The following is a 72,089-nucleotide window of genomic DNA, read 5'->3' as shown; positions in this document are numbered from 1 at the left end:
CACCTTTTGTGGTCTTATTTTGCTGTTACACTCCACATTCGGTGGGTCATCCACCTCTTGTGGAATATTATATTATTTCTCCTACCCACCCCTAGTATTTCTTACCTACCCTTGTTTCTCATTGAGCCACATGTCATAATTGTGTGCTCGTACATCCATATGGCCTTGCCTATATAAGCAGGCCTATATTCATTGTATTGGTTAATCCAGTTGATCATTTGCATATTGATGAGAATACAGTTTGTTCTTGTCATTCTATTGTCTCTTTTTATGCTTTTCATTGTGCCCTTGATCTTGGCAAAATCCTGCAGAAGATTGTAATGTCCCCTTTTCTAGGTGACATAAGATGAGGTGACATAAGATGAGCAGGGGTGGACCTACCATTCGAGTTCTCGTAGGTCAATGACATGGTTAGGGGATTCATTCTGAGGGTCATGGAGCTTTGCAGGGGCTCTGTGAGTCGTTTTGGACCTTCAGATGACAGTTCCTACATTTTAGGGAGGTCTCCTATTTTTTAGGGAGAACTGGCAGTTGACTGAATGACCACCTAGGGGACCAAGGAGTAGAGCAGGATCCTTTTGAGCAGTTACAGGTGTTTGGAGAGAGGTTCCTACTTTTTAGGGCGATTCCCTACTTTTTAGGAGGTTGTGGTAGTTTCCATATTTGAGGTTCCACGGGACCATACCATGGTTTCAGTTTCAAGAAGATTGGGTGTGTTTCCTAGTTTCTAGGAGCATCCCTAGATTTTAGCGATGGGACTGTTAGTTGGCCCATCTTGTCTGGCATCAGTCACAGACAGGTGAGAAAGTTAGATTCATGTTCGGTTGGTTATTTTGGGCTATTATTGGATCTATGGAAATATTTTAATATATTTAAATATTTCCTAAGTTAGCGATTAAATAAATTAAAATAAGGTTATGTATATAGCCATTTCAGAGTAATGAGGGGTTTTTGGCTTCATCTGGTTTGATATGCCTATGTGTTATAGCTCGTTGGAAAGGTCTTGAACTTTGCTACTTGATTCTCACCTCTCAGGGTCTTTTTGGATGCTTGAAGCTATTTATTCGCAATAAAGTGATATTTTTCTATAGTTTGACGCCATAATTGGGAAAGTGTCACTTTAATTATAAAGCACAAGCTTTATTATTCTTTACGGTTGGACTTGCGAAGGGAAAGGAGTTATAAGGAGATGAAAAAGTAATTGATAGCATCTTTGATCATTTTGAAACTTGCGAATTTGGAAATTGCTCTGGAAGAGTGATTTTGGTCTGGGACACAAACCCCAGGTCTGAGCTTGTTGGGACGTAGCCCTCAGCAGGAGTTGACCGTGGATTTGTCTAGGATTGCACAAAGATTGTCAGAGGTAGAAGACATATCTTCTTGACCTGAAGGTTCAACGTGCATATTGGGGGTTTCAATAGGGCGGTTGGTCTATTTCAGCTGGCATGTGATTTGCAGTATCTTCCACGCTTCCTTTACAACCACACCTTATTTGTATGTTGGCTTGAAGGGTTGTATTCAACTTATTTGGTCTTCCTTGTTCGTTGCCAATAATATTCCTCCATCTGGCTTCAATCCAGATTGAGAACAACTCCAAATAAATGTATGGATTCTTGCTGAATATAAAACTAGGTTATTTGCCTGGTATGATTTGCAGTATTTTCAGATTGCGTAAGTGTTCTTACATATGAACATTGTTTACTGTTTTATTTCACAGTTGTTGCTATTTATCAATTACTTTACTTATAACATCAAAACCCAAAAAGAAACAATCCCTTTTTGCAACTTCTGTCTATTCTATAAGATCACCAGAAAATTACAAAAATATAGAATGTTTAATTAAGAATTTACAACAACAACAACAAAAGGATCCATTTGGGATCGTTCAGTCAAACCCCGGTTTTGGAATTAACCATGCAATAGAAATGAAAGATAATTGAATTGCAGTAATGAAAATGTTCTCCTTTAAAGGGAGATGCTGAATAATGACTAAAAACATAAATGATATACCTCCTTGTGAAGTTTTGTTTGTCTCCACATAGAATTAGGGTTTTATGAAGTCTTTGACGACATGGAACATGAATGTCAACTCCAATGCTTGAATCTTGACCTTATTGCTGCTCTAATGCTTGAAGGAAGACTAATTGTTTGCTCACTTGCCTTGAATGTTGGATTGCTTGATGTTAGATTGAATTTCATGTGTGTGTCTCTCATCAAATGGGAGGGGAAAGCCTCCTTTATACTTGCTAGTCGAAAAACATATTAATTTTCCAACATGGGCCGACACGGAGCTAGGTTTCCCGCTCAATTTTTTAAATGGCCAAGGGGACCAAAGCAAGGCCCTAATTGGGAGGACCAAGGCGTGGTGCCTTGGTCCTATTGGGGACTAAGGCATGGTGCCTTGGTCCTATTGGGGACCAAGGCACCATGCCTTAGTCCTACCCAATTTAGGGGTCAAGACAAAGGGTTTAAATGATGCATAAGGTCAATATGAAGTCAAATTTGCATGGCATGAGCAGAATCATGTCCTCATTAGGTCTAGGGGCGCAAAGCTAAGGCGAGGATCCAAATGCAGTCAAAATTGTAAGGGAGTACAATTTAGGATGCTACATTTCGCCTCCACTTTAGCAGGAGTATGAGGTTAAGCATACTCTCGGTAAAGTACAAAGGTTCACATTGAAAGGCTTCCATCAAGATGCTATGGAGGCAAGACACACCAAGCCCCTAGTGGACTTTAGGTATCTTACTACTTCAAGATCAAGATAAAAGCGACATCATAAGAAAGAGAAAAAGAACCATGACTACAAGCCCAATAAGGTTCACTTACCACAAGTCATGAAAAAGAAAAATACAAAAAATTATAAAGCAAAAGGCTAAGCTCACTAAGTAACTTGAGTATTGAGATATGCAAAGAGAGAAACATTGAGCAGAGTATATGCCCCCACGTTAAAGCAATTGTGCACGCCGTATCAGGAGCCATTGCTTTAAGGTAGTGTAGTCACATAAATCTGTCCATTTTAATTAAATGAATATTTCGTATTTATTTGATTAAAAACCCACTAAGCCATCAATTAATTAAATTAATATTTAATAAATTCATCTTCAAACATTCTCCTATTAATTAAATAAATTATTCAATTTATTTAATTAATTCATTAAACCAAATTCAAATCAATTAAATAAATAAATCATATTTATTTAATCCCCTATTCCTCTTTTAAATAAATTAAATTAAACATTTATTTAAAAACATTTATCCCCCCACTTGCATTTTCCTACAAATGCAACTTGCACACATTTATTGAAATAAATTAATTTATTTTAAATAAAAAATCCTATTTTCCCTCACCCACCAAACCCACTTGCATTCCTAAACCCCCTTCTAGATTCTTCTAACCCCTTCCTAATTAACCTAATCCATCCCCTAATTATTGTCACATTCATAAGCAACTTGGAGTCGCTTATCAAAGACTTCAAAGTCTTTGAAAATCATTTAATGCTTTGTGTGTTCAACAATTTAACCTCTAAAGTCTTCCAAAACCACTAATGGCTCTTACATGACCATTAATGGCTCTTACATAACCATTTATGGTTATTTCAACTTGCACTCATGTGTCTCCTCAAGCATTTATTGCTTTGACCATGGTTATCCCTTTTGCCTTTGCACAAGAGTTTATCCATTGGATAAAAGCTTTATTCTTTGAATAAAGAATTTATTCATTCAACTAACCTTGACCTTAACTTCCAAGTTAACCTTCAGGTCATGTCAAACATTTAATGATTATTCCCTCTCCTCTCTACCTATCTCACATTGACACTTGTCATCCTGGGATTGGGTTGAAAGCCCTCACATTGATTGAATTTCATTCAATCATGACCCTTGTTGAGATTACTCAATCTCAACCATCCATTGCTACATTTTACCTATAAACAGAGCCCATTTCTTCATAATCCAGATCCTGAAAACTTGTATGCATTTAATCTATAGTGAATTTTAGAGAGTATTTTAACATAATAAACTCATATAATTGTCATTTTGGTTTAAAATAAATCATCTTAATATCTATAGCATCTAGTATTAAGCTTTTCATTCACATTTAGAGCAAATACTTTAATCTTGAATCTCCATAAGCATCCATAGTGCAAAAAGCTGCTGAGAGCTACACTATTTTGGAACTTGGAGAGGAGATGAACAAGGAAGGAGAAACTACCAGCATGGTATAGAGCATTTGGAGGAGCTTAGTTGCTTTTTGTAGATTCCTCAAGCTTTCTTTTTGCTTAGTAGTGTCTTTCTTGATATGCTTGCTTAGGATAGTTTTTAATTTATGATTTTCTAACATCTAACAATCGACTTCTTGTTGTTTCTTGTTCAGTGTTTGTTTATCGTAACCTTTGTCCTTTTTGCAGAGCATTGGGTAGTATACATTCATCTAAAAAGAAAAGAACGCTATCACAATGATATGTCCCCAAGAAGGATACAAATCAAAGGATGACGAACACAAAACACAAAACACATAAGTGTTCTACTTAACTCTGGGGTTAGTATGCTCTTATGATAAATAATGAATATCATGTATATATTTGCATCAAATTGTCCTCATCCCCCAAAGAAAGTAAAAACACAATGGAAGAAGGACACATGTGTCTTTTGAGTCAACATGGGAGAGACCAAACGAGATCTCAATGCTTTGCATCGCCCTCAAGTAGACAACACTAGGGACAACAAATAAAAGAATTGAGAAACAAATAGGAGAAGGTTACGGAAAAGAAAGAGAGAGAGAAAGGATCTATGGTATGAATGAAGCTAATCAAGCAAGTCATTCGCCTCCCAATCTTGCTCAACATTGTTTTGGGAAGGTGGACAATATGCAAGAGGAGAAACTTCGAGCACAGTAGATGGAGCTATCACAAGTTCCAAACAAGGACCATGCTCCAATGATGGATCACTTTCTTTGTTACTAGGAGCTAGGATTAATGCTTATTAACATTGTTTAGATAAATCATTGTCAACATTAACATGTTCATATTCATCACTTGAATCAACATTGTTAGTATGAACATCATTTTTGTCCATCTCTTCATCAAGATTAATAAAAATAGGATCTTTAATTGGAATAGAACATGAACCATCATTTTTCTTAAGCATTTTATGTCTTGAAGATTTAGGTTGAACTTCCTCCCTAGGGTTGGATGAAGGTTGGACAAATGGGATCGTGTCAAGATTTGGAGTCTTCGGGGAGGAAACATTTTGAGAAGCAAGATCATGAGCTCTAGCATGACGTCTCCGTTGGCATTCTCTAGCACAATGGTTTCTTTTAGTTTTAGTTGAAGATCGTGAGGGTTTGGGGTCAACAGGAATAGGCTTCTTCTCTTCCTTTAAAGAAGGATGCAAAGGAGAAGGTTTTTAAGGTTGAAAGATAAGAGATGTTGGGTGCTTTCCTTTGTATGATGTAGGAGGTAGAACCGTGACATATAAAGGAGGAGTAAAAGGTGTAGGAAGAAGACCAGGTCCAACATGAGGAGGAATAGGTCTATTATGAAGAAGAGGAATGCGATTAGGATCTATGGGCTTGCTCAAGGATAGGATAATCTCATTCTTCCATCTTTGATAAGATTGAAAAAGAGCATCACTTCAAGCCTTAAGAGGTTCAAATTGTTTGGACCAAAAGCAATCAAGATTAACATCTCCTTGCCTAATTGTGGGTTGGTACATACTATGATTAATTGTTACGATTTTGTCATCAAGAGGGAATTTCAAGCACTTATGAACAATAGAAGGGATTGCTTTCATGGAAGAGATCCAAGGACTTGAGAATAATTAAATAAATAAAAATATATTTTTTAATTAGGCTGGGACAATTTTAGGTGTCTACAAATATAATTGTTGTAGCTTGTCATTAACCACAAGTGATCTACAAGTTAAGGAAGAGAACGTGACCCGAGCACTTTTTTGCCCAACCTTGAAGAAAATATGCTTCCCCAAAGTTCTTCTTGACATGAAAAACCACCCACCCTACATGAAGAGCCTAACTACCTAGAAACAATGGGAAGATGGAAACCATGGTGCAACCTGATACATCTACATGCACATCTACTATATGATAAAGCATTTTCATATTATCAGGATATGGAAAAGAAACATATTAAGTAAATTTGCTAGGCAATTAATATATTCTTTGGCCAAAGCACTTTAAAAATGACGATTTCCTCGAAAAGAGGATCACCTTTCTTTGTTTACCCATATTTGACACCCCTTCTTGGAAACATAGCTTGACAACAAATGATGCAAATACATTCCAATGAACTTATGATTATGCATCCTTCCCACGATGTGGTATTTGCTCATATTTCATATGCAATTTACATTGTTTCTTAAAACTACATGACTTTTTTAGTGCAATGATGACATATTTATCTACATGCTTGTTCATATGCATTCAACATGATTATCTACATGGTTATTCATATGAATTCTTAGTGATTTATGATTATGCAATGATGCTACTTTCATTTACATGGTCATTCATATGCATTCATGGTGATTCATGACTATGCAATGGTGTTACTTTTATCTACCTGGCTATACATATGCATTCGTTTTCATGGTAGACAAATACAATTTTAGATTGATAAAGGAATAATCATTATGAAACAAGATTTAATCAACAAATAGCAAATAAAAAGAGGTTTGATTTAATTAAAAATATAAATATGAGAAGGTATATTGCATGTATGTATACGAGGTATACATAGATGTGTGATATATTGTGTATGTGTATAAATTCTTAATATGTTTGTTATACTATTAATTTAGCTATAAAATGAAAATCAAATTTCTGTTTAAGTATTTTCTCTATGTTTTAGTCTCATTCCCTTGACGTGGTTAATTATAACCGATTTAACTATGTTTCCAGTTCATGCGAAAGGGATTTTAGAAAGCTTGATTAACTCCTATATTTAAATTAAAGAAAGAAGATAAGAAGTTATTTTGTTTTATTGTTCATTCTATTTATTTCGTAATTCACTTTTATTCAATTTTTGTGTCTATAGACACCTAAATTTGGTTAATTAATTTAATCAAATTTAAATCATTTTCTTCTAATTAATTAATTCCCTATCCCATTCCTCCTAATTAATTAATTAACCTAGTTAATTAATCCTCTTTTTGCCATCCCATTTGATTAATTACCTTTAATTAATTAACTGTCCCTTTTCCCAAAACCCCCATGGATTAATTAATTTAATTAAATAATTACTCAAATCCTATCTGAGCACATGGCTCCTACATTTTAACCACTTTCTTCCAAACCTCTCAACAATCCTATCCTAACCAACCCTATCCTTCCAACCCACTTCCCTAGCCTAGTCGACCCTCCATCCAACCTTATCCTATCCCTTCTAACCTCCCACATGTGTGCACATTCTAACCAATTTTCCCCATTTTGAGGAAAATATCCTGTTTTGGGTGGCCTTGCCTAAAATAGACATGCGTCCTTCTCCCTCCATTTTTGGGTGGCTTTGCCCAAAATGGACATGTGTCCTTGGACACATGTCATCCCTCTCTCTCTCTCCTACTTGAGACACTTGTCCCTTTTTGGAGGACAATTGTGTCCTCTTTACCTCCCCTTCCCTTCCTCATCTCCCCTATTTAATCCCTCCATTTTTAGACCAAATCCTCTATTATCCACCTTTTCATATCCATATCATCACTCTGCCAAAATAATCTCTCACCATATCCATTATTATTTTCATCAAATCCCTTATCATATGCATTATCATCTTCATCAAATCATGGAGCACAATCGAGCATCCAAATCGATGTCATGATCACACATCCAATAGCAGAATAATCAAATTAAAGCGGGTATTATGGTTTGCATTTGTTTATCATTTTGTTGTCCGTTTTAGTTTTACCATTCTAATCTTGAGGTGTATGATATATTGTGTTTGTTTGGTTAATTAGCTTTCTCTTTAGCCCCTAGTTTAGCACGCACATTTTTCATCGCACAATATCATATGTAGAAGAGGGTTTTCAGTTCTAGTTTTATTTCTAAAACAATATAATAACAAAGTAAAATTCATACCTAATTGCCCTATTTGTTTGAATCAGAAGAAAAGAAAAGAATCTTATAACCTACTTTATTGGTCAGATATCAATTGATGAAGGTTGCTTCTTATCTTGACTTGATTTCCTCTTAATGAATGATTCCTTCAAATCAAGACTCCAATGGATCTATCTTCTAACTCAACTAGTATGCACTCTCAGCTATGTAGGTTTTGTTGTGGTAATGTACTTTGTATTGTAGATTTAGTTAAAACAATACTTTTTGTGATGCGAGATTAAAAAAGATGATGCTTCTTGTGATTTAATAATGTAAATGTGAGCCTTCTAAAATGCTAAATAATATGCAATTTTTTGTGATGCTAAATGATATGGAAGCCTTTACAATACTAAGTGATAATACAAGCTTATGTGATGCTAAATTGATATGCAAACCTTACAATATTAAGTAATAATGCAAGCTTATGCGGTGCTAAATTGATATGGAAAGCCTATGTGAGCACACTTTACTTGTGTATCTTGAGAATGTTATGTTTTCAGGTCCTTTCTATTATATCTGATTCCCACTATGTGTTTCTTAAACATAAATAACGATGCCTCAATTTTAATGGCCGACTATATAATATATTTACCTCCCATTTTGGGAGGCAACTCCATTATGGAGTCGTGTCACCCCCCTCTTTCTCTCTACCAATGCGTTTTATTCATAGGCCATTTATTGGTAGCATTGAAAATGATAAAATGATTCTATTCTTACTTAATCTCTTTTCCAAAAAATGCATTCAATAGAATGGTTGAAAAGCTTAAATGAGCGATTCTCTTATTATTTTGATTTTCCTATGTTGTAATAGTTGTTTACAACCAAGAATCTGAAAAAATGGTTATTGAAATTCAAATGATGCATCCTTACTTAGAAATGGACGTTACTTTTGTAGGGGTATGCCTTTGCACCTTTCACAATATTGGTTGCGTTGTTTATTTTTAAGTTTATCGACTTACCAGCCGTGGCAACAATGTCAACTTGGCAGTGCTTACTCAATGGGCTGGGTCGTGGCTTAAGAGATTTACAATTATATTATATATGAGTTCACATATGCAACAAGTAACATTAAGTTTGTATTTAAATACAATGAGCTTCTTGATGTAATAAATATCTTGATATAATATGCATAGTTAAGCTATTATATTAGTATATATAAATGTGTCTACACCATCATATATGCTTCTAGTGCATGTGTATATGCATATATATGAATAGGTATATAGACATGTGTCCATACACAGTATATATATGGTGATATATACATATTTATAAGGATTCGTTGTAAGTGTTTTACTCAATTTTCTATCGAATTGCATACAATGCGTGAATCATATGAAAATAATCATGGCAAGGTTGTCAACACATCCCTATCATACAAATAATGATACATTCAGTCACATATAAGATATGCTAAACGATTCTCATTTATCTTTTTAACACAATAATGATATTAAGAAAAAATCACCAACCACATAGAAAACACTCATTATTGGTTAGAATGCAACTGCTATATGCTCTACGTGGTCTGTGTGATAGTTTCAATCCTATCCACTCTTTACCAAATGGCTAGACTCCTCTCCTTGACCATTTCCCATCTTCAACCAATCTTGTATCCAGTTAAACTTATTCACACATTAATAGGTCAGCCCAACAAATCCAAATTTATATATGTATAGAGCAATGGTAACATAATCAATATCATCATTTTTCATTAAAAACCTTATTGCAACACGCACACACACACACATACACATACACATACACATACACATACACATACACATACACATACACATACACATACACATACACACACATACATACATACAAACATACATACATACATATGTGTGTGTGTGTTCATATATGTATATATAGATATATATCTATATATATGTATATATACATGTACATATGTATATATGTATATATCATTATTCATTTCAAAATTAAATCAAAATTTTACTAATTTAATATTTAAAATAAGTTTATCTCATTATTTTATTCAAACAAAAATTGGGACGTGACAAAAATTCTATCATAAAGACATCAATCCTAATTAGTCTTAGATTATACACAACTCTTTTACATCTGAGCAATCTCATGTAACTATTCTAATGTAGGGAGGAGAAATAGGGGTGAAATATCAATTAGATTCATGATTTCCCATTTCAAGACTGTAGAAGCGAGATACCCTTATGTAGAAAAATATACATTTTGCTCCTATTGTTCTTTTAGATGATGGACACACTATGGCATCTAGTGTGGACACTTTTGAGTGATTTAGTATGGTCATTTGAATCTTGGATTTCTTTCATCCATTGAAATTCTAAAGAAATGTGTCAATATTCTATCTCCTTCATCTATTGTTTCTTTTGAAGACACTTGTGTTGCTATAGTTTTGGCTCCTTGTGATCTAGTGCAAAAGGACTCACATTGTCTTCCAAAGATAGATTTATGAAATTATCACTTGACAAACATTAAAGGATTATTTATGGATTCCTACATTTCACATTTGGGAGACACCATTGATGGCATTCATCTTCTCTTTGATGAAGATGACCCTTCTTTAGTTGTTGTGAGAGAATACACTGACCCTCTTGTTCATTCTCTACACGATCATTCCTCGTGATTTGACATGAGTTTGATTATTTTGAACAACATTTGGAGGAGGTCTCTTTGTCTTTAGAAGAGGCATCCTTATCTCTGGATGATGTTCTATGTCAATCTTTAGGAAATTTTGAATTTTCATCTTCATTAGTGTGCCCTAGAATGCCTAATTAGATTGTGACAGCTTTTTGCATCAACATGGAGACACATGAACATACTTTAGAAATATCATACTTGATCCATCTCCCCTCATCTTTCTTTCGGGAATGAGAACACATTATGCATACTATCTTGGTTTTGTTTCTTCCTAAGGATAGGAGAATTGTTTGGCAACATTGGATCATCTTCAACATTTAATGTTTGGTATCTACTATAATTACAAAAGACACTACATTGAGGGGGCTTGCATGGCCTCTCTTCTCCTTCTCTCTCATGGGGGAATTTTTCCTTGCATGGGATTTGTCCATCTCATTGTTCATTGAGAGAATTTTATTTTCATCTCTTTTTGGGATGAGTTTTGTCCAGCTGAATTTTCTCCCCCTCTTTATCTATGAGAGATTGCATTGCATTTGTACATGGGTACCTAATATGACCCAATAGTCAGGATCCATCTTGCATTCTTTGCATTTGTGTACATTCTCCCTAAGTTGCATGTAAGGGGGGTGTTGGTGTGAAATGGGTATTTTACCTAGCATGCTCATCACCTAGGTCCTCATCACACATGTGACTCAAGCTTACAAATAGGATACACACATAGGTCCTAGGAATCTTTGTAGTAGTCTTAGTTGGCATGTAATATTATCTTATCACATTTAATTATTGTTTCCTAGGTTATGGTGTTAGTTGTTTCAAGTAATAAGATTAAGACACATGTCATAATCTTATAAAATCCTAAGTTTACGTTGACCTATATAACCAAGGGGTACCCTTTGTAATCAACTATCAAATAATAATAATATATCATTTACATCCTTTGAAAGAATAACATTAGTTTTCATAGCTTATCTTTCTTGTGCTTTGATGAAGTGCCTAGATCTTGGGTAACTATAATCTTTAGCCAATCTTGAATGGTGTAGAGCATTCTATATCAACTCTTACATTTGTTTTAAATACAATGTTTGAGATTATCTTGAATTAAATTTAAATCATTATTTGTGTTTTGAAATTAATATTTTAATTCAATTTTCTCCGAAATAATATTTTTGAATCATCCTAGAAATATTTTAGAGATTAAATATTTAAAAGTAGGAAAGAAAAAATAGATGGTATGAGTTTTCCACAGTCCATAAAGTTATAGAGTGCAACCTTTTGGATTAAATTGTGTATATTTTCATTTGACGTTTTAAATTGTGTATGTTTTAGAAATTAAATATTGAAAAGTAGAAAAAAATAATATTTATTTAATCTGAATAACTATTTTAAAAAGAGGAAACCTAATCTCATTTATTCACATTTATATGATGCATCCCAATTTCCTTGAGAAAAATCTCATTTATTCACATTTATATGATGCATCCCAATATTCTTATATGTATATACACACACATGCATCGCGTAGAGAGAGAGAGGGGGGGCCCACATTAGTGGAGGTCACAAGAGGGGCCTCTTCTTCAACACATTTAACTCAATCAAGATGTCATTTTGGGGATTCAAATATGAATTTCCATCTTGAGAAATTTATGACCTTACCATTTAAGCACAACATTAGAGCTACTTACAACAAACCGTTATACTATGAAATCAACCCCAATTTTAACATGTAATTACTTACTTATTACCAGCTAATAAAAAAATAAAAAATGTATTAATATTCCTCCTAAATACCGACTTAAAAACTTATTGATAAATTTTTTCGATTCATTCCATTAAATTCTATTTTATAAACTATCCTTTAACCTCACTGATTAAAATTCTTATAATTCTTTTCTTAAACAAGGGATACAAGTTATCCGGTTTGTTTTCCGTTTACCTTTCTCTCAACATTTAAATTTGCCATAAAAAGTTAAAAACAGAAACTTATTTAAAATTAAAAAAGTACTATAAGTTTTTGTTTCCTAGCAACTATTTTTGTCTACAGAAAATCTGAATGCAAGGCAAATTCTGTTACGGTCAGATGGGTGGGCTTCGTTCTGAGGAAAATTAGAATTTGTGAAGGAAGGTGTAGCGCTACATTGCAGGGTCTCGCTTTAGCGAATTCTTTTGGATGATTTTGATTTTTAGGTTTGTTGGTGGGGATTCAACAGCCAAAGGAGTTTATGCATATTTAAAATTGTTTAAATTGGAGGGATCAGCCCTGGATAGCAACTATGGAATGAAACCCTACTTTTTTGCTGGAGCCAGCGTAACCACATATCTGAGTTGGGAACTGGTTCGATTTGCAGGTAAGGGTTTGCATTTTGTAGGGTTTCAATTAAAAGAACACGTTCCCTGGTGCATAAAAAATGATTATGTCAATTAAAAATAAATTTAAATTTTAAAGGTTTTCTTTTTCAAGTGAAATTAATTGCTTAAATATAGGGAGGGGAACGGAATTATAGATGGATTGAAATTATAACAGGAAGTGGACCTAGGGCGGAAATGGAAATGATGGTTTACATTATGTATTGCCTATAAGGCAGTGTTGGGTATGGCTGGACTACATTAATAAGATTTGTAAATATATCAAATGGCCAAATGTACCTTGTAATTCTGCACGTCATCCGTATAACACGTCTCCCGAATTTTTGTGCCTTCTTATTGTGATGGGTAGATTTTGACCTTTGTTATGCTCATATAGTTGTTTCTGTTGTCACAATCCTATGGCTAATTAGCATCCTTAATTTTTGGGAAAAATGTTGCCAATTTCTAGTTATTGGACACTAGAATCATCTTCATGGGCTGTGGAAAATTCGTGCTTTCTTAAAATGTTGCCTGTGTTCTACAATTTAGGTTGGCTCATTGGCATACATACATAGTAGAATGAGAGTTATCTGTAAACTCCTACAATATGTTTTGGGTTTCTCTACTGGAATTATCTTTAAGGATAAGATAGTAGAAGCCGATGCCTATTCTTTTAGTAATGGCATCCCTATCCTAAAAAATAAACTGCCTTAAATTGGATGAATCATAATTCATTTTCGTGTCTGACAGTTTGACAGCTGGAGAGATTCTACATATCCATAACAATAATTACCATTTCTCGGTACCATGAATTTTAGGTTCCCAAGTAAACAACTAATATCCTGATACCATATAGATACACTGAGATGGTCCTATAACATAACCTCTGAATCTTTCATGGTGAATAGTATCTTTTGGGGTTCACTGAACCACAGATATTTTTCTTTCTTTAAAGATAAAGATGAGGAACAATAAACGAGGTAAAAGAAAAATTTTGAACCATGATGCAGCTCTTATTTGTGCAGAAATATGCGGACTTATAAACATTAAGGATTGGTGTGAGACAAAACCTTTCAAACTTGAAAAAGTGAGGATTTTAGGCATTAGAAAAAACTAATAGAAATTATTGTAAAATAAAAAACCTACCATGGGAGGAGCCCAATTCTTCCCTGGAATGCCAGTTTTTTGCAATATTTTTGTCTCTAGGATCCCAAAGTTTGCCTCACTAAAAGGGCTATGCTTGAAAGGAAATAGAACTGATAAAATAAACAAGAGAAGCTCTGCTAAATGTGTTTCTGAATCTACAGTGCAACAGAATAAGCAAAGCATTCACACATGAATGCAAGACATACCTGAAACCTTTTTGGAGAAAAACCCAGCAACAAACATGTCTGATAAAGAGAAATTTTTTCTTGTGCTGACATGATGTCTTTAATCCTGTTTCCAAATCCTGTTTCCAATCTGCCAGCATAGCCTTCAGAGAGCCTGTTCTCATTGTACTTTACAAGTTACTCTTGATCACATGATCAATCCCACAACAAGTGCCTGCTCTGGGAACCTGTCACAAAAACTTGTCCAAATACAATCCCAAGTGTGTAAACAGATTTGCCACTGTGGTGGTTCATAGGAATCAGCACCACTTGCCCAATGGGTAGTGACAGTTGTTTACAACAGTTGGAGAAATTGCCATTGAATGGGTGATTTTCCTCTGCATTTGAGAGGCGCAGCTCAGATGGGATACTTTAAGTTTAGAATATTCATGTCCATTTTACTCGAAAGTACAAAGGACGAAAAGGGGAGAATATGTAGAGTTGAATAGAGAGTAGAGTGTAACCCTAGACTGATGCCAACAATATCAAAGATGAAACTTCAACTGCCTAATACTTTTCAGGAAACACATGAGAAAGGACATAACAATTTCATGAAGAATGGGAGAGAGAGAGACGTAACAATCTGTAGACCATTCATCATCTTCCTTCAAATCTGAAAACAAAGTTTCAGTTCTTTTTCAACATGTAAATTAAAGAGAGCCAATGAAGGGTAGATTTCAAATCAGACAAAATGTTCTACCAAAAATCCCAAGAAGAAATTGCAGACAAAATGTTCTACCAAAAATCCCAAGAAGAAATTGGAGACAAAATGTTCTACCAAAAATCCCAAGAAGAAATTGGAGACAAAATGTTCTACAAAAATCTCCTTATTTGCTAAAAAAATGGGCTTAAAGTCCCAAGGAATTCCCTGACCAATCTTCTTGGTGCTTTGCCAAAAAATAATTTCCAGTCACAACCCTCAGTTATGTAACCCCTTTACAATGATGTAACTTTACATTTTAGTCCACTTTCCTGTACAACTGTTTCATTTTTCGTTTTTGGACATCACAAAATATTTAAATTAAATCCCAAAGTCTAGAAATGAGCATATGTTTAATAGCTCATTTAAAAAAATTACATCATAAACATTAATAGGACTGACTTTATAATTAAACAATAAGTCTTTTCCTAAACTTGACAGGTGTCTAATAATTGCAGCATTATGTTGAACAATTTGTGTGCATTGGCTGTAGGTGTACTTCTCTTCAAATCATTTTGTCACATTTTTCACAAGTGGAATTTGTAGATGCTGATCTTTAAACATTTTATTGGATGGTGAGCAGGAGTTGTCAATGTTTGCCTTTGCCTTATAGATGGATGACATCAATAACTCATCTAAGAGTCTCTAAATGTGTTACCATTTTATCTGTATTATTTTGAAATTCTGTTTATGCACCCAAGGCATAAGACATAAGCAAAACGGGAACTGCTATTGATGAAAAATTAGGCGTAATCACTTTTATGCCAGCATACCATTTTTCATGTCTGGATGTCTTAATCACCTTGATAAAAAAAATGTTCTTATTCGAGGTAAATGCACCTGAATGAGTTGTGTATATTTCTATCAAATTTGGAATGTTTGATACTCAAATGTGGGTGGTATATCATTCCTCTTTTATACTTTTTAACCAAAAATTTCAATTCATCCTACTCCAAATATTCAATATGTTCATGAATGTTAATGTTTGTTTTTTGACCAAGATGCTCATTCTTGGTATGCTCCATGAGTTTTGTCTCCTATATGTATTGTTTTGTGTAGAAACCCTTATGGGTTATCCAACCTCCGACTTGCAAATGTTTGTGTTTTTGAATGATTTGTTTTTTGATTTGCAATTTAGTGTACTCAGAATTATTCATCAGCAATGCACAAGTTCAGAAATGTCTTCAATCTCTATTGATATGGTGGTTACAGCAGCTAGGACCATTAATATAGTCTTCTAGCGCCTCATGATTTTTACAATTCTTCCATAGCAACACTACAAGATTTTATTAGCATAAAATCTACTAATTTCTGAATAAGGTTTGGACTGATTGCAACGACAGTGAGTCTCAGATTTTGATATCAGACCTTAACATTCCTGTAGCTTGTATTGATGACCCAACAAGGCATTTATGCACACGGCAATACATGTAAGGAACATTTCTGTGCATCATAGACTATGACAGCCATCTACTGGATACCCCTTTGTTGCTAAGACTCACAGAGGCAACCTGAATATTACCCAGAAATATGAATTGGGACTGTAACAGCAATAAGAGATGCGTTTTTTCCTGAACATACAATGACTGGGATCCCTACGTAGCAGCCTCAAATAACAACAGCAAGTCTTTTAGACTCATTACTAAACAGTTTTTTGCAAATAAAACATGTACTTCACAGGCAACAAATGTATATTTAAAGGCAGACCTGGAATATCAATCGACCCCAATCTGAAGGTGATGAAGGCGGCTACAGGGGTTTGCAGAATGTAGAAGAAGCAGCCAAAGACTCCTTATTCAATCTTCTTCATAAATCTGAACAAACATCTCCAATTTGGTCTCCACAATGACCACAAAATTGGCAAGGTACTGTAGCATTTACTGTAGCGCGACACTGTTCACGCGGGTACTGTAGCAGCTTCCAAAATAAATGATGACAATGCATTGGCAATGTTTCCTCCAATCTGATCTTTCAACTTGGAGATGAAATTCATTAATCAGCTCAACATTCCATGGATTCTTCTTCAATTTGTGCATAAATAGTGACCCTGAATGAAGTCACTCCCAATGGCAAATATCAGTGATTATTTCAGCACCTCAGATGCCCTAACTTCGAAGAATTTACGCTCTCCAAAGTGCAAAGGTTGAAACCTTGGTTTCTTCCTCTCTCAAACTTCTCCCATTTCAAAAAGCACAATCATCAATAATGAGCTCTTCCTTCAATTAAACCTTTTATATCCTCTCATAGAGCTCGATTTCTCTCTTATTAGGCATTTATGATTATTAAATGACATCTAATATTAAATGTGCACAAAGTCATTTAATATTAATAATCACTTGATATAAGAGCCTAATAAAATAATATAAATGGCCCCCTCATTAATGAAGTCATGACCCATAATAATAAAGTCACTTATAACTTTATTATTAACTTTTAATTACTAAATTATAACATAAAGTCATTTAATCATTAATAACTTCATTAATATTTAATACCTCACCAAGCCGTCAGAAATGGAAGTCACCACTGCAATTCACCGAATGACTAAATACCTGGCTAAAAATAGTAAGAGGGTCCTGTTGACGTGTATTTTGTACACTATCAAACACAGAATAAAATACCCACGGGTATGTTATCCTCTCTTGAATAAAGCCTCTGATTGCTGAAGATATCGCGAAAAAGGATCAATCAGGATGACTCCAAGGTTCTTCGATGTAGGGTCTCTACGTGTGGATAAGCTCTCTGTGGTATGATTAATAAAAGGAGAAGGCCGACTTAATTAAGCAATAAAAAATGATACCTCAAGCGCTCTTCTTTTTAAATTTTAATTTAATAATAATTAATTTCGAAATGCCTTTATAATTGAAAATTTCGATTTTTTAAGGCTTCAAAAATTAATTATTAAATGATATGCGCTTTTATTAAATGTCAGTTTGATTTTAAAATATCTTGGAGTTTTAGCGAAATTGGCATTTAATGTGTCTTAGAGGACATTGGCGCCTAGGCATGGTAAAAATATCACTTTGTTAAGAACCTCGCTTTGGTCCCTGGGAGAGGGACAAGAGCGCCTTTTCATTTTTTAGCCTTGTATTCCTTACTTTTACGTTCAAAACCTCATCCTTGGCGCCCAAAATGGCATTGTTATTTGGAACTTCGAGTTTAATTCATTCGATCTTTGGAAGGAGTGTTCCTTAGGACATTTCGCCCTGGTCCCTTTGTGAGGGACAGGAGCGCTTTAGCTAATCGCCCTTAAAATTTGTGGTCTTTGCAACTCCATTCCACCTTGAAGCACTTTAAGTATCATCCCAAACTCGTGCCTTGACCTCGATTCGTCCAAATTTGGAGGGGGAAGCTAGAAAATGTGTTTTTTTTCCCTGGTCCCTTGGTGAGGGACAGGAGCAATTTTGCTATTATGAGCTCACTTGTGCTTTGCTAGCCTTCGAAATAATCTTCAATGGATCCATTACGCCCTCTTCCATTCATCTCAAACACGAAACTTGCCTTAACTTTGCAAGATATTTACCTTGTTAGAAAATCGCTTTGGTCCCTTGGAGAGGGACAGGAGCGCCTATTGCCATTTGGGTTGTTTCTCTTCTTTGTGGCCTACTCAAGTTATATTCAACGGGCAAAACATACTTCTTTTGACCTCTTCAAATCATAAAATTGTCTTGATCCTGCAAGAACAGTGCAAATTTGAAATTCAAGCTCCGGTCCTTCAGTGAGGGACAGGAGCGATTTTTGTCCTCAAGGCCAAATCACTACAATTTTCATCTCAAATTTCCTTTGCTAGGGAAGATTTCACCTTACTTCATGCTATGAATAAAAGTTAATGTCCAAAAAAGGCCTAAAATTGTGCATATAAAGAAAAGCGCTCTGGTCCTTCAGTGAGGGACAGGGGCGAATTTGACCTTCTAGGCAAAAAACTTCATCATTTCATTGTCAAGTCTGGATGCTCTATCATGCTCATTTCGTCCTTCATTGTGTCTTTGATGTTTCAATTTGACCAAACAAGGTCAGGAATGACTCAAATAAGCCTTTTCGCCCTGGACCCTTGGTGAGGGACAGGAGCACTTTGCCTTGGTCCTTGGGAGAGGGACAGGAGCGAAATTCGCTCTGGATCCTCAGTGAAGGACAGGAGCGAAATTTGACTTTTTGAACTCTCTATCAGGATAATTTTTATGGAATATAACATTTAAGTATAAGAAAGAAGAAAGACACTTATACTTTAAGTTATATTCCATATATACTTTCAGGATGTTTGAGAGTGGTTTCAGACCTCCAGGAGTTATATTGCAAAATCTAGTTTTTTGAGGTTTTTCAGTTTCCAGACTTAGTCAAATTTCAGGATCAGGACATTCCAGACTTAACCAAATTTCAGGATCAGGACTTTCAGACTTAGCCAAATTTTCAGGATCAGGACTTCACTCTAGCAGGACCTGCTATCCTATTGATCTCCCCGACAACACTCAAAAATGCAAAGGCTAACTAACAAAACCCTAAAAGACCTAGAAAACAAACCCTAAAAAGCAAAAAACATGGGTCCCCATTTGCAATGGGGCGATGTGTGAAAACGTCACAACAGGTCCATCCCGCAGATATTTGACTTACTAAAAATAGTATGTGTAGCAAAAAGAGTCCAAATGAAGCTGAACGAAAGCCAAACCTACAAAACTCTGACCACTGGAGAAGCTGCATACCTCAAAGGGCCCTCTATTCAATCTTATTAGCCTATGAGGGTCAGTGACAGGCTAATCTACCAGGCTAACAGATGTCAACTAGGAGAGATCACATTTTGTCACCAATGGTCCTACTAACAAAGTTAATCAAGATTTCAAGAAGGCTTCTCACTCTTTGAAGCCTAGCTGTTTGATAGTATCATCAGTCTAAGGTTCAGCTACTCAGCAGGTACAATTGAGTTCTGACTTGCAAGGGTATAGTTATTTATGTTGAAATGTGGCGACTGATCAACAAAGTACTGTACACTCAACACGTATCCTCGCACTGTTGAAATTTTTTTGCCGTTTTTCGTTGATGAAAACCGACATTATAATAAAACCCTAAAAAGGCCGACTTTGTTTGTTGCCCTGAAAATGCATGTTATAAGCGGCTGGGATGCTTAAGGCATTGTAAGGTTGATGTACTATTTTTGCTGGATAATAAGAAAGATTGGATGGCTGTGTATGGTGGACGTAACCCATTCTGGGTGAACCAAGTTAAATCTCTGTGTTATCTGTGTCCTGTTTTATTTCTTTATCTTTTGTAATTAAATCTGCATATAATTGTTAGTTCATATTTGCTTCGGATCTGCTTGAAACCCTAACAATTGGTATCAGAGCGAGGTTTTCTGTAAATTGGCAGGACTTTCAGGTTTGAGTGGGAGCAATGGAGGATTCCAAATTCAAGGTCGAAAAGTTTAACGGTCAGAATTATCAGTTATGGAAAATGCAGATGGAGGACTACCTATATCAAAAGGATTTGTGGCGGCCATTGGAAGGAAAGACAAAGAAACCGACCACAATATCAGATGAAGAGTGGGACATTTTAGATAGAAAGGCACTGGGATCCATTTGATTGTGCCTTGCATCGTTTGTAGCATTCAATATAACAAAAGCAAAAACGACTGTAGATTTGATGGCAACATTGGCTAAGCTGTATGAGAAACCCTCGGCTTCGAATAAGGTATTTCTTATGAAGCGTTTGTTTAATTTGAAAATGAGTGAGGGAGGATCTGTAGCGGAGCACTTAAATGAATTTAATACAATTACCAGTCAATTGTCTTCGGTAAAAATTACCTTTGTAGAAGAGGTTAGGGCTCTCTTGATTTTATGTTCTTTGCCAGAAAGCTGGAATAGCTTGGTTATGGCTGTAAGTAACTTTGTTTCTGGTAAAAATACTTTGGTATTTGATGATATTGTTGGTGTTATCCTAAGCGAGGAAATGCGAAGGAAAAGCATAGGTGAGACTCCAACATCATCGGGTAGTGTTTTGAATGTGGAGAATAGAGGAAGATCAAAGGAAAGAAGAAAAGGCCATGGGAATGAGAAGTCATGAGGGAAGTCAAAGAAAGGATGCTCTCAATCTAGAGGAAAGAAAGATTGCTGGTACTGCGGAAAGCCTGGTCATCTAAAGAAAGACTGTTGGTCTCGGAAAAACAAAGGAGGAGACAAAAATGAAAATGACAGTAAGGAAGCTAATATTGCAAGTAATTTTACAAGATGCTTTAATCTTATGTTTGGATAATGTTAATGATTCTTGGGTAATAGATTCTGGGGCTTCATTTCATGCTACACCCCATAGAAAATATTTTCTAGATTATGTTCAAGGTGATTTTGGATAGGTATATTTGGGTGATGATGAGCCCTGTCAAATTGTTGGAAAAGGAAAGATAAAGATCAAGTTGCAGAATGGTAATGACTGGTTTCTGTAGGAGGTAAGACATGTTCCTAATTTAAGAAGAAATTTAATTTCTGCAGGGCAACTAGGTAGTGAAGGTTGCATAGTTACCTTCTCAGACAGTATGTGGAAGGTCACTAAAGGATCATTAGTAGTAGCTAAAGGTGCGAAGGTAGGCACATTATATCTGTGTACTGGTAACACTTACTCTACCTTAGTTGCTACAGATAAAGTTACTGCAGGGACAACAACAATAAATGTTGCAAGAACAGATTCGATAATGTGGCACCATAGGCTTGGGCACATGAGTGAGAAAGGGATGAAAATCCTTCACTCCAAAAATCTATTGCCAGGACTAAAGAAGATTGATTTAGAGTTCTATGAAAACTGTGTTTATGGTAAACAAAAAAGAGTCATATTTCTCAAGGTTGGGAAAGAGAAGAAGAGTGAGAAGTTAGAGCTTGTACATTCAGATGTATGGGGACTGGCTCAGGTATCATCTCTTGGTGGCTCCTGTTATTATGTTATTTTTATTGATGACTCAACCAGAAAAACATGGGTATATTTCCTAAAACAAAAATCAGATGTTTTTGAAACTTTTAAGAAATGGAAAGCTTTGGTTGAGAATGAGACAAGAAAAAAGTTGAAGTGTCTCAGATCGGATAATGGAGGTGAGTATTGCAGCAAAACATTTGAAGATTATTGTTCCTTAAATGGGATTCGAAAGCAGAAGACAGTTTCAGGAACTCCACAGGAAAATGGTGTGTCAGAGAGAATGAATAGGACTATTATGGAACGTGCGAGGAGCATGAGATTGCATGCTGGATTGCCCTTACATTTTTGGGCAGATGCTGTACATACTGCTGTCTATTTGATAAATAGAGGACCTTCAACCCCTTTGGATGGTGGTATTCCAGAGGAGGCATGGACTGGTAAAAAGGTAAATTATTCTTTTCTAAAAACTTTTGGTTGCGAAGCTTTTGTCCATGTTGATAAAGAAAACAGAACCAAGCTTGATGCTAAATCTCAGAAATGTACCTTCATTGGATATGAGATAGATGAATATGGCTATCGGTTATGGGATTTTGAAAATAAGAAAATAATTAGAAGTAGAGATGTTATATTCAATGAGAAGGTTATGTATAAAGAACAGATGCAGGAAAAGAAGCATGAACAAGACAAACAAGAATATGTGGTGTTGGATGAGATTCCTGAAAATGAAATGTCACAGGTACTTGATGCTCAGCAACAACAGATTGTCCCACAAACTCTTGCAAGTGTTAGATGTTCTACGAGGACAAGTAGACCCCCTGAAAGATTTTCTCCTTCTTTGTATTCTATTTTATTAACGGATTCTGGTGAACCAGAAGAATATGAAGAAGCAATGCAGGTAGATGCCAAACAACAGTGGGAGCTAGGCATGAAAGAGATGGACTCCTTGATGAAAAATAAGACTTGGGACTTAGTCCCTTTACCTGCAGAAAAACGAGCCTTGCCTAACAAATGGGTTTATCGACTGAAGGAGGAGGAAGGAGGTCAGAAAAGATATAAGGCCAGACTTGTGGTAAAAGGTTTTGCACAGAAAAAGGGTATAGATTATGATGAAATATTTTCTCCAGTTGTAAAAATGACTTCAATTAGAACTGTACGTAGTCTTGTGGCTGCAGATGATTTACATCTTGAACAATTAGATGTCAAAACAGCTTTTCTCCATGGAGATTTGGAGGAGGAAATTTACATGTTGCAACCACAGGGATATGAGGTCAAAGGTAAGGAGAACTTGGTGTGCAGGTTGAAGAAAAGTCTGTATGGCCTAAAGCAAGCACCCCGACAATGGTATTTAAAATTTGATAGTTTCATGGCTGAACGTGGTTATCATAGATGTCATTCTGATCATTGTGTATATTTTAAGAGATTTGATAATGGCAGCTATATTATCCTGTTGCTTTATGTTGATGACATGCTTGTTGGTGGGTCTAACATGCAACATATAAATGATCTTAAACAGAAATTAGCCAGGTCATTTGCTATGAAGGATTTGGGTGCAGCTAAGCAAATTCTCGGTATGAGGATTACATGGGACAGGAAAAATAGAACCTTGAATTTGTCCTAAAGTGAGTATATAAAGAAGGTGTTGAAAAGATTTAACATGCAGAATGCAAAAGCAGTTAGCACACCTTTGGCTAGTCATTTCAAATTGACTAAGGAGATGTGTCCAAAGGCACAGGAAGAGGTTAATAAAATGTCTAACATCCCGTATTCATCAGCTGTTGGTAGTCTGATGTATGCAATGGTATGCACAAGGCCAGATATTGCACATGCAGTGGGAGTTGTGAGTAGGTTTATGAGTAATCCGGGTATGGAACATTGGAATGCTGTGAAATGGATTCTTCGGTATTTGAAAGGAACTACTACGAAGGCATTATGTTTCAAAGGATCTAATGCTGCTCTAAGTGGATTTGTTGACTCTGATCTGGCAGGTGATATTGATTCACGGAGGAGTACTACAAGGTATGTTTTTACTATAGGGGGAACTGCAGTCAGTTGGATTTCTAGGCTGCAAAAGGTTGTTGCACTTTCAACCAATGAAGCTGAGTATGTTGTTGCTACAGAAGCCAGCAAGGAGATGATTTGGTTGCAATGTTTTCTGAAGGAATTGGGTCAGACACAAGAGGATAGCCCATTGTATACTGATAGCCAGAGTGCCATTCATCTTGCAAAGAACTCTGCTTTTCATTCAAGGATAAAGCACATTCAGCTCAGGTACCACTTCATCCAGACTGTTTTGGAGGAGGGTCAGTTACGGCTTGAGAAGATTCACACAAGTGAGAATCCCGCCGATATGTTCACAAAGGCAGTTCCACAGGAGAAGCTGATTTCTTCATCAGTTTCTATTGGTCTTCTTGATTGATAATTGTGGAATTTATACCAGTCAAGTCCTAGTGTTTTATCCAGCAAATGTTGCATGTACAGTGGTGTCATGTAGTATCAGTCTCCAAGTGGGAGATTGTTGAAATGTGGCGATTGATCAACAAAGTACTGTACACTTAGCACGTAAACCGACATTGTAATAAAACCCTAAAAAGGCCGACTTTGTTTGTTGCCCTGAAAACGCATGTTATAAGCGGCTGGGATGCTTAAGGCATTGTAAGGTTGATGTACTGTTTTTGCTGGATAATAAGAAAGATTGGATGGTTGTGTATGGTGGACGTAACCCATTCTGGGTGAACCACGTTAAATCTCTGTGTTATCTGTGTCTTGTTTTATTTCTTTATCTTTTGTATTTAAATCTGCATATAATTGTTAGTTCATATTTGCTTCGGATCTGCTTGAAACCCTAACAATTTATTCATTCACAATCAAGTTCTTGCATTCTTCTATCTCTGCTTTGTATGGATCACCAACCTCTTCAACATAAATAAGTGACACCCCATGTGCAATAAAAAATATCATCTCAGTTGGCCTTTCAAACCTGTACTACTCTTTCTCAATTAAGTTTTTCATAACTTTGATATACCCTTCTTGCTGATACCATGAAACTATTATTATGTGTTGCATCTTCACTAGATGCTCATCTTCTTGAAAATATTTTCTAGAGGTCAGAGACTCCAGCTACTAGTATAGAGTGACCATTGAGTATAGAGTGTAAAGATGAGTTTAATGATTCCATCGCTCTTTATTTATCCAAGATGCCAGTAATACATTCCTATGTACAGTTTGGTAGGTACTTACTTCTCTTCAACAGCTTCCACCAATGCAATAACCTATTTTCTTGTTATTCTTCGAAGGAATGAACCTCATTGTTTTCTTTGCAGGTAGCATAAATATCTAATCTGGTTCCTAGAAACCCAATCTGCGAACATTCTGGATCAATGTAACAAAAAGTGCCTGATGTTGTAGTATTTGGGAAATTTGTAGTACTTTCGCCCTGAAACAATTGCACTTGCAATCCTCTTGCCTTTGCAACCTCCAATTCAGGCACAGGTAAAGAAGAATGTTACTAAATGTCATAGAAGCAAATACCAAATAATACTATTGTCCATTTGGGTTTTCTGAGATTTCAAAAAGATCCAACAGCTCCGACACCTTTCTTATCCGCATATGAAAACTTTAGTGATTTCATCAGACATCCTCCTAAAATAGATGAAAACATGGACATTATCTTAAGAGCCTTGGCTACAGGGTTCTGAAGAAAACCAGTTTGCATAAATCTCGCTAGCACTGTATTCCACAAGGTGACATCGCTTCGAGGCATTTGGCTACAGCTGGCACCCTTGTCTAAGCTGCTTCATTTTGCTTGAATTTCTACCAGAGAAATTGCAACTACAACATATGACGAATTCTTTTCAATTACTCCTTTAGTGGCTGTCCATACCCTGTTACAAAGCTCCTGATTTAGCACAGGCCTTAGAGGTGCCTCTCAATTAGAACTTGGATTTATACCTGCCAACAATGTTTAAACTTGAAAGCCTTTAAAATTTCATTTAATCAGATCCATTTTATGCTTATTTTGTGCTCATTTCATTCCATGAGACCACACTTCTTTGAGGTGTTTCAAAATACTATCTAGAAATCCCTCTTGCAACATGTTTTGATGGACATCCAAATTCTGTTCTAAGGGGATGCTGGCGTGGATTGTGGAATTCAGCTTTACATCTACCAACTGTAATTTTGCATATAGGTTTCTACAGTCATTCCAACAAGTATATTTTGTGCATAACCTGGAGCCATTGCAATTGATGAGCGCCTTTTCTATGCTTCAACCTCTGCATATTTTCTATCTGCATATTGTGTAATAATAGCACCATGAGATTAACTTTTCATGGGGGCATTTTTCTAGGCAGCTCACACACATTGTCTGTGGTTCCACATTTTACCTACAAAACATACCATTTTTGCACAGGCAGGGAGGCTGCTGTTAGAGGCATTGATACTCTGCAATATTAATAAAACTTCATCTCATGTAGTCTTTGATGGGTGTTCAAAATTTACTTCAGGCACTCAAGAATCATTGTGTGAGTATAGGAGGATGCAGACAATGGGAAGATGCCGGTAAAGGTAGGGAGATGGAATTTACATACAATAAACTTGTTTGCTTGAAAGTTCTAACTCTTTCTCAATGAACTCATGCGAAAGCCTTACAAACATGGCATTCTATGAGGTTGTGTAAGCATAGGAGGGCATGAATAGAGGGGGCTGTGGGAGGCAGAGGTTCCCTCACACTTTGCAGTGTCGCAAATGTGCCATGGGAGTCTGCAACCATGCAATGCTAAAAATGTGTTCTGACTTTTTACCTTTCACTGTGTGGGAGGTGCAGTTTAGATTATTTGCTTTTCTTATTTATGTGCATGTGAACCTCATGATTCAACATTTCACCTTTGAAGTGGATGTGTAACTTCCTTTTTTGGCCTTGCAGGAATGCATGGCAATTCGGCAAGTGTGCAATTTTCTAGCTCACTGGTATGCTAACTTTGCACTCTGTATTTCTTTTTTTAGTTTGGGGTTGTGGGAACGGGTTGTGGGTTCCATGTGCATATGCACAGCTGCAAATATGTCATGAAAGTGCACAACTCCATTTTACAAAATTCATATTTGACTTTTACCTTTCTTTTTTTAATGTGTACTGGAAGTGTGGTTTTAATTGCAACAAGCAATGTTTGCGAACACGTTAAAACTTTGAACCTCCAACAATTTAACACCTTGCTAGAACTTTACACATGGAACCCAATTTTTGCATGTGTGCATGTAACCTCTAAACCTCCTATGTAAGAGTTTTAATATCTCATATTCACCTTCATTAATGGTTGCAGAATTCAGAAATAAGATAATTTGCAAGTTGTTGATTATGCACTGCAACCCCACCCTTCTGATTTGTGAGTTGCAAATGTGTCAACTGGCCTTTCAAGTTTTCTAGTGATTTGTTATGAACAGCCTTGTAATGCTATTATGGCCGTGGATAAACATTAAGACCCCATGCTTTGGCTGATTGGATTTTTTTTTTTTTTTCATTTTAGTGAGAAGTCGCACCAATAATCAACTTGTGACAATTTGTAAAGTGCAAAATTCAAATAATGACTTCCAAGACACAAATTGCGAATTGCATTTAAATTTTAATGCTATCAGATTTCCACATGTGAAACTTCACTTGTTATTTCTGGATTAGCTTGTATATGAAATTTTTTTATCATCAGAAATGTCATACACAATCTATTCCAGAAACAACAAGTGCATTTAAATCTTGTGACTCCATTTATTTATGTGAAATTGTCGAGAATGAGATAAAATATCGCTGCAGACCAACTGTTGAACTTTCCAGGAAGCCTTATGCTGTGCACGTCATGTTCATGTGTCAAAACTATAAATTCAAACATGCGGATCAATTATGGTTGTGGTAAAACTCAAAATTATCCAGAAACCAACATGCCCAAACCTCGAAGAAACCTATAGAAACTTGTTATTATCTTTCTGACCATTTTGTGACTTTGTGAAATTGTGAGGTGTGAGAAAAATAAAGTTGCCAGAATGTACCGTATGATGGCACACCTGTCAAACTGTATGGGAAACCCATATTGCTACCACTGAGATCTGATCAAACATTTAATCATTTTTGCACTGATAACCAGGTTGAAAAGATTTCATGACTTGACTCGTGACACTTTTTACTAGGACCAAAGTTTGATAGTATTGAGGACCGAAGTTTGATAGTTTTGTCTTAATAAGCAATTGGACGTTGCCAAATGATTCAGGACATTTGCAATCAGGATTAATCAGCATGGGCACCAATATTTTCCACACAACCAAGCCAAAATGACAAAGAAGCTTTCACATGTGATTCGAGAAACTCTACATGACATTTGGGGCAATAACTCAATGACACATGTCAATTTAATGAGCATGAAAAGTTCAAAAATTTCCAAGGTAGAAAAAGAGGATAACAAGGCACAAGGTAAATTATGAAACTTCAAGTAGTTTACAAAACCATGAACTCAAACTTGGTCATTCTTTTCAATTCACCCATGTGCCACACCTTATGAATACATCCTGTGAACAGAATGCAATGCCTTCACAAGAATTCTTTGACCCCTAGAATTAAGGTGTCCACCTAGTCAAACCAAGCACTCCAATTTGGAGCATTCAATTGCTTTTGCATGCTCTTAAACACAGCTGTATTTGACCAATCAAAGATGCCTTATCAATGTCTTGCTAAGGAAATTTCAGATCCCTTTCCAATGTGACGCCCCATTTTATGAGGTACCACAATTACAATAATATTAAAATACTATTTATGCAAGGTGTATGATGCTCCTTCTAACAAGTCTTTGGTCTGATCTTCAAGTGGGGTGTCCACATCAGGAGATGTGTTATTTCTATACTTCATCTATATATTTCATGAGATAATGAAGTCAAGGAGATACACTAGGTGCAGGCCATTTGATTCTGGTTTTACTCAAACATATGAAGCATAGTAATGATAGATTTCAAACAGAGAACTGTGTGCCGGACATCTTATGATACAAGAACACTGGAGGCTTGCTAACATTTAATTTTCTTTAACAAGGAAAACAATATTCAAATGAATTAGAGAACAATGTTCTACATGAAACCTAGGAACCAAATCATTCAAAGAAGTAGGAAACACCTTATTACTGTCATATGGTGATTTCTTAATGACCATTTATTGCCATGGTGTGGATATTTTTCTCCTTCTTAATGTAGACCGAATTTGGAGACCCATTGTCTGTGAAGAAACAGGAATCAGGCCTTTGGGTTTTTGTGCAGCTGTGTTGAAATATGTAGCTAGAATGGGATTCTAGTTTAAGTTATTTATGTAATCATGGGCGACAACATGTAATTTTTGTAACTTGTAAAGCATTTAGGTCTGACCCTAAATGGGGGAACCCCTTGTGCAATTATGTAACTTGTAATTAGTGCCGACCTATATGTAACTTGTAATTAAAGGTCTGATCCTATTCTTGGTGCCAAAACTACAAGGCCGACTATGATCTATTGGAGGCATTAATTCATATATATACAAGATGATTTGTGATCATTCATATATCAATCAATCAGCAAATTTCCTATCTCTGCAATCAGCAAATCATCGAGGGTTCTGTTGATGTGTATTTTGTACACGACCAAACACAGAATAAAATACCTAAAGGTACCTTATCCTCTCTTGAATAAAGTCTCCGAATGTTGAAGATATCGCAAAAAGGATCAATCAGAAGGACTTCAAGGTTCTGCTTTGTAGGGTCTCTACTCGCGGATAAGCACCAGTGGTCGTTGTGTTTGCTGTTTCTTCAAGGGGCCTTACGTACTTTCAAAGAAAGCTTGTCCGTGTTACTATCTTTCCAAATGAGGAAACAGGATTTTCCTAATACTAACAAATTTTCAAAAAAGGTCAAAAGATAAAGGGTTTCAAGGAAGAGATACTTAAATTAATCCTAAGAATGACTTGATGAAGGCTGGTCTTGATAAGATTCTACCAATTTCAGCATCGCCAAAGGATTACAACTCCACTGGAATTGGTGCGATCTTCTAAGGGTATTCATGATTTTCAAATTACCAAGGAGATAGATACTATTAGGGAGATACGTACCAATACTTCCAATGATAATTGAACTCTTAATCAATTTCAATGTTTCCAGTTGACCACACAAGGTGTTCTTACAATCAGTAAGAAGCTAGTAGTTTGGAATGTGAGTCTTATCAAAGATTAGGCACAACATTCGTCCTTCAAACTTAAAATCTAAATGATATTTCTACTAAGAGTGATTCAAGAAGATAAACAACCATGAAGATAGCCACAAGGATTGCAACAAAACACCATAACTTCAATATTTCATTGATTTCATAGCCAAATAACAACAATTGTTCAACTTTCTCTCTTCACTACTCAAATTTGCTACTAACAAAATTAAACTTATTTCTCTCCAACTTTCTAACTTTTTCTTTCTGTCTCTCTAACTCCTTAAAATGAAATGAGTGAGGGCTTATATAGCATCCTCAAATACAATGAATGGCCTGGATCAAAAGAAGATCAATTGCTGAGATTTTGACACCTAAACCCTAATTAGGGTTTGTTACAAAAAGTCCCCATTTAGATAAACATTATTAATCCATAGCCAATAAAAAAAAATTGCACAAATACCGAGGAGACATAGACCAATAGGAATTAAGTTGCCACATCATCCTATAACAACTTTTCATCTAGAACTTTGTTCCCTTTCCTATGCTCTTTTCTAGCATATTCAATGAATCTGGACACAATTCCCTCAATCTCAGCAATGGGAATCTCAGGAAGATTCTTCATTCGTTCTTCCAAGTGAAGGACTTGATCAAAAGCCGTGAGAAGAGTCGTCTCCCACCCAGGTTCAAGTTCTTTGGTCTTCTCAATCAGGAACATAGTAGTATACATTTGATCTCGTTGCTTTTCTGTGATGATGTTCTCTTCCTTGCAAAAGATGACCTTTTCTGTGATGATGTTCTCTTATCACTTGTAAGACCGGGATGATAACATTTCTAGTGTGAGTGAATGCAGCTACAGTTATCATTAGATTATGGATAATCTCAAAGACTTGGATAGCTTGATGAACTGTCTTCATCATTCTTGTTGCAAATTCAACGGCTACCTTGTGAGATTCATCAATCCAAGAACTCATGAGTTGAACTAGGTTCTTCGCCCTTTCTGCCTCACTTATTGATTCAAGAGGAAGTGCATGTAAAGGAGATATTGCTGGATCCTGTCGTCTCAAAGGCTGGTTAAGATGGCTAAAATAATTCCTCCAAGCATTGACCTCCTTTTCAAGCTTCTTATTTTTTCCCACTTCCTCTTTGAGTTTGTCTTTGAGGGTTTTCAGTGAATCAGTTGTTTCTTCCATAGCCTGCTCGGTGGTAAGTGGACCAAGATCAAATGTTTCTAGATCGTATTCTTCTGCTAGAATCTCATCCTCATATTTGTCCGCCACTGGTGTAGCTATTTGCACTTTTCTGGATCTTGTCTCATCTCTAATTACCTTTGACATCTTTGTGGCCTTCTTCTTCTCTATTACTTTATGAGAATTTCCTATAAGGCTTTCCAAGTCAAATACATCTTCTTCCTCTTCAACCACAACTACCCTCGTCAGCCTCTCTTTCAGCCAAACAGGAATGGCAGATCTTGTTTCCCTCACTTGTATTTCTTTAGGTAGAGGTCTATCTTCCCAGAAAGGAGATGTTGCTTCATCATCATTCTTTTCTTCATGTTCCTCATTAGCACCAATTTGGGGAGATTGACTTGATGAATGCTGAGGTGTCTATCCTTTCCCTTGTTTATCATTCTGTACCATGGATTCCATAGACTCATCAATTTCATATACTATCTGCCTCTGATCTTCCCCTTGACTTGCTTCCTTTTCATGCCTAGAAGATGTGCTTGGTGGGCGATCAGGATTCGTTTTCTGCTTCTTCTTGGAAGGTTCTCTCTTCTCAGGTCCTTCTTTCCTCTTTGATCTTTTGGAATGAGAAGTATTCTCACTCACACTTGCCTCTCCTTCTTCTGGTCTTGCTTCCAAGGTGAATGTCATAGATACATTCTGCTCCTCCAACTTTTGATGTTGTACATCCACCCATCTGCGAGTGCAGGATAAAACGGGAGCCATCAAAGCTCTCAAGTCTAAAACCTCGGGTTCATTCCAATCTATCTTCACTTCTTTGTCTTCCTTCTCATAGGATGACTGGAGGTATCTACCATTATCCTGGGCTTGATCGGCTACTCTATAAATTTTGTATTTCCTGATGAGATCCAAGGGCAACCTGGAATGCATCTTTCTTTTGACCTCGACATCATCTTGGACATTCATCCAAAAGTCCTCCACCTGAGACTCATCCCTGTATTTCTTCCCAACTGTTTCTTCCATATGACCATGGGGATCAAAATTCTCTCTCGAGGCAAAGGATGTGAATGAGTACATAGATAATTCCTTCTTTGCATCTTCCGCGGCTTGAGTATTAGGACACACTTCAACTAAGTTCCCTAGTATGATGGGCACGGGAATTCCATTTCCATGCTTGTGTCTGGATGCCTTCGCATAAGCTGCCAACTGTCTAGTCACCTCAAGTAGTACTATCCTATCTGTTGGATATCTTGGCAACATGAAGGGAGGTGAAGGACACCCATGAACTCTGATGTATGTGAATTTTGGAAACTGAATGAACCATGCACCATGCTTCTTCACGAGCTCTTGTGCGTCCAGAGACAGTCAATTGTGAATCCCACCTTGCAATATCCTGGTGATATTCATCGTGAAGGTGTCATTGACTAGCTTGTAGTCACTTCTGGGCGGATGATGTAGTTGAACATAAGAATCACAAACTCTTATTTCTCCGGGTCCTCTTCCAACAACTCCCCTGTGAGGTAGTCCTGCATACTCAAAACCTCTAATCAAGGCGTATACAACATATGAACTCATGTGGAATGACTTGGTAGGTCTTAGTCTTCTCAACTGTATGTCCAGGCTGTTACTAATGATTCTGGCCCAATTGAGCATTCCCTTTCCTTGGACGATCAGCTGTATGAAGAAGAACATCCGTTTATCAAAGAAGAAAGCTTGAGAAGCACCTATGACCCGATTAAGCAAGGTTATCAAATCCTTGAACTCTTCTTGGAAGTCGATTCTGTGCGGTGTATTTGGAATCTTGTTCAGGCGAGGTCTGCTCTTGAGTAGCCAATTCTTGTTGATGAAGTTCAGGCAGGAATCAGGATCATCCTCATAGATCGACCTAGCTCCTTCTGGACTTTTGTAGACCATGTCTCTATGTTCCGGGAGATGAAAAATCTCACTTATAGCTTCCTCCGAAAGATAGGCTAAGATAGTTCCATCATCGGCCACGATCGTCCTTGAGTGTGAATCATAGTGTCGGGTGCACTCAATCATCAACTCATGACACTTGACTGCGGGAGGGAAACCTGCAGCTTTGATGATGCCACTCTCAATTATCTTCTTTGCAACAGGTGATGGCTTTCCGATGTAAGGGGCCTCTCGAAACTTCCTCACATTGAAGTTTCCTAGGTTGGTGTCTCCGATATTACTCCACTTGGACACGATCCTGGTCTCCAATTCGTCATTCCTCTGATCTTCTTTGATGAGAGCCTGTCGAGTAGTAGATCCTCCGGCTTTGGGGGTTGTCATTTGATGCCTACACAAAAACTTAAAATTAGTCTTTGAGCATAATATCTTAAAGTATAGGATCTAAGACCTTTCAAGGGAATAATCAGCCTTCAAAAGAACTTCGCCTTCCATCAGCCTCCAAACCTTAGCAAATTCTGAAAATTAGCCTCCAACTTAGCAAGAAATTCGCACCTCTAATCTGCTCCTCAAATTCGCATTTGAATAATGAATGAATGATTTGCATTTTGTCCACAATACATCTCCCTTATATAGGGCGCTCATCCTAATTCCTCATGAGGCCGACTTAGGTCAATTAGCAATAAAATAAATAAAATCCCCTTTTGGAAGGAGGCCGACTTGCTTAAAAAGACAAAATAATAGGCTTGAGCGCTTACCTTAATTTTTAAAATTTTAAAATTAATTTCAAGGTTTGAAGGGTGGTTTTTTCATTTGTTTTAATGCTTAAAAATTAATTAATTAAATTGCAAATGCCTTAATTCATGTGAACTTGATTTAGCTTCCCAAATGTCTTGAGATTGGCGAATTTAATGAAAATTATGGGCTAGCTTAGGAATGTCAAGGTTTGATCAAGGCTTAATAAAGCTTCTTTCCTCCTTAGGCATCAAAATATCCAAAGTGATGGTTTGAACCCCTTATCTCGACTTGCTCACTTCATAAATCAAAATCTTCACATCCTAGATTTGCAAATTCCGATGCCCTTGTCTTCACAATCTTGTAACTTGCCTTTGACTCAATCTAACAGGGTTGAATGATAGGCTTTTTGATGATTTCGCATTGAACCCTTTGGAAGGGTCAGGAGACCCTTTGGAAGGGTCAGAAGCGATTTTTCCAATTAGGACTTGAGTACCTTGTTTTCTTGACTCCAAAATCTTCCGGAAGGCAAGCTCATGTTTGTTTTGACCTAATCAAAGTCTTGCATTTCAAATTTTAGCATTTCACATGAGTAAATTAGGTGAAAAATGTGAATTTCGCCCTGGACCCTTTGGAAGGGTCAGGAGTGATTTTTACTTTTTAGGTCAAAATTCACTTTAGTTTGATCATTGACCTCCTCCAAGGCAATCTCCAGGGTATATTTATCTCCATCACTATGTTGGCTCATCAATGTTTTTGAAGGAAATACCATCTTTTTAGGAATTTCGCTCTGGACCCTTTGGAAGGGTCAGGAGCGAAATTCACCTCTCAGGTCAATTTTCTAGTCTCCTTCACTTAAATTCATCAAAACTTACTTAGTTTGAGTCCACTTATCAACTTGCTATCATTGATTTGATCTTCTCAAGGCGAAAAGGGTCACTTTTGTTCAACAACCTAGCCAGGGACAGGACTTATCCTGAATTTCGCTCTGGACCCTCTGGAAGGGTTAGGAGCGAAATTCACTCTTGAGCTCAAAATTCACACTTTTTGAAGATCCAAATCTTTCCAAGGCATTCTAAATGGCTTCTTTCACCGTAGTCCAGGCGAAGCTTTACTTAAATTTTGGAGGAAAAGGTGACTTTAGGGTTTTTCGCCCTGGACCCTTTGGAAGGGTTAGGAGCGATTTTCTTTTCTTGGGCTTACTCCATCATTTTATCTTGAATCCACCACTCAAGGCTAGGAAATAGTACTCTTCTTTCACCCAATCCAAGTTTGATTTGTTTTTGCAAGGCAAAATAGGGGATTTTAGGATTTTCGCTCTGGACCCTTTGGAAGGGTCAGGAGCGAAAATCTTACTCTGACCTAGAATCATCACTTTTGGAAGTCAACATCAACTCAAAGGTGGTCAAGGGCAATTTCTACCTTGGTCTAGTCTTGTCTTAGCATAAACTTGAAAGGAATACATAGGTTTTAGGATTTTCGCTCTGGACCCTTTGGAAGGGTCAGGAGCGAAAATCAGGTTTTAGGGCAATTTTCCCATCCTTTCATCTTCAAATCACCTCCAAGGCATAGAACATCTTGCCTCACTCCTCTCCAAGTCATGAAAACCAAAATCTTGTCTTAAATTGCAAGGAAAAAAGGAGAATTTAGAAATTTCGCTCTGGACCCTTTGGAAGGGTCAGGAGCGAAAATCCTCAAAGTCATCTTTTCTTCCAAATTTTGGACAAAACTAAACTTAGACAAGGGTGTGGGAAGGCATTTGGTTTGCCTCAAAGTGGATTTTGGTTGCTAAGAAGGAAAGTTTTGAAGCCTAATGAAAATTTCGCTCCTGACCCTTCCAAAGGGTCCAGAGCGAAATTTCTAAATTCTCCTTTTTTCCTTGCAATTTAAGACAAGATTTTGGTTTTCATGACTTGGAGAGGAGTGAGGCAAGATGTTCTATGCCTTGGAGGTGATTTGAAGATGAAAGGATGGGAAAATTGCCCTAAAACCTGATTTTCGCTCCTGACCCTTCCAAAGGGTCAGGAGCGAAAATCTCTTCTAGGCTCAATTCCTTCATCTTTCATGATTTCTTGCAACTTCAAGTCACTCCCAGGGGCAATTCCTTCTTGATATTACCTTATCCCACACTTGACTTAGCAAAACTTTGATAGCAAAAAGAAGTTTTGAGAAAATTTGCTCTGGACCCTTTGGAAGGGTTAGGAGCGAAATTCTCAATCTTGACCAAAATTTTCATTTTTCAACTTGAAACTTCTTTGCAAGGTAGGATTTCATGTTTCATTGTGCTAGGAATAAAGTTTCATGTCCAAGAAAGGCTAAAAATAGGTTTACAAGGAATTTCGCTCTGGACCCTTTGGAAGGGTTAGGAGCGAAATTTCCTTTCCTGACCAGAATCCTTCATTTTCACAACTTCTAAACATGCCCAAGGATTTCAATATGTTCATTCTTCCTTTCATCATGTCTTGGACACCTCAATTTGACCAAACCAAGCAAGAAATGTCTCTTATAGAGATTTTCGCTCTGGACCCTTTGGAAGGGTCAAGAGCGAAATTCTCCATTTGGGCTAAATCCTTCATTTTTTCAATTCAAAACAACCTCAAGAGGCAAAAGCAAGTTATTCTTCTTCCATCCACGTCAAAAAAACTTGACCTTCTTCAATGCAAAATAAGAGCCTTTTGGGAATTTCACTCTGGACCCTTTGGAAGGGTTAGGAGCGAAATTTCCCTTGTCCAAAATTCTTCATTTTCTCATGCTTTCAAATCTTCAAAGGTGACAAGAATGTCCAACCTTCCTTCCAAGATACCCTACACATCAAAATTTAGCCAAAGTTAGGGAGAAATGAGCTTTAAGAAGATTTTCGCTCTGGACCCTTTAGAAGGGTCAGGAGCGAAAATCTCATTCCAGACCATATTGCTCACTTTTCAAGTTTCAAACCACCTCATAAGGCAAAGTTAGGTCATTTTCCAAGCTAGGAACAAGGTTGCAAGTCTATCCAAGGCAAGAAATAGGGTTTATGATGAATTTCGCTATGGACCCTTTGGAAGGGTCAGGAGCGAAATTCTCCTTTAGGCAACAATCTTGTTCTTCAAAAATCAATCAACTCCATCCCTAGGCAAAACATATCAATTCACCCTCAAACATGCCCTAGAAAGCAACACTTAGCCAAAACTGAGAAGAAAAGGTGGTCTAGAAGGATTTTCGCTCTGGACCCTTTGGAAGGGTCAGGAGCGAAAATCAAGATTTGGACTTGTTTCTTACCTTGGTTCATTTCATTTCCCTCCTGCAAAACTCTTTCAATTATCATCAGGTGCATTTGCTCATCAGTTTCTGAAATAACCACTCCGATCTCCCTCTGATCACTGACTTTGCTCAATCGACTCAGACCTGGAAGCAAACAGGACTTTAACAAGAAAACCGTCAAACTGGACCTACTCGGACCTTAGACCTATCCACCCTGCTCTTCAATCTCACCATCCTGATTCTCCTGAAAGGAATACTTCATTTAAGGTTCCAGGTAGACGACTAACGACCTCCCAAAACTAGGCTAGACTTAGCTTGAAAGAAACCCCAAACTAACCAGCCTAGGCAACCACTCACTCACTCAAAACCCAACATTGTAGAGAGAAAAACCAACAAAGGGAAAGCAAAACCCTAAGAAAAAGAGGGGGTCCCCAGCCTGATGGGGCGATGTGTGAAATGGTCACAACAGGTTCCTGAATCTGTCTAAAGGCTAGCGAACTTGTATTCCAAGCTGAGCGAACAGCCTTCAGTGCTGCCGAATGAAGTTACAATGACATCGATCTGCATTTGAAGGATTGTCAAGGTCATAGCATTTCAGATAAGTCTGCCCTAGCATGGGAATGTTGTAATTGTGCTACTGTGTTTGATCTAATATAAACTGAGATAATTGTTGCTGGGTTTTTCACCTCCAAGAGGGAGGTTTTCCCAGGGTACTACTATGTTATGTGTATTGCGTTTATTGTTTTATGTTCTTTGTTATCAGTCTGATCATAAAATCAACATGGTATCAGAGCGGGTTCCTTCTATAAAGCCTAACAGCTTGAAGGTAGATCCCGTATCCTTTTTGTAGACTGAGAGATTAGAGCAGTGTCTAGACTTCAAACTAAATTCACACTCTTGTGGCGAGGGTACTTATGAAGTGCTTATAGATGAGAATGGATTCTGAGTGATGGCGAGGGCCGAAGGCCATGCAACGATCATCAAATGATTCAGTGTGATCTAAGTGGATGGTTATGTTGAAAACTAACTTATAAAGAGAAGTATTTTTTGATTTTTTCATGCTGTTATCAATTCATTGGATAGCGAATCATGTGATAGTCTTAAACTATTGTAACCTCTCTTGAATGTTTTTAGGACGGAGATTGCATTCTAGGGTGGATGAGCTTGATACATCCTGTGGGAAAGTCACGCAGGCTGAAGAATGGAGATGCAGCTTGCTGCCATGAGACTAAGTTGGTGGCTGAAGATGTTTTCTCGGAAAAAGAAGGCTATAACATTCAGAGGGAGCTTGTTAGGCTTAGAGGGAGCCAGTTTCTTTCAACTTCAGAGGAAGACTCATCTTTTGTGTAATAGTTTTCGTTCCACCCTCTGCAAGTAGGTATGGTAGATCCACCCTCTGTGAGTAGGCATGGTGGAGCCACCCTCAGCGAGTAGGTATGTTGGGCATCATTGAAGGAATTCCACCCTCTGTGAGTAGGCATGGTGGTCCCACCCTCTGCGAGTAGGTATGGTGGGTATCATGGAAGAAATTCCACCCTCTGCGAGTAGGCATGGTGGTTCCACCCTTTGCGAGTAGGTATGGTGGGTATCATGGAAGAAATTCCATGATGAGTTCGTTCACCCTTTGGGAGTAGCTATGGTGAACGTATCATGTATTTCATCCATGGGAGTAGCCATTGTGGTAGCCTCTATGTGACTTGATTATTCATAAAATCCTCTCTAGCTAAGAGGGAGTGTTGAAATATGTAGCTAGAATCGGATTCTAGTTTAAGTTATTTATGTAATCATGGGCGGCAGCATGTAATTTGTGTAACTTGTAAAGTATTTAGGTCTGACCCTAAATGGGCGAACCCCTTGTGCAATTATGTAATTTGTAATTAGGCTCGACCTATATGTAACTTGTAATTAAAGGTCTGATCCTATTCTTGGCTCCAAAACTACAAGGCCGACTATGATCTATTGGAGGCATTAATTCATATATATACAAGATGATTTATGATCATTCATATATCAATCAATCAGCAAATTTCCTATCTCTGCAATCAGCAAATCACCGAGGGTTCTTGAATCTGTCTAAAGGCTGGCGAACTTGTATTCCAAGCTGAGCGAACATCCTTCAGTGCTGCCGAATGAAGTAACAGTGACAACGATCTGCATTTGAAGGATTGTCAAGGTCATAGCATTTCAGATAAGTCTGCCCTAGCATGGGAATGTTGTAATTGTGCTACTGTGTTTGATCTAATATAAACTGAGATAATTGTTGCTGGGTTTTTCACCTCCAAGAGGGAGGTTTTCCCAGGGTACTACTGTGTTATGTGTATTGCTTTTATTGTTTTATGTTCTTTGTTATCAGTCTGATCATAAAATCAACAAGCTGGACCTATAGATTGTGGCAACTGCTCGTGCATTGTAAAGGTCTTTAGTATAGATTTTTTAAGACGATTTTTTTTTTTTTTTTGTGTTTCTTTTCTGTACAGAGCATTATCTGTTCTCTTATCAGTTCCCACATCTTCCTTTGATAATCCACTGAGGATATGGTGCACTTTCCATGTTGTGTCCTTTGAACTGTGAACATACTAGCATGTTTTCAGCTTCATGAAGGGTCTAATTTTTGTTCTCTCTTATTGCAACTGATCTCATATTTGTATGAGGCATCCCAGGGTTTGGAGACCTCCTGCTAGTGCTGTTTGCCCTATCCCTTTGGTTTAAAGGTTTAAGCTTTAGCTAGGAAGTAAACATATTCAAATGTGTGACAGAAGAAAGGTGAGCTACTGTTATGAACCACTTCTAGCTAGACGCCCCAACATAGATAAATTGCAAAAGACCCACTGATTCCCCGTAGGCACACACAAGCTCTAGGTATGTAGAAATCGAATTAGATTAGACAATAAAAAGAAGTCATTCGGTGAATGCAATTCTATTTAATGGTATGCTAGAGCATTATATGACACAAAACCAAACCACACTTGCCTTGGGTAACTTTTGCTAAGCCAAGCTCATGCCTTGGGTAACTATTGCCAGCTCACATGCGTTGCATGTAATCAAATACATCACACTCACTAATCAAGTTGGATAAATGGAGTGGTCACTCAAATCTATAAAGTAATTTGCATCTTAAATATTATGGCCCTTAGATTAAATTATTATTATCCTTAGTTGATAGATATTTAGACGTCTAAATTGCGTGTAACTGTCACTTGGGGACATTGGTGATTCTTACATCCTGAGTTTGAGCATTTTAGAGACATATCTGTAATTGTCTATGCTTTATCCGGTTTATAAACACAGATTCCATATATAAATAAGAACCTATAATCTCATAAACCTGACCGAGAATTGGCAGAGGGCTATGACGTGGCCCAAAACAGATTTTTTTTTTAATTATTCCAGGTTTCATCTTATGGAAAAAATTCAGCTTATATTTTATGATGGAAACCAACTAATGCCAACATTTTATGCTTTAACTTGCTTGAATTGGGCACACGTTATCCCAGAGTATTGCCCAATTATTCAGTTGAGTTCAATAGTACTGATATCGCATCAGGATGTGGCACGTATATTGTACTTCAAATTTTAGTCATTTGATGTTTAATTATATATGTGGAAGTAGATTTACCAGTAGCTTTGAGCATTTTTATAATGAAAGTTTTGTAATGTAATGTATTTGCAAAACCTTTTAGCTGCTTTTTTTTTTAATTTCCAATTTGATTATGTAGCATGAAACATCTGTAATTGGAATGTGTGCATGAATCTGATTGAATCACTTTCCATTCAATGAATTGGATAGCTGACCTCTGAAACTTTTTGTAGAAGCATATAGGGGTCTTTTTCTAACATTGCAATAAGATTACACTGTTAACCCCATGCCTTATATGTTGGGCGTCTCAGTGAGTGTAGGTTTTCCACAGGTAAAAGCACTTGTATATGGATTCGCTGAAGCATCTGGAATCAGACCATTTATTGGAGCATGAGGAGAAGACAGGGATTCAAATGTGTGAGACGTCAAATATTGAAGCTATTGATTCATCTTTAATTTCTGGTCTGCCTAATGACATTGCATTTCTCTGCCTATCAAGGGTTCCGCGCCGATACCATCATATATTGAAATGTGTTTCTAAGAAATGGAGAGATTTTTTAACATCCGAATCTCTATATTCATATCGTCAAAGCTTGGGGATTGCAGATAATTGGATTTATGCATTGTGTAGAGATAGTTATGAATGTGTTCACTGTTACGTGCTTGATCCTACAAGGCGAAGGTGGAAAGAGTTACCTGGCCTCCCTTTTGCATGTTCAAAAAGATATGGCATGACATGCGAAGTTCTTGGGAGGAGACTTTACCTGCTTGGTGGTTGTGGTTTTACTGAAGATGTTACCAATGAGGTATACTGTTATGACCCTTTACCAAACAAGTGGCAGAGAGTTGCAGATATGGATATAGCAAGGTGTTATTTTGTTACTGAAGCCTGCAATGGTCGTCTCTATGCAATTGGGGGAATGGGGTCAGGGGATTTGATGTCTTGGGAAACCTATGATGCAGAAGCAAACACTTGGACATCACATGAAAATCTAAATGTTCTGCCTGACATTGGGGAATCATTAGCTTTTGATGGTAAAATATATATCAGACATATCAGTACAAATTTAAGGCTAGCTACCTATGCAGCTGCGTATGACACATCTAACAATGCATGGTCTACTGTTGATGATGAAATGACCATGAATTGGTATGGGCCTGCAATAATGGTTGGTGGTGAGATATACATGGTAGATCAAACATCGGGTGTTAAACTGATGATGTTGGACAGGTTAAATAGGTGCTGGGTATTTGTTGGGAGGCTGTCTTGTCATTTGATAAGAACGCCCTGTAGGATTACTGCAATTGGTAACATGCTTTATATAATAGGAAGGGGTCTGCAGACAGTGATGATAGACACAGGGAAGATAGAAAAGGGTAGTGGAATGTTGGTGACTTCCTCAATTGCTGAGTTGTCCTTGTCAGATGATGTAATCTTTAGCTGTAAGACCCTTTCAATTTGAAATATTTTATCTATTGAAAATGCTGTGTAACTCACCTATTTATATTATACATACTGATTGTTCTTTCTTTGTAGCTGAACGCTTTGTCACTGTAATTGATCAATGAATAGTTATTCTAGCAAACAACTGTTTTTATATATTGGTTATTTGTAGATAGCTTCTTGCTTGCTTAAGCTCTTATAAAGCTCTTTTCACCTTATATATCGAATATTTCATATATAATTCTGTTGTTTTCTGGTACAGTGGACTGTGGATTTCATTAGTTCTTGCCATATCTCATAGACTAGATACTACCATTTTCAGGGTATCCTCTTCAGTTAACTAAATTTTTAAAATTTCTTCATTTAATAGGTTGATAAGTCATAAGTGACCAATAGTTCAAAACTGGATGACCACGACTTATCCCTGATCACTGGCTTTATTGCTCTTGCTGCATAGTTTTTTAATGTTGTTTAAAACTTGTTAACTTGATTGGCTGTTTCTTTTTTGGGGCTTTCTGATGCAGTGGTTGTTCCTTTTGTGGCGCTGCACAATATTTTAGTATAATGATTTCCTGGCCTTTGGCCACAGTGTGGCATTGGGACATGAGTCCATTCCATCCACTTTTTTTCTTTTTTTTTTTGCAGTTGTGAATGCTTGGTAAATTATTCGTGCAATAATATATAGATCTATTTCATAAAAAAGAAGCTGACCAATGGTAATTGTTGTTATTTTATGACACCCTTGGTCCATCAGCGAGAGCCGACCGGAGATATGTTCCATGGACCAATTATGCCCTAGTTGAATCAGTATCTAACCGGTTTGATAATTTTCTTAACGTAAAACATGAAAAGTATATTAGTACTATATACCGATAAACAAAAAGTAATGCAATAAACAGAGATAACATCAACCACATGAAAAGCACACCATAACACAATAGTTTAACGAGGAAACCCGGTGTGGGAAAAACCTCGGTGGGATTTGTGACCCACAATATTCACTTACCGGCCAATAAGAGAATATTACTGCTACAATAGGGCCCTGCACATGCAGGAAGGCCAAGTGCCTAGAGCTCATTGCTCAATTACAAAATGGGAAGTCTCACTGACTTACAAAATGGATTATGCAAATCCAATGTCTTGTATTGCTTCAAAATAGCATCTACTATGCCAGATCCAGTACCGGTTTAAGCTCTGCTTTATACATAAACCCTTAACCTATAATTCACATAATAGGTCTGCCTTATTTCGCCTATCTACTTCCTTTTAAAATGTTCTATAGTGATCTCATACATATATGAGTCATTTTACAACTTGTCAAGTCGGCTTATAATGATTTTACAATTAATTACAAAATATATTATAAACAAAATTCCTGTCGGCCTGGGTGCCGGTATACTTCCTTTCACTGCCGGTGTTCTATGTGCCGGTGTAGAGTCTGTCGTTGCTGGTGCCGATAAATTGTCTTGCCGGTGTCATAGGATTGCAAGGTTGCTATCAATGACAAAACCTTCAATCACCTACAATATCTCATTGGAGTGTGCATTTGCCAACATTATTGTATCAATATCCATATTTATAACCCTTACTTAATTCTTATTCAGATTTGAGTATATATATATTAGAGTTCCGTGACTCGCGGCGAGTCACGCGAGTCAGCGGGTCGGGTGACCCTGACCCGGGCTCGGACGGGTCAGGGGTCGAGTCATGACCCTCGGACTCGTCGAGTCCGAGGGTCGTGACTCGGCCGACGTAACTTAAAAAAGTGTAGTCCGATCACTCGTCGAGTCCGAGGGTCGTGACTCGGCCGACGTAACTTAAAAAAGTGTAGTCCGATCACTCTAGAGGAAGTTGACCCCGAGTCCGATTGGCTCACTGAGTCCACCGATCCAGTCTTCACTGATGAGGACCTTGAGTGGGCTGACTAGGCAAACAAAGAGGCTGAGATTGTGGCTATGGCAGAGGAGGAGGATAGAGCATGATCAGGCACAACACCTATGGCTACTCAGACTGGCACATCACAGGCAGAGACTATGGCTACTCAGTCATCCAGGACCTACCTTAGACGCCTTTCTAGGAGGCAGATAGATGAGGCTGAGTCAGAGCCTGAGCCAATATACTTGTTTTTGTTTACACTTTACAGTTACATATATGTTTGGGAACATTTGAAGTCATGGATTTTATATACATTGGACAACATTTATAACTCTATATATCTATGTTTTCTAATTCCTTTAGCTACAATTTACATTTCTAAGCATGTGATGGATGTATGTTTATGTATGTGATCAAATTAGCTTCTATTTGATGATGTTATAGTGTCTTTAAGCTTAATTCAATAATGGGTGTATGAAACAAGTTTTAAATCGTTAAAAATCTCTAAATTTCAAGGGTTTTCTTATTTTGCCGAGTCGTTGTCGAGTCATTGCTGAGTCAGCCTTGCCGAGTCAGAGCCAAGTCCGAGTCTGGAAACTTTGATATATATACATAAATAAGTGAATTAATTAAAATTACCAATAATTTATGTATTTGCTAATTACTTATTCTATAGATTATTGATACTACTACTACTGCTTTAAAATATTAATTATTAAAAAAATATTTAATGGTTGGTAAAGACAGACAGATCTGGTCTGCCAATATGTATATAAATTGAAATGTAACTCATACGTTTTGCAGTCTATAATAATATTACTGTTAAATTCTGCATACAGTGCATACAGACATTGTATCGGGTTTCATATATTAGGCATACGTATCAAGCACATCCCCTATGCATACCCTCAAAACAAAATGTTATTGCCTGTCCTCCTCTTATGAGCAGAGTCACAGACTATATAATTATTTCCGATCTATCCGATCATTGCCCGATTCTCTCTTTTTTCCACTTCTAATCTGTTATAATCTTTCTATAAATATCTGCCTTGGTGAATATCTCCTTCCACATGGTCACAACCTTTCAAATAAGTCATATCTTCTCCTCCCCAGTATTCTCTCCTCTTTGGAAACTAATTAAAAGTTATGAACCATTGGTAGCCTTGAGAAAGTATAGTAATGCATCCCTTTGGGGTGTATCATGGTAATCACACCCTTTATAAGTTTATGGCTTACGATGTTAATTGTATGATTAACTCATTAACTTCTTCTTGTTCGGAAATGGATCGTAGTAAGCTAATGATCATTTTCGATAACAATAAGTAGTGTCCATTGTCACATATAAGTATAACATAAATCCTCTTTGTTTATGTGGATCATCCTCAGCTATTTGTTATGATATCATATTTGACATAATCAAATGCCTTTAAGAAGATATTGATATAAGTATTTCGTAATTCGATATGCTGTTTGTGTATTACTAATTACAATCATTGTTCTAAGTTTCTAACCATACATTGAATAACTAATCAATTGATTATTTAGTCTGATGATTACATTCATCCCATTGGCAGTGGTTATTGATATTGGTTTGGTCGACTGGATACTTGGTCTTCCTCAACATGAATTATTGTGATTAGTTGTAGTAGAAATTGTATCGCCACAGGAATGTAAAGCTGAAATCCTCCAATCTTTATTTGCTATTTAACAATAACTCCAGTGTCAATATAGTAGCTGTCTTGTATGTTATTTTGACATATAATATTTGTTTCAACAGCTCCCTTGAACACTTTCTTCAGTTTCCTTGATATCCCATGATTGCGGTATCTAAATTCTTATATACTGATCTCTCTCATCCATGGTGAACTACTGGCGTGACTAATCAAGTGTGGCATAGTTGCTGCTGTCTTATGTTGTATTGGCTATTGATATTCTTAGTTCTATAAAGATAATACAAGGAGTTTCCTCAAGTTAGCTACACAATATCTAACGAAATCTTGTTTTATATTAGAAATTTGATGGGGACATCACACTACCCCTTCCTTTTTTGGGAAGAGGTATCTTGTCTCCTTGAACCCTGAAACCTGGACTTACCTCCCTTGCTGGATTTCGGGATTCAAGGAACCAATCTACCCCTTCCCTTTTTGGGGAAGAGGTATCTTGTCTCCTTGAACCCCAAAATCCGAAGTCTTATCTCCTCCCTCTCATCCTTTCAGACTCTGAGGTTCTCGGCTCCTCATTTTCGATGACTTTAACACTTCCAAATGGCATGATCAACACTCAAGGCTCTTAATTCTCCACCAACTCTTGTGACTTGTCTACTTTCATTCATGGAGCTATAGCGGCGCATTTAATGTTTTTTATAGGATTGCCATCAAGTGGAGTCCAAGACCATGCTTATTTATGGTTACTTGATGGCCTTCATGTCAAGTCTATTTGCTCTGACTTTGTAATGTTAGACAATCTACCTTCAAGAAGTACTTTTCTTCTTGGCTTGGCCTTGTTTGGGTATGGCTGGGTTGCTTGCATACACAACTATGTCAATTCTGGCCACTTCCCATATTCCTAGACTGACATTCTCTTGTACATGCTAGAGTTATGGTTTCCCCTCTTGGACCATTGGTCTCTTCTTTGTGACCAGTTTGCTATAAATAGGCTGTTAAGCCTCATTGTAAAGGGTTCTCTCCTTGCTAGCTTGAGCTACTTTCTGTCCTTTCACTTCTCTCTTGAAGATTTGTATATTTTCTTGCATTTCTGCAACTGTAAGTTTGGCCATTGGCTTGAGAACGAATTGAAATCATCATTCTTACCTCTTTTCGATTTATGCATGTTGTGTATGTTTTCTTAGCTTCATTATAAGTGTATGTTTTGTGGCTTTTCTCTCACATATATGCTGTGTTAACTTGTTTCTGAGTGTGACTTGTGGGAAACCTTCTTCTCTTTTGACATCCAGCAAGACCTAACCCTCCATACATGCGTTTGGTGTCATTCATGCAATTGAAGTTTGTGCATCTCCAAGGTATTTCAATTGATTCTTTGTGTCATTTCGAGGTGGGGAGAGGAACATCTCTTATCTTGGTGCATCACCTCCTTTCATTTTAGCATTTCCTCCTTCCTTTTTCCTTTGCAAGCTGTTATAACAGGTCTAGAAGGAAGCCGGTCTCCGTAGATTCAATCCCTTGCGCAAGGCCCCACACTTCAGGGTTGTTTCCATGTTTCACAAGGTTGTTGGGTTGATAGCTAAGCAAGGGTGCAAATTTTTATGACAACAGTAACGATATTTTCTGTGCAAGCTCAGAAGACTGCTAGGCTTCGTTAATAATATCTCATTTTCGGAATCCAACTTCCATTTCTGATCGAAGAAGGTACAATTTTCTTTCTTTATGTGCTATGGTGTGAGTAATACGCTATTTCAAAATTCAAATCTGTATCTATTCATGTCTGCACTTTGTATGGAGAATTATTAAAATTTCAAATTCACATCAATGCATGCTTGCTCATTGTATGGAGAATTATTGATGTGTCTAGTTCATTACAAATTTGGACTAAATGTCGAGCCTGCAAGAATAGTCTGTGAATTTGTAGTTTCTGTTTCTTGGCTATAAATACCTATTTGACAATTTAACTTTGATCCAAAAGGGATCTGAAAAGACCATTACAGGGTAATTGTTTTGCTTCACCTTTTTCAGTTTAGAATGTAGTGACGACTTAGTATGCACTCTCATTTATGTCTGATCTTAGATGAGGCTCTTAGTTTTTGGATTCTCAACGAGGCTTGGTGGTGCTTAAGGTGATTTCCAAAATGGGCTAGGTGCATGTATTTTTCAGAGGTTGGATGGACACATACTTTTGCAGTAGTGGCAAACATTGGAACTTAAGCCTTGAGTTTGTTTAATGTTAGGAGTCTTCAAAAGAAATATTAACATTTTGAGTACGTGTGTGGATTATTTTCCCTGCAGGTTGTGGTGAATGATACATGCTACCAGATTTCAGTTTTATTTGATAAAATTTCATAGATGGTAACTTTTGTTCTCTAGAAAACTACATTAATGCACGCTGAAGATATAAATCTCTTACCTTTTGTTGTTTGTAGTGGAGATGAGAAAAGATGTTACAAACTTTCATATAAGGGAATGTAGTGCCCCACCTGGCTGTGCTTTTTTGGGTGGAATTTTTCACATCTCTGCATTTATGCGTAGTTTGATTAGATTGGGTTGTATGTCCACTCTGGATTGTCATATTTTGGATTCAATGTGTCATGACTCATAAGCATCCAATGATTCAATCCAATCCACCACAGTTAGTTCTTCCATACCCTGGACCACACATTGTATTTGTACATATTTGCACTCAGCCTCTCTTTCCTTTTATTGTCACACTAATGCTCTGTTAGTATTTTTCCTGTGTTTTTTGGGTCTATTAATTTTTTTTTGGGTTTCCCTTCAAACATTTGTGTATGTACATTTTGATCTCTCCTACACGTTTGATTATTGACTTACCATGTTTTGAACCGTTTCTACCTCATTCTTGTTGATTTTATGTCATTTTTGTGATTCTCTCAATTCTTCTTGAAAAGAGGGTTGATTGTGCATTTTCGTATGTGCTTTATATTCTTTTCTGTTTCATGCTGGTCAAGTTAGCTTTGATAGTTTTCTGCGCTTGTTTGGGTGTGTGTACACATGCCTTATGAGCCTTTGTCTAATATTTTTGTTCAACTATGAAAACCCGTGGAAGCTTTAGAGCCTAGTTTTTAGCCTTGTAGGACCAATTGAGCATATGATTTTAGTGTCGAAAGTTTGTGAAACCAAGATCTAAAAGATACATGAATAAGACAAACACCTTCACCAAGATGCTGAGCATTCATATCACATGTAGATCCATATATTAGACCTCTGTCTTGTTAGTTTTTGATAGGGAGATTATCTTCTTAAATAGGTGTGGATAGTTGTTTCCAGAATGTATTTGAACTCTATTGTCTAGATGTTGCAACAATGGCATCGGTAGCTCGTTATTGTTATTATGCCTAATATTGAAATATTGGCTAGGTACCTACAAATCATTAACTCAACAAAAATTAAAAACTCAAATATCCCCTTTAATGTTTGCTCTTAAAATTCCTCTCAGACAGGTCTTGGCAACCACGCTTGATTAGGTACACAATAACAAGAAATTTATGTTTGGCACCTTGGGACACATGGCTACATTTTATGTCTGATACTTTTTTTTTTGTATTAAGCATCATATAAACAGCAGTTACAAAATTCGAGAGTTTGGGATGGAAACCTTACAGCCAACTAAAGAGTTAAAACATAAGATCCAAGAGCTATATCAAGCAAAGACTCGATACATGATATACGATCATTTACATAGGAGCTGAATAAGATTATGGTATTTATTATTAGGTTCATTTATTTTCTGCAATAATAGGTCACACTTTTTCAGCTTTATAGGAACTTGTTTACTTCATTACTGTTGTGACGTTTTCACACATCACCCCATTGCAAATGGGGACCACCACTTTTTGCTTTCTAAGTTAGTTGTTGAGTTGTTTAGCTATTAGCTTTTTTGGAAGAAGTTCAAAAAACTGAAAAATAAAAAATTTGGCTAAGGCACAGGAAAATTTGAGCTATTATATCTAAGAGCCTCCTTTGAACGGACCTGTCATCCTTTGAACATGACCCCCGTACCTGCTTCAATTAGTCTGTCCAAGACAAAGTGTTCAAGTCTAGCAGGAGTCAACCTACTCAAGGTAAGGCGTTCTAAGTGGAGATGCTATCCGTACAAGGCTAAGAACATTAAATGGTTCCAACACCAACACATCATCCTTTGACCAGGAGGCCTGTCCTTTGACTTTGGTGCCTTTACTGATTGACTTTCATAAGCAAAAGCAAGTTCGAGTTGATAAATGGAAGGTGGCGAATGAGGGACAAAGCATGTGCAATGCAAATGTTTGAGCAATCGATCCCAAGACTTGTAAGTTTCCACGATGCAACTCTAAAATGTATTCAGTGATTGATTTAAAACTCGAGGGAGATCTCAAGTAACAAAACGAAATTTGAAAAACAAGTGTGAAGCATTCAATTAAATAGTATGAAGTTCGACGTCGAGTTGCAAATCGTTGATTGCAACATATTTAATGACAAACACTTATCTTTGTAAGAAATTTGCAAATTGGGCAATGTGAACAAAACTCTATGCATCTTATTGATAATCGACCAAGAGGCATTAAATGATTGAGGCAAATGGGAGGGACATGATTTTGATAGGAGACATTCAATAAAGGTGGCGATACAATCATAATTTGAAATCATTTAATATGTGATGCTTTACAATCAATCAATCAAGGTTACAACTTGATTTTAATTAAACAAGTTGTAAAAGCATGATGAGTTGATTCAACAATCTTAAATGAAAATGCCCAGGATGTCATTTAAGGATTGCAAATTAACATTAAACGAGGGTGGTTGAATCATTTTCAAGATCATTCAATGAAAATCACTCAAGTTGTGATGGTTTATTGATTCATATAAGCAACAAATTGATCACTTTGTTTGATCAATTTGCATTCGAATTGCCTTTCATTGCTAGTGATTGAACCTCACACAAAGAAATGGAGATATCAACGATCAAGATTTAATCAAGTTTGAGGAGCGATTTCAGTCTTGGGCATTAGTGAATTCATCTTAGGGATTGGGCGATTTCATCTCAGATGTGCTGCGACTTCATTAGCATTAGTAACATCAACAATTTGGTGATTCGCGAATTGCAGACTTCAATCAGCGATTCATGTTTTGACTGTAGATGAAAGGTACCAAGGCACGACGACTTCATCCCAGGGGCATTTCACCACACTGCACCATGGGCGATCACCTTGATCAGATAATTCAAACTTACCTTGTCCCCACAACAATCAGACTTTGATCAATAGTGATTTATGATTAGCAAGAGAGGCATCAAAGTATTCGAGTTTGCATAGTAAGAGGCAATGGTTTTGAGTTTTGGACAACGAATTTATTCCCCACGCAACGAATTCGACCTCTAAGGTGGCAATTCAAGGCTCCGATCTGAGACTTAGAATTGTCTTAGTGTTTGTTAAAGTCAATCAAGTTTTCCCATTTGGAACGATTATTGTGCATCTTGAAAAGTGTGGCATACAATATCAAATTGTCTCACAAGCCTGCCTGATCAACAAGCTTTGAGGGAATCAGTCTGTTCATATTGAAGGTTTGAATGTGATCAACGAATCACTCATTCTCTTTGAGATTACATAATAGATTTGAGACAAGGGTCTCATTTTTGAGGGATCACACCTTACATTATGACTGATTTAGTTTTGTTATGAGGCTTTCATTGCCTTTGCTTTGTTATATTTAGGGTGTTTTGTTCAATTAGGGATAGAGTTACCATTAGGGGGTTTTAGTTCAAGTTATCAATTACTTATTTGCAATATCAAAAGACTAACTTAGCCAACTCTTACAGTTAGAAGACGACTGGAACACGATTGGCCCTAATCATGTGTAGGAATGCATGCACATTCAAGGATGGAATTTTCACAATCTTGAATTTCCTTCATAAATCCAAGAATCACTGTTTGAAAGACAAGTTTCAGAAGAGTTAATCAAAGTTAGAAGTATTACATCGAGCTTGGATAATGTTGAGTATCAAGAGATATGCCTCATTCATTTACAACTTGTGATGAGTTTCAAAGGACATGTTGAGGTGGTGCCTAGTCATCATTTAACCAATCACATCATTTCAAGATAAGGCATCCAAATTCAATGAACCAAACTCATCCATCAAAAGAGGTTAACTACCACATGGGCACAAAGTTCAATGTACCTACTGTCGTCATCTATTGGTTGAATTTTCTAAGGACACGTGTCCCATCAAATGTAATTATATCATTAGTCAAACATTAAAAGCTTTGCAATAGGGTTTCTATCTTTCGATCTTGGCCATTGATCTCAAATTGATTTGAGCCACTGAATTGTAATGAGAGCACTATATAAGGCTCCACTTCTTCATTTGTAAAGTTAATAGTCAATAATTAGTAGCTCAATGGCAGATAGCTAGAGTAGAGTAGAAAGAGAAGACAAAGATTGTTGCCCAAACATTGTTGTAAAAGGCATGTAAACTTCATTGAAGATATGATGAATTCTATGTGTCGATTCAACAATTTGCATGGTCTCTACTTCTCAATTTGTTTTTATGTTGTTAGATGAATGGAAGAACTTTGTATAATCAATGGTGAATTTCGTACATCCACACTAGTGACACCTTGTCGATGGTAAAGTGCCTTGCATAGTCAACTGGATCTATTAAGCTAAAGCTTAACTTCAATTATGGCTTATTCATTGATATGCATCAATTTGATGGTGTCTATGCTTGTGGTGATGATTTGGAAATCTTAAAACTATCCTTAGAAGATTGGACTAGCCTTGTGGAGATGTTCATTGCATGTCAAAGCAAAATTTAGTTGAGTTTCATCAAAGATCGTCCATCACTCTTACATTCACAGAATTGGCGCTAGAAGGAGGGCCCGAACGCGAACAATTGGACTCCAGATCATATAAATTCATATTAGTGAGGAGTAACCTTAAGGACTTTTTTCACCCTCCTTTGCGCTCAACAAAATTGGCGCTAGAAGGAGGGCTTGATAAGTGAATACTTAAAAGCGTACTCTTGAACAAATAAATTCAGTGGAAAGAAAGAAAGTTAGATCGTCAGTTGGACTTGCGAAAGAAACAAAGTAATTCACGTAGTTGGAACTAGTTGAGTCTTCGAGCTAAATTTAAGATTTGCAAGATCTCTCTTATTCCAAAAAATTCAAAAAAAGTGAAAAACCAAAAACTCTAAAAAATCCAAAAAAATCAGAAAATTCATAAAGAGATTTCTCAATGGAGCAACAACAACACCAAGATGAGCAACATGTTGATATATCTCAATTTTCATGGGGATTGAATGCAAAGCTACATCCAAACCATTTGTACGAGTTTGCATCGCCTGGGCAATGTGGAATCCATGAAACGAATGAACATGATGAAATGCATTGCTTGATATTCTTGCCAAGAATGGAATCAACAACACAAGGAAAGATTTGCTTTTGGGATGTCTCCAAGTTAGAAGTAGAAGAAGGCAATTTTAGTGTCCCAATGAGTAATGATCATCTTTCAAGATTCTTAGGAATGATCAAAAGTCGGCTTGCTATCAAAGGCAAACTACACTTAGAAAAAAATATTGCTACCAACATGGTGTAGAATTCACAATGCATTCCACTCCGAGTTTACTTGCTCACTATGCAAGATGGCTAGCCATCAATCAAGTCAGATTTCAGTTTGGATTGCTAAACTTATCCAAGGAAGAGTGTATCGTGAATATTGGGGTGAATCCCTGGTAGCTAAATTTAGAAGAACACAAGAACAAGACATTGATACATCATCCGACAATAAAGGAAGCCGGTTGCAAGTCAATGACATAAGTCTACCTGATGATCAGTGTATTATAGTGGATAGCCCTCCATGCCCTACACCTAAAGAAGAGTATGCTCCAACTTCATCCCAGGAAGAAGAATCACAAGAAGATAGTGTAAGTGCGCCATTTCAAACAAAAGCAATGACCGACGATGATCAAGATGTCAATCCAACAGTCAAGGAGGATAATAATTCACGCCCATTGCAAAAGGAAGAGTTCCCTGATGAATTTTCACTCTCGTTACAAAAGGAGATTATTGGGAATGAATTGCAAGAAGTTTCAAGTAGCAACCTTGAAGAAGAATACAATCACATGGAGATATTGAGCAAAGAATTGGAAACAAACAGTTTGCGGGGGTGCTCAAAGATATCATCGCCACCATGCTATTCGAAGGAGCACTAAAATATCTTATAGAAGAGATACAAGAGGAGTTACTGCCAACGTTGATCCTAGATAAGCAAGTTGATGCAAGTGGCATGATTCGTAAGCGAGTTGATGCCCTCTTGTAGCCAATCACTAATAACCAATCTAAGAGATTTTAATTGGGTTATTCTTGATGAAGGTATGCCTTTGTTGTTGTTTTTTCCCATGCCTTGTAAAAAGGCCTAAGTTGCAAAATTCAAAAATTGAGTAAGTGCCCTTTTGCAGAATTAGCTAAGTACAAGCCTTTCGGTGTTCAAGCCATTATCATTCCTCTTTTTGTTGGCTCCACCTCCCTCCATTTCCTTGACACCCAAAGTTTCCTTCATGAGAATGCCTAAGTATGAAATCATTGGACTTCGAGGCGCAAGCATTCTCCCTACTCTCATCTCTTTCCCATCATACTTCCCTCCATCCTCTCGATCCTTGAAGCCTCACCATCTCTTTCTCATCATGCTTCACTCAATCCTCTCGATCCTTGAAGCCTTGCCATCTCTTTCTCATCATGCTTCTCTCCATGCTCTCGATCCTTGAAGGTCTGCTAAGATTTTTATAAAAATGCAAGTATGAAATTATTGGCCCTTTTGACCATTAGGGTTCCTCTATTCACCATCCCTCTTCGACACACTTTCCTTCGCCTCTTTGGCCCCCAAAGTCCAAATCCTAAATTGCCCAAGTGTTGAATTTTTTTGGTTTTAGCCTTCAGGGTTCCCCTTAACTTTCTTCCCATTTTGGTATGAGGTAGGAGTCATCCCTGGCTCTCGACACCCGAAAGCTCCCCTTTGCAAATTCCTCTAAATCTTCATTGGACTTTGATCTTCGCGTTTTCTCCTTACCCTCATCCTCTTTTGGCATGTGACGAGTCCTTCTCAATCCCCAACTCCCAACCCTCTCTCTTTGCTCTACATTTCCTCCATATCATTTCATTTGATTTCCGAGGTTCACTTACCTTCTTACCACCCTTCTATTTGTTGCAGATTTTGTCATTGATGTTAAGGTTGATTGTCATAATTCAAAAAAGAGGATTTGGAATGAAGAATGAATCGAGCCGTTTGAGCTGGTTGCTTGGTTGTTTGAGTTGGTTGGTCTCTTTGTTGAGCTACTTGCCTACTTGATTGAGTTGCTTTGATGTCTACTTTAGCTGCTTGTCTGTGTGGTTCAGCTACCTACCTATCTGGTTGAGCAGCCTATGTGTGTGCTTAAGCTAGTTGCTTGTCTACTTCACTTGGTTGGTTGTCTGCATCAGTTGGCTATCTGTTTACTTGTTTGTGCTAAATCATATTTGTGCTAAATCATATTATGTGCCATCTTATCATTTGAATACTCGAAGGGGTTCAACTTCTTTTAAAAATTTGAAATCGTTAATTCTTTCATCACTTTACCCCACGTATTTGATGTTCTACGCCTCCTTTCAAAGGATGAATTGTTCTTTTTAGAGTTAAGGGGATTGATGGAATTTTTAATGATTGCTAGTATCATTGCATCTGTTTTTAGCGAAACGGCGTTACCTTTTTGTGGCATGAGTCGAGTAGGTGTATAATGTTTTTCAGGCTGGACGTATATTTAGTGGTGTTGCAATTATTGGAGGGGAGTTGTTGATAATTTTTTTTATACGTTTTATTTTAAACATGTGTGTCGTATGTCATTCTTTTTGGAGAAAAGGCTATGACAAATGTATTACAAGAGCATCAAATATGAAGTAGTTTTATGACAAAGATGCGTTTTCTTGTAATGATCGTTTGCTTTGTATTACTTGATGAGATGCTCTGGTTAGTATACAGTTGTGTTGAAGCTTTGTTGGGTGTTGCAGTAACCCGAAACAGATGCATGTGTGGTGTAGCTTTGGGTGCATTGGGCAAACTTCAAGTGGTGTTTTTAACATGAATTGAAGACAGAAAATGGTGTATGTTGTTGTGAACGTATTTTTCTACTTTTCTAGAAAATGTTTTTAGAAATACAGATCGTAGGCTGCGTTGTTGGTGAGAGAATTTGATGGTTTGCTTGAGGAGTTAGGTGTAGATATATTTGTTTTAAAAAAACACATGCGATTTTTTTAGGACGTGTGTAGTGATCATTATTGAAATTGGAATTGTCGTCGAGTATATCGTGTGAGGGGAGTATATACGTTATACATGGAGTAGCGTTGATGGGTGTGGTAGGTCAAGACAATTGAAAAGAATCCATAAAAATAATTTTCCTTTTTGTTTTGACTTGAATATGTGTAGTTTTTTCTATAGATTGTAATTGAAACAACAATACTAAGTCTATGAAAGAGGTCTTTGAATTGAGGAGTCAAGGCTGCTAACAGAAGCAACATTAATCATTTTGAAAATGCTAGATGTTTATTTCTGGAGATGAGCAATATTAATTTATTATGATAGTTGTTGGATGCTTCGATTGTATGTTAGAAGAGTCATTTTTTTGAAAGCGTGGAGTTTTGCGGCGGTGTAAAGATATTTATGGTTTGCTAAAGTTGGATTTTGCATTTCAATTGAAGACGTTTTTGAATTGATTTGTTGAAGTAGTGAATAGAGGAAGCATTTTAATGGAAGTTGAGTGATTGAGTTGTTTTTCATGAAAGGAGTTGTTTTTGTTTTAGTGATTCGAAAAGAAATGGTACTCTATGTGAGTTGGTGCTCACTTATGTAATTAGGGTTGGTGCCCATTTTTGTTAATGAAAGCTATTCTATGTTGTGGTTTTTATTCGAAAGGGTTTTTTCATGAGAAATTTGGTGTTTGTATCTTGATGGTTGCACTCTTTAAGTTTCATGTGGTTTTATGTTTTTAAATAGTTTTAAAATATTGTTTGACCACCCCACCTCTCACTATTTTCCACGTGCTCTTCACTATTCCATCCTCCCTTAAAAGCATGCTCCTAATGTCGATGCCATTTTGTCCTTTGTTGATGTCATCCACCCTTGATGACATCATCCCATTCAAAGCCTTTTCATCTCCTCATGATGTCATGTTGATGTCATCTTTTATCTTGCTTACCTCATCTTGATCCCAAAAATTTCCATCTCTTCCATTTGATAGATCGTCTTCACAAAGTCCTCTAGTCCATTTTGAAGTGATTTGGGTGAAAATTGACAAGTTATGACCAAGTAGAGCTCTCTTAGGTTCTAGGAACCTTGTGAGACTTTCTTATGTTCCAGAAGCCTTGTTGGGGTTTCTTAGGTTTCGCAAACCTTGTTAGGCCCCAATGTGGTTCCCAAAATTGTAGGAATGTTTGACAATTCCCTGTTCTTGTTTTATGCTTGATTGTTGACAAAGAAGACTAAGTGGAATGGTAGAAGAAAGCAAAATGCTAAGGTAGTGTTGTTGGAGGTTTTGAAGGTTCTTGGGACCACTAGAACCTACAATAGGTTCCTAGTTTTTTCTCTAGGCCATAGGCCATAACCAATAGTAGTGTGTCTAAGGGAGGGGCAAAAGGGAGAAAAAATAATTAATTAAGAAGTTTTGAACTTCCCATGGTTTTTTGAACCATGGAAATCTTTTGATAGGTTCCATTTCTTTCTTTCCCTTTGACAGAGAAGAACATGGCCAAGGGTGAGGAACAAAGTGATGGTGAAGGCAATGAAGAATCTGCAAAATGTAAAAAATAAAGACATTGAAGATTTTATGGGTTCTTGGAATTGTGAGAATTGCCAATGGTTTTTATTTTTGGGTTAACCCTTAATAGGGTAAGCAAAGAAGCCGAATATAGAGATAGTGCCAAACAACTGTTCTTGATGGTTTCAAAGGTTCTTAGTATCCTAAGAATCATCGACAAAGTTATCAATTCATTTGCAATCATTGATAATCAAGGAAAAGAGCCTTGAAGTGGACAAAAAGGGTAGGGAAGGTGCCAAATGAGTAGAATAGGTTAAAATCGATTGTTTTAGGAGGGGAATGTGATGTAGGTGCTTTTTTTGCAACCAGTTTGCTGCACACTATGAATGTTGTTGCGATAACCCAACTACCCAATCTCACACTTTAAAGCTACATGAGAATTTTTTAATGCATTTTGACGTATTTTTAGGAGGATTAGTGATGCCATGTTGCATTTATTAGTTCACAAAGTTCCTTCTATTAGATGGTCATGTTTGGTTGTGTTTTCTTAGTGGATTTTGCAGATTTTTTTTTGAACCTTTTCATCAATGCATATATGTCGAGGGTGTTTGAAAGGGTTTCCACACCTACAGATCAATTTCATACAGATTTGTCAGTTTTCATTAGAGGGCTAGAAACATGATTTCTTCCTTTCCACATACCCTATCTCTCTCTTGGATCCAACTATTGAATAAAAGGCACTTTTGTGCTCATTGTAATAGTTTTTCCTTGGTTTTCTTTGGCAGACTTATTTTGTAACTGTAAAATTAGCGTCCATGCCTCTATGTTGATAAAATTGTTATTTTACATTCTCACTTAGGTGTGTGGCATTCTTATCTCCATTTTTAATCGAATGTTAATTATTTTCTAATTATGTATGCTTTCTTGACCTTATTTAGAGGTGTTAATTGTGGAGTTTCCTTCAATCTTATGCTCATCAAATCTATCCTTCATACACGCTCCTTATAAATTGGTATAACAAAGATTTGTGTAAGTTTCCTTTACAATTTGATAAACTCACCATCTTGTTGTGAGTAGGAAGAAACATATATAATCTTGGTGCATCACCATCCTTTCATTTTCTATATTTTCTTCCTTTTTCCCTTTGTGAATTGATAGGATAGAATTAGTTGTAGGATTTAAAGTGCAGGGCTAGACCAACAATTTTCATCTAGATTAGAAAGTAAGTTGACCTTCTCTGGAGTTTGATCTCATTTGTAAGGTCTCACACTTTGAAATCATTCCCATGTTTTCACTGAATAACTAAACTTTGGCTTCAACAAGGGTGTAGGTAAGATTGACAACATTTTCCAATTAGAACTCATTGCATCTAAGTGGTGTTGACAAAGGTGAAGCACCAAAACATTCCAAGAGGTGACCAATCTTAGTATTGCTTTGACCTATGCACACCTAATCATAACAAGTGTTGTGCTTATGAATCATTCAGTATATAGGGCTCTCTATCACCCATCCGTGCAATGATTACTACATTGACTAATATGATTAGGTAGTCCATTTTTTCAAAATTAATTACTTAATTAACGAACACAATGACCAAAGAAAACACCTTTTGCATGTCATCACTCTACATTATGAAACAAGTCCATTGACTTTATGTTGGACTTATCTCCTTTTCAAAGATATTGTGGATTCTTTGTCTTACACATGACCATTAATATTGTCGTCTTTTCTTTTGTTTTAACCAATCTATACAACAAGCAATGCATTAGTACTCTTTTGTACCTAACTAACTAACTAATTTGGCTCTATTTTCTTCTAAGATTTGAACTTATTGTTACATTTTGTAGCCAACAATCTCTATAATAGAAATCCTCCAAAACAATAGATTATTTTCATCATCTTTTTTTAGATAATATTATGCGGTTCTATTATGGAGCCTCAACCTAAAAAACAAACAAAATAGAACATAACTACATAAAAGCCAAACAAAAGCTTGCATGAATAAACTATGTAGGTGTGGTGTAGGCATGGAAAAACAACATACCCAGTCGAAGAAGAGCACATACATCTAGTGGTGAACATCAGCATCATTATTCACATCCTTGCCTCTACCAAACATTCAGTTATTCCAACCATTAGTTGCCAATATCATATACATGTCTCGACTTCTCCATTTCCAATAAACTTGATCCCTTTCATGATTTCAGATCTTTTTAATAGCCCTCTATGCCTTATTGCCCCCAACCCTCCCCCCCCACCCCACCCCCCCCCCAAAAAAAAAAAAAAGGGACGGTATAAGCACTAGTTATTTCCAATGTGCACTTCTATGAAACAAGCAAAAACTCAACAATAACATGAAAATCTTGGCAACAAGTGGTTAAAGTATCAATATCCATGTTCAACTCCCACAACTTAGCCTTCATTGTAGCTATTCTAACTCGTCAACATTAAGCTCGTCACATTTTCCTATATTTCGAATCGTTTGAATGTATGAATGAATTTTAACGAGACCAAGTGGTCTAAGGGATCAAGAGACACAATGTTAACCCTTTTTCAAGTTCTTTCCATGTCAACTCTTCTATTATGCATATTGATTAAGAAACCAACCATTTTATTAAGCCTTGTATCCTAAAAAATCTCGTTCAGACTGGTCATTTTCAAAATGTTTTTAAAATGAGTATGAATATCGTGATATGTTGCACAATTTAGGATGAAGTGTTGTTCAGTTTCAACCACTCCTTTGTTATATAATATGAAAGTTCGTTCTTCCCATTTTTCCTTAGGGACTGTCTATTTGCCCATCTCACATCTAAGATGATGAGACCCTGTCCTCAAATGAGCAACTTTGTATTTTCATTTGCTTCCTCGTCAACCATGTTAGCATTCTTGGGGAGGAGTGGAAACTTCATTTAACCCCTCAGTTCCTCAAAAGCAATCGCCCAACCCAACTTCTCCATCAAGACAACCACAATAGTTGAACGAGGTTGAAGAGTGCCTTTTTGCCCAACCCTCTCCAACTAAAACACTCTTAGCCAAATTAAGAAAAATAAAATTTGGACAACAAAAGATTTAAAAAGTTTGTAGGTTGAAACATGTCCTTATGGTAAAGGTTGCCACATGAACCTTTGAATAAGCCAAAAAGCCAAGAGAAAACACCATTTAACAAATCACACATATCCACCTTAGAAACCCACAACTTGATTAATAAACAAGCTCTGAAAGTATTAAAATAAGCTCTGAAAGTATTAAAATAACACTTACATTTGCATCAAAACAAATCCTAAAGAGACACCTTGCACCTTTGAGAAGACCAATCAAATGTAGTACAAATGAAGTTGAAAATTATAGATCAAGTTGGTTTTGCATTGTTATTGGTATTGCCCATCTCACACCTCAAAACTAACCAAGATGTGAAAGGAAATTATATCAATTGCCTTATTAGCAAATCTTGTGTGCCACCCCATTGAATTCATGACAACAAGTAAACAAAATGAATTCAAAGTATTTACAATGGCAAATAGTTTCCTCCAAAAGCTAATAAAGCTTGTGATTTAGGCAATACTTATTCTGTAAGCCTTTAATGAAATTCGTTAAATCCCTTTCCACTTGCAACTTCTTACAATGTTTTGCTTTGGACAAAGAGATCCCAACTATCATTTCCCCCAATTGTTCTTTGATATTGGCTTTTTAATCCAACAAGAAAGAATCTCTTTTTTAGAAGTTTGGAAGAGTCTCAAATAATGTGTCCCTATAGGACTAGAATCGCCTTAAGATGCCCTGTCAAAGTTCAACTTCCAAAACCCAACCAAAAGAGAGCCCTGTTTTTCTTTTCTAAGATAGCATTTTTTGTCTAAATGTCATTAACGAGAGATTATTTTCATCAACTTAACCGGGACAAACAAACAACCAAATCAAGAATCTGACTTTAAGACTATAAAATTTTGTATGACTAGGATGTAGAAGACACATAAATAAGAAAAACACTTTCAAAAATATATGAAGTATTTGTATCACATTCAAGTCTACATCTTAGATTAGTGTTTTCTTGTCTTGGTAGTTTAGAATGAGAGATGATATGCACAAATAGATTAAGATAGTTCAATTCTAGTTTCTTGGTTGTTTGGGGCGCCAACATGTTTTTACACATTTTCTGGGCTTTTGGTAGTTTGCATCTTTCTTTTTGAAAAGTACCACTCACAAACTATTAGAACTCTCTATTGGAAACTTAGAAACATATGATGACATGATCTTTGCTTTAACAAGCTATATGTATTAAGAAAACTGTTTTTTTTGGTTTGTTTGGCTCACACTAACCTTTTTTTAAAGGTTTTCAAATATATGAGGATGTATGTAAGAGCCAATTTTTTTCATTTTTGTCTTTAGGTGAGTGTAGGATCATGATGGGCCAAACTATGCTTCTAAGTGGGAATGAAAATACTAAAAAGTAGAGTTAAGCAAATTCACATAAAAAAATGAATATGTTATTAATATAATTTGAAAAATATGTAGAAGTAAAAGTTGTAGCAAATTGAATGTATTTTGTAGGTACTAGTTTTTTTTTGGAAAAAATAATTTTATTTGGTGAAAATTAAAGATTTCAATGCAATATATTATAATTTTTGAAAAAAAGCATGTGAAAAGTAGAGTTAAGCAAACATAAAAAATTGAATATGTTATTAATATAATTTTTAAAATATATAGAAGTAAAATTCGTAGCAAATTGAATGTATTTTGTAGGTAGTAGTTTTTTATTTTATTTGGCGAAAATTTAAAATTTCAATGCAATATATTCTAATTTTTCAAAAAAAAGCACGTGTCACTCCAACCAACCTAAGTATGAAAGATAAAATATATTTTTTGAATATTTCAAGATAAGTAAAGGACATATGTTTAAATGCGATGCATTTGTTTTTGCAATTTTTTGCATGTAAATAATTAGTTATGAATTTTTAAGATTTAAAAAAAAAACTAAAAACTAATTTTTTGGCAACCCTAACTTAATAATTTTTTTTATGATTTAATTTTTTTTAAACCTATAGTTTGTGAAGCATAATGTATGACACATCTTTCAAATTTGAAAAATGTGAAACTGTTTGAAAGTTACAGATGTTTTTAAATCAATCTATCAATAAAAAATTTACACACAGTATATGTAGAAAATCAATAATAACTATTTGTTAAAATCAAAATAAAGCATATCTTATATTGGTAGAAAATTGAAGATTTTTTGAATAAACTCTTTTTATTTCATCAAATTCAGATTAAAAAAGCCACCAACACTAGAGGTGAATTTTGAAAAACCCAGAGTAACCTCTAAACATATTTAGGGCAATTGACTTTCTAGGTTTGACACCCCCAAGCCAAATCATTCCCAAAATAATAGTTGACGTATATCTATTTTTCACTTTTAGAAACAAAATCCATTTCTTACAGAAAATTTGCCTTCTAGAGAAATAAAGGTGTTAATTGTCTTTGCATTCTCACGAGTCTTAAACAAATGATGAATTTGTGTTTCCTTGTCTTCCTCTCAATAGTTGCACTGAACACTGAAGACCAAAACCATGTTTAGTGTTAACCTTGCTATGCCAAAAGACGTAGGCCACAACATTAAATAGATGAGTGTAGAAACACCCATAACAGTGAAGCAAAGCTAAGTAGTATCTTGAAATGGGCACGAGTTCAACAAAGAATCTCAGGGCTATGTGAACAAGATCTCCAAATTGCCCCATATTGAAAAAATTGCTAGTTCACCTATTGCATCATTAGAAAGGCTGCAAGTCCACTATTGAAAAAGGCTTATCTGTTTCGTGATGTAGGAGAAACATCAAATAAAATGAGCGATTGAAGATTGTCATATTAGTTGTGAGGTCTCACAACATGCTCTATTTATCTGCAAGATGGAATGGGGACCCAGTAACTCAAAATAATTGCCCATCAATTGGAGGGAATTCACAACATTTGGCTTAAACTTGCATGCCATGTTTTTCTTGCCAAAAGATTTGAAATTCATTTTTTTGGGTTAGTAGACGTTTTTACACCATTAGACCCTCGAAAAACAAGAAAATACTATTCTTGGCTTGCTATCCATTAGCAATCCCAAGGCCATCTATAGCGAAATATTTACATCTAGTTGGAGTTCATAAACACGCAAAAGAAAACAAGTATAAAACATCGAAGTTCATCAATGATTGGTCACATTAATTATGACTTAAGGTTTTTATCTCCTTCTTGTGAATGACCCCTTGGCTTAGGTAACGTTAATTTCTCGGTCTATTTTCTTTTTCCTAAGTTCTAACTCCAAGTTTTAAAGTCTTAGTATCTCATGATCCATGGCCCCTTGGTAGCCCCTTTTCCCACTAGAGTTCTAGTCTTCATGTGCTCTTTTAAGCTTTAAGTAGTGCCCCCCCGTCCTTATTGTTTTTTTCTCGTTGAGGTTTCTTTGTGTGTGGGAGCTTTCCTTGCATTCTAGTGATCCAACGACAGGAGAGAAGGTATCCTATGTGGCTCGTGACTTGGAGTTTTGTTGAGACTTGCTTTGTTGGGGAAGCCACTTCTAAGTTCTATCGATTCGATGAGATCAAGGACATATCAACCATGTAAATGACTTGGCATTTTATGGCTTGTCACTAGAGCTTGGTCTATCGTAGAAGTCTTGTTTTAGCTTTAGTGACCTAGTGATGAAAATGGAAGAGGCTCGATGCTCACACATCTAGGCGATATTTGTATATCATTGGAACTTCAGTGTTCGTGGGAACCTTTATTTTATTCCTACGAGCTAGAGGTATAAGGACAAAGTTTGAGATGGATGATGACACAACATATCATTGGAACTCCCTCCTTTAGGGAAGTCTTTCTTGAGTTCTAGTTTTCCGACAATGGGATAGAAAAGTGACATGAACGGTGGGCCCATATCTTTTGGGCATTTTGTTGTAAATAAAGTGATCACTAGAGTTCGTTATGAGATTTAGTGATCCAATGATAGCTGATGGATGGTTCTAGAGTCCTAGCGATCCATTGAATAGTGCCACAGTAGACTCTTCTCTCATGTTAGAAGTTTATTGTTAGAGCTGTAAGCTTCATGGGAGCATCACAAAGGATTCGAAAATGAGGTGAAAAGGATATGTGGTGTAACTTAAAAAAAAAAAAGTGTTACTTCTTTGCTTACAAAATTTCAAACTCTGCCAATAGCAATAGATCTTTTGGATTGACAACTAGGATTCAAACATGAGAGTGACTCATTGATAGTTTAATTTCTCACATGAATTGGCATTAATGGTGACACTTAAGGGAGATATAATCATATTTTTCTAGCTCCTTTTACACATTTCAAACCACAAAGCAGTCCCAAAGCTCAAGGTGTTCAAAGTAGGCAAAATGTGAGAATTTCTTGCAAAGTAGTGGAGGATATTTCTTAGAATTGAAAAACCCTAGTACCAAAATTGATTTATTGTTTTCTCTCCTATGATTATGGATTTCTTACTTTCTCTTAAGCTATAAATTATGAATAATTGTTGTGGTTTGAATCAAAGCCTAGTTTTAGTCAAGAATTGCTAGGAAGTGCAAAATTGAGTAGAATTAATTTTAATGTTTATCTGCAAAATCATAATTAGGTTCATTTCTTGAAATTGGAAATCCCTACTACCAAAATGACAAGTTCCCCTAAGGGTTTTGTCAAGGGGCAATGAAAAGAAAAATGACAAAAAAAGGATAGGGATTTTTATGATGATTTAATTGATCAATTACTCGGTTCCTTCAAAAGTCCTAGGCACCAACATGGATTTGGTATTCAACGCGACAGACTTAAGGACACTCAATGAAACTTTAAGGATGACATATTACCAATTGATGGTTATGCCCTCTTCAAATACCCCTACAAAATGTGTTATAGAAATATTCCTATGTGCAGCTCTTAGAGATTAGGGTTAGCCAAGGTTGTGGTGCCAAATGTCTTTGTAAATGTCAAATTGATGAGAGCTTTGGAGAGAAATTATGTGCTTGAGAAGAGGACAATTTACACATACATTGGTGTGCCTATGATTGAATTGATTAGGGAATACATTTTCCAGGTTTTCAAGCTTGATGCTAATTACTAGATGCCTATTGATTTAGGATATTTTAATAGAGAATACCAAAGGTTGAATTTGATTACAAACATAAGTGGCTCCCAACCCATAGGGATAAGAAGGATAATAATATTTAAAAGTTTTTAGATGTGGACAAACCACCTTTCTGCAGTGATATATTCGAGGAGAATTTTGAGAAAACATACTTTGTAGTTTGTTAAGTACTTGGTTATGATGCATAGATGTTCATGCCAATTAACTTAGTGGAGCTAACTATAAATGTGCAAAGTTATGAGAACAATAGGCCTTTTGATTAAGCAACATATTTAGAAGATAGGTTAAATACGACCTTAGCTAATGCGAAGAAAGACAAGTCTATTATCTATTTCAAGTGGTATTCTCTTTTATGTCACATTTTTTTGTTTAGAGGATGAGAATCAAGTATTTGGTAACCTCCTCTCAGATTGACAACATTGGATAAATAAGGTGATTTGCATTGAGTCCAAGAGTGTATATACATTTGGGATATTGGGTGTCCTTAGGCACATTACATGTATTTTGAAGAAATCTTTGTCAAACCCCAGTTTAGGGATTAACCTTGAAATTGAAATGATAATTGTAATGGAAATATAGTTGAATTGCAACATTTTGAGCGAAATGATAGATCTAAAATTAAATGCTTGTTATTGAAGTTGATATCTTGATGAATCTTGCTTGAATCCTCATACAAGGGTTTAGGATGTCATGTAGAATGTCTTCATGAAGTTTCATCGTGGATGCCATATTGAATGCTTGAACTTGATTTAATCTCTCATTCAATGCTTGATGAATTCTTAATGGGCTAAAGAACACTGTTGTGTTGCACTTGAGGCTAATTGAATAAGTTTAGCTAAAATAAGTTTTTGAAATAGGTTCGGTTGAACCTATGTGGTGGCTGTGTGGCGCCTAAATGACAAATAAGTTCGACTGAACCTATGTTCTACACAAAAAGTTCGGCTGAAATTAGTTTGGCTGAATCTATTTCGGCCGAACATGTCTATGTGTCATGTAATGTGGCAATCACTATTTTCTTTGCATTTCTAAAACTTTCCACTTCTGTTGTAATTTTCTTCAGGCATATTTTTTTTATAAAAATTTAAAAATACCATTTTGTAGAGCTCGAAGTCAGGAATTTGGACATATAATTTATTTAATGTTTTTATTAATTTTAATATGTTTTATTTTTTAAACATTGCAAGTAGGTTTTTTAAGTTCGAGAATAGGCTGATTTGAAATTAAAAATAAAATAAAATTAAATGATATAAAAAAATTACAAAATATATTTTTCACTAGATGAGAGAATCTTCTCCAAAAGGGTATATAATTTGTTTTTTGATAATGAAAAATTTAATAGACAAAAGGTAATGCAATGAAAAACTAACAATTAAGCTATGTTGGACTTTAAAATGTTATTATGAGAAAAATATGCATCAAAATTTAATTTTTCTTTTTTTTAGCATTGCATATATATGTCATTTATTTGGAAAATTAAAATCAAGAAAAAATAAGTTTTTTTCATTTTTTTGGTGACATCGATTAGAACCCCTGATTTTCTACAATAAAAAATCTCTTTGAATATGTAAAACAAAATCTTTTTTTTTTTATAATTTATAAAAAATAAAATAATAGACATAAATTTCATTAATATTTATACATTTCATTAGTTTACATCATTTTGAAATTCAATTTAGAAATGCCACTTTTATGCGGTCGAAGTTAAACACTTTTATTTGTGTTGGCCACTTCCTTTATAAAAGTGTGTCATACGTTTGTGCTTTTACCCTGATTGCTCTCTCACTTGAATGGAGTTGAGAGAGAGATCCAACTTAGGCTTCATAGACATCATAGATTTCAAATGAGAGGGGTAGGTCAATTTTCATACTTAACCGTCCAAAAATTATTTAAATTTTTGAAGTAGGCCGACACGAGACCTAAATTCTCGCCCACTTAATGTGACCATTGTTGGGACCGAATTTGGGTCATGATTAAGAGGACCGGGGTAGTTTAGCGCCCTGGTCCTAGAAATTAGGACTTTGACTTTGACAAGATACATAAAGGGAGTTGAAAATACACGTATTCGGAAGGTGTGGGGAATCAAAGCAGACATCGGGTACTAGAAAGATAAAATGCCAAGGTGAGGTCTAGGTGAAGACAATTATGATGCTACATTTAGCCCCCAATTTAGCGGGAATATGAAACTACACCTATACTCATTGTAAAGTACAAAGTCACATTAAAAACTTTCATGAAGATACCAAAGAGACAAGACACATCAAGCCCTTAGGGACTTTAGGATCTTACTACTCTAATATCAAGATTAAAGAGACAACACATGAAAGGGAAAGAGGATGATTATTGTTGGCATTGAAGTTATCATTGATGTCAACATGTGTCAATCAAGTGTGTGTGCAAGGCAGATGGAGTTGCAGAGGAGTGTCGTTGATGCCATTGATGTCAATCAGGAAGGTCAACTTGCAGGTTGTAGATGAAGTAGAAGAGATCACAAAGATCGGGTTGTTGAAGAAGACAATGTTGGTGCAGACTCCCACAATGCCATATGAAGTGTCTATGAAGTTCTTGTTGGATGTCCTGGTGTTGGGGTTGTGAAAACAACAAATCATGTGTATCGACATAGAATCCATTATGTTATATCGATCACATTATGGTCTGATAAATAAGAATCAAGTGATCATATCGGGATAACTAATACCGATCTATGTTGTGCACATAATATTTGCTCAGATGGTCATATCATAATAACTATACTGATACCGAGTCATGTGGAGGAAATTGCTATCGACATAAGTCAGGCCGATGTTGGGTCGTGTGGAGTTTCTGTTCTATGGGATCGGGATAGCTATGCTGAATAATAAAGCGAGCTACACATCAGAATAGCTAAACATAGGCAGAGTAACAATATTGAGTAATACTGATAGAACAAATTACTCCGATATTGTATCAGAATAGCTATTCCGACCAGGACCAAGGATATATATATCAGGATAGCTACCGTGGGTGGAATGACACATTCTGACTATGCCAATAGACCAAACTATTTCGACATTTGTATATCAGAATACCTTATGTCGACAATGACACCATCAAGGTTGCATACAAGATCGGGACAACTATTTCGACAGAGGAGAATGAAGAGAAGACCCCTTGGTAAGGGTATCATAATAACTTATCCTGATACGTTGAAAGACTGTGGAGTTGTGGTCATCGGAGTAACTATGTCGATGCTTGTTCATGTTGGGTCATCAAAACAAGTTTGTACATATGGTATAACATCCAAAAGCTAATATGATAGTGTCAGTTGTTCCGATGGGTATATATTTCGGGATAACCAATGCCGATGAAGCTTGTCACTATGGATTTTGTTCTTCGGAATACCTATGCTGATAAAGGTGAGTTGACAATCTGGCATTGGAATAAGTTGTTCGGTCGTTCTAACAAGTTTTTCCTATGCCGATAGTGATAACTATTCTGATGAGTAGTGGTTTGGCTTATAGTCTTCCAGTTCAGGGTAACCTATGTCGATAAGGTGTGTCCATCTGGAGATTGTGCTTCGGGATAGCCTATGGTGATAAGGGAAATCAAAGGTGAGTTTCTCATTGGAGTAACCAATGTCGACAAAAGGAATCGAAGGCATCACAAGGTGATTGAGATAGGTTGTGAAGGCGGAATAGAGATAAAAAGTTAACCTGATAGTTAAAACTATACCGATGGAGCCTTGACAAATCGACATCGAGATTACTCAAGCGATGAACATGAGGGTAGAAAAATCCAATTGACAGAATTGATTGACATAAGTGTTCAATTGTAAACCTGATAAGTGCAATATGTCTGCATAACACGAAGGTTAGTCACAACATGAAGACCAACTGATCTAGGTAGCCCGATTGTCCACATAAGCTTTGACCAAGTCTGACCCGACAATGTGGCATGAACGAAGCTAATCAGAGGTCCACAAGGATGCTGATTAGGATTGATAGAGCGACTTGGATGATGACAATTATGACATGTGTGCTCCAGGTGGTCAAACAAAAATGTAGAATTACTGAAGACGATGTTGGTCAATCCAATTAGTGTAGAGGTCGCAGAAGACATTAATGGTGGATCTGTAGCATTTGGTTGATGGGCTCGAGGTGATCAACAAATGTTGGATCAGATTGAGATTACTAAGTTTAGTAATCTATGTATAGAACATCCTGAAGACAGATATAACACATTTAATGAGAGTTGTGTGGATAGGTAGCAGAGAAGATAGAGGCAAAAGATCTTATGAGGAGATACACAAATGGTCGTGCTGAGATCTAATTGTTGTAGTAGTGCTGACTGAAGGTAGTGGAAAATCTGATGTGATTTGACAAGAGCAGATGAGGTAGCTGAGTTGGCAGAGCCATGAGAACAGTTGGTAGTGCAGACAAAGTAGATCACAAAGATGATGCGACACGTGAAATCACTATGGTGCCAACAGTGAAGGTTGAATCTAGCAGATCGACGAATCAGATTCAAAGATGATGAAGAATTAGATTGACAGGTCTTGAAACTTGAATTTCCAATTAGGAGAATGATAACCAACTAAATGGACAATAACAGTGAAGAGTAGAGCAGGGCAATGAATGTGATCTGACTAGGGTAGTTGGCTCGCAGTGAGAGAGAGAGAGTAGATAGAGAAAGAGCAGTTGCAGAAACAGAGTAGAGATAGAGCTGGATTAGTTGGATGAAGTGCTTGCTACTGAAGTGACACAGAGGTGAATTTTGAAGGTTGAGTTGCAGTCGAGCTGATAGGTGTGTAGTTACAGAAGCACTGCAAAGAGATAGAGAGCAACATAGATAAAGAGATAGAAAGTAGTAGAGAACAAAGAGTGGTGCATTGTGGTAGCAAGGTGAAAATGCAAAGAGTAGAACATAGAGAAAGTGCATAGAGAGCAACAGTGATCAAAGTGCAAAAAGTGCAACAGAAGGAAAGTAGAACAAAATAAAGAGTAGAGAATAGGCCAGAAGGCAAAGAGATGAGATACACAGAGAATAGCTAGCTAAGATTGAAGCCTAGGGATAGTGAGTAGAAAAGAGACAAGTCAATCTTAAGAGTAGATCTGTAAGGTTTTACAAAATCTCATTTGTAACAAGGTGCATAATTTGTATTTTTAGTATATCTTCATTGTAATCTCTGAGTGGGTGCTCAGAGATAGGGGTTGGTTCCCTAAAGCTAGGGGTTGGTGCCCATAAACATCAGGGGTTGGTGCTCCTTTGGGTTGGCGCCCATAAAAGTTGTAACCAGTGTTTACTTGTGAGGCTAGATTGGAGCAGTAGACTCCAACAATATTTCTCACCAAGGTTTTTCCCCACTGTGGGTTTTCCTCATATGCACTTGTGTTATGTGATGTGCTCTTATGTGTGTGTATGCTCATGTGTTAGTATCTCTGCTCATGGTCTTGTGATTGAAGTTATTAATGCTTAGATCTTTTAGATGATAAAAGTTTTAATTGATTACCACTAATTCACTCCTCTCTCAGTCGTCCATTGTGTTCCAACAGACTATACTGGCCTAGTAAGATTTGTGCTTATTATGGGTCATGAGAAAGAAAATTTTGAAATATCAAATTACAAAGCAAAAGGCTTAGTTTGCAAACTTGAATTTTGAAAACACATCATTAAGGTTTTAAAACCACTAATCTCACCACATTAAGGGGGGGTATATTCAATAGATCTAGCCACAATTCAATTAAAGAAAAGGGTTAAAATACCAATTAAATTTACTTGTTTGTTGTCTCCCCCTTTTGAGTTGAAATTTGATTTAAATTGTAAAGTTTAGGGTAAAGCAATGGATAATTAGAGAAAAATAGTAATAACAAAGTTTTCTGAATGTCAAACAAAGCCACACACACAGATCTGAGAAGATGAATAGGATCAGGACTTGTTGCTGAAAATTCACATTGAATTATCGAGGCCATGGTGGTAGATCGCCCTAGTCCTATAACTTTTGGACGGGCAAGTGGGATCTTTTTCGGATCAGGGAGACACAAGATCCACTCAAAAGATCAAACAAAATTCTCAGGACCAAGGTGGTAGGTTACCCCAGTCCTTTGCTTTCTAGCTACTGCTGTAAAAGCTAAACTTGTTTGTCATCGTCTATTCTGTTAGAATCTTTGATTGCAACTCCTTAATCAATTTCCTACACAGAGAGAGAGAGAAAGGACCACTACTGGATTTGGCACCACTTTTTGACAAATTTTTGTTGAAATATTGACAAACTTTTGTTGGATTACCAACGAAACACCCTTACAAATTTCGTCACAAAAAATTCGTCGAAAAAGCGACGAA

General features: G+C 36.6%; 1 protein-coding gene across 4 annotated transcripts; it reads left to right on the top strand.

Annotated features, from left to right (window-relative positions):
• Positions 1–12,714: 12,714 nt before the first annotated feature.
• On the top strand, positions 12,715–42,431 carry LOC131036643 (F-box/kelch-repeat protein SKIP4). 4 transcript variants are annotated; one of them, XM_057968575.2, is made up of 3 exons: positions 12,717–13,096; positions 26,974–27,017; positions 41,227–42,431. In XM_057968575.2, the coding sequence occupies exon 3, from the start codon at positions 41,243–41,245 to the stop codon at positions 42,356–42,358; it is 1,116 nt and encodes a 371-aa protein (XP_057824558.2). In that variant the 5' UTR covers positions 12,717–13,096; positions 26,974–27,017; positions 41,227–41,242; the 3' UTR covers positions 42,359–42,431. The 4 variants fall into 4 exon arrangements, with proteins under 4 accessions (XP_057824561.2, XP_057824560.2, XP_057824558.2 ...); XM_057968574.2 differs by having other exon boundaries at positions 41,207–42,431; XM_057968578.2 differs by lacking the exon at positions 26,974–27,017 and having other exon boundaries at positions 12,715–13,096.
• The last annotated feature ends 29,658 nt before the right edge of the window (positions 42,432–72,089 follow it).

Source organism: Cryptomeria japonica, chromosome 1, assembly GCF_030272615.1.
Source record: "Cryptomeria japonica chromosome 1, Sugi_1.0, whole genome shotgun sequence".
Classification (NCBI taxonomy): domain Eukaryota; kingdom Viridiplantae; phylum Streptophyta; class Pinopsida; order Cupressales; family Cupressaceae; genus Cryptomeria; species Cryptomeria japonica.
This window is presented reverse-complemented; position numbering and strand designations above follow the sequence as displayed.

Coding starts and splice junctions, on each gene's coding strand:
- LOC131036643 (XM_057968578.2), top strand. CDS start 41,243: ATGGATTCGCTGAAGCATCTGGAATCAGACCATTTATTGGAGCATGAG.